Consider the following 72,089-nt stretch of genomic DNA (forward strand, 5'->3'; position numbering starts at 1 on the left):
TTGGATGGCAGTCACACATCGTTATTTGAGCTCAGCTCTAGGAAAATGCCATGAGGGAGTGCCAGTGTCACACCATCTGCACTTTCTGGTTTTATGACCGCACTGAAAGAGAAAGTAGGCCTGGAAGGGCCTCACGGAAAGCTGACCCAGTGCAAGCAGCTGGAAACAGCTGGCACAGGCCTGGGCAGCTGCAAATCGCTCCCGCCTTTCTCCGGCCCCATTCTCCCAATTGTGAACATGGGCTTTTCACTCATCTTTTCTCGTTTGTTTTTCTCACCAGGGCTCCCATGCTGCCTAAATGTACATCCAGGTGTGGGTTTAATGAAACGTATGAATCGCTTTATCACACTGTTGTCAACGGTGCCTCACACTGGGGCACAAGTCAGATAAGGTTCATGGTGGAAACAGTGGGGAACACAGACATTCCAGGGAAGGGAAGACAGGTGCACTCTTTCTGGTATTCCCAGTCTTCAGCAAGTGACCCTGAGGGCTTCACCTTGTCCCTGACAGAACTCTGGCCAACCCTCAAGGAGCCTAGGATTTAGAGGACAGAAATTTAAATTTGTGCTCCAGGAAAACTTACCTTTTCCCAGCTCATTTCGATCGGTGGTCTACTTGCTTTCTTTGTGTAAATGTGTCAACATTTTCCATTTACGACTTTCATTCACCCAAAGATCGGATACACTTTTGCCCTTCACATTTATTTAATTAATCTCTACTATCAAATGCATCTCTTCTTTTCAGAGTTATATAAATATATATATTCACTATACATATATTGCTTTGATTCTAACAGCAATTCCTGTGCTTTGATTTTTTTCCCTTCCTTCATTTCTTGAAATAGAGTTTAGTGTCGTTGCTTACCCCCTTGTATTTCACAAATATGGATATTGAGTGTGGATGCAGGATGCAATATTTTGAAAGGACCAATGAACTTGAAGCTAAATGCCCTTGTACAGTTAGTCTATAACAGCATTGCCATTAAGCCATTTTCTTTCTGCATTTTTTTAAGGTAAAGATTAAATGTCACTTGAGGATACACAAACTTGAGACTGCAAATAATATTATCCACTTTAAAATATCTTTTGTAATTCTTTTCAAAACTCTTATTAATACATTATCATTTAATTACCCAAGGAAATGGAGGGGACAGTTGGTATGTCATTGCTTTGTATATAAGACAACCAAAGTCCAGGAAATCGCCCACCCCAATGTCATATGATTATATAATGGCACTGTTGTACTTTCCACAAACATCTGGCTTTTGTCTCCCAGGCTAAGGCTTATTTCACCTGACCACCCCCTCGCCCCGGAACAAGAATTGCAAAGGGTCCTCAATTCACCAAGAATTATTTAGCACTGATGACTACTACTCGTGGATTTGCCACTGGTTTTCAAATATATGTGAAGGTTACAGTTAGTGAAATTAAAATGTATTTTAAAATATTATTGAATTCACAGTAGCTTCTAGACAACATGTATATTCTGAGTCAGTGGATATTGAAATAAAAAGAGGCTTCTCATTCTCGAGAAGACCCTCCATGAGCCATTGTCATTAACTATGGAATCAGTCAGGGTGGGCTGGACCAAACTACAGTAACAAACAATCACAAAAATCTTGGTGACAAAAACAATGAGGTTTAATCGTCACTCATGCTAATTATCTGTGCTACAGTATTCATTATGGGTTGTCCGCAGACTCTACTCCACACGTTCTTCCCACACTAGGGAAGGCTAATACATCAGCCACTATCTGGGGCATTTTCATTTGTGTCATTACAGAGAGAATGGTGACTCATGCGCTGGTTCTTAAAGGCTCCACAAGGAATCGGCATATGTCACTTCCACTCACATTTTAGCATTGGCCAAAGAAAGTCACATGGCCACCGCTAACACCAAGGGGACAGGAAAGCCCAATCGCACTTGTGCCTGAAAGCCAGGAATATTTTGGTGAACACATTAGTGACAAAGCACAGTTGTATTAACTTTGCTCTATGGTGATGGGACAAGGGACACTGGGACTTGCCAGAGACAGACTGCAAGATACCTGAGGAAGAGTTTCATAATTAAGACTTCAGTGTAATCCAGTAGTTCTTAAACATTTTCATCTTAATGACCTTTCCTCCACCACATTCACACTACATATTATTTTCTACAAAAAAAAAAAGAAGAAAAAGAAGGGAAAGCATAAAGTTCTCTTTAGTCTGCAGTTCATGTCAGATCGCAGAGACTAGAATTTAAAAATTTGGAAGCAGGAGGGGTGCCTGGGAGTCTCATTCAGTTGAATATCCGACTCCTGATTTCAGCTCAATTCATGATCTCAGGGTCATGGGATCGAGCCCCATATCGGGGTCCATGCTGAGTGTGGAGCCTGCTTGAGGTTCTCATTCTCTCTCTCTCTCTGCCTCCCTCTCTCTCTCTCTCTCTCCCCTCCCCTGCTCATGCTCTCTCTCTCTCTCTCAAAAAAAAAAAAATGGAATCAAATGAAATGATAAGACCTTCCCTTTTTCACTCAGTTTGCTGATAGAATTCTGGAGCTCTGTCCCTTCATCCTGTCTTGATATTTACCCAACCTTTGGTTTGAGAAACCCTGATGTGACCTATAAATCCACTCTATATTCTGATTTCAACCTCACCCTGATAAATGTTTTCACTCTATTCCTTAACCACACTGCTTCATGCCTTTTTCAAATCAGGTTTTAGAAAATCTCCAGCCATTTTTGAGAAATCTTTTTTCCCTCAAATAATATCCGCATGGGCTGCCCATGCAGATATAATGAGCATATCCCAAATAGCCACAATGTGAGATTTTTCATTGTTCAGGACTACTATCTCATGTCCTCCACGATTCAATGCCCTGCACCCCCATCATCTATGGTAAACAAAGTCATCCTGGGTTGGTCGTTCTCAAAGTGTGAGTCCAGACCCCTTACCTGCCAGTTTCTTGGAATGCTGGGAAAATGCCGATTCCTGGCCCACCCCAGCTCCCACATGTGTATGGAGTAGAGCCCAGGGACCCGCAGTTTTCCTTTACCCTCCAAGTAACTTTTCTGAAACAGTGAACTTTGAGAAGCGCTACCACAGAGTGATTTCACCAATCAGGTCCCACCTTCTATTGTGAGAAATAGGGTTGAGAGCTTACAAAGAACAAGAGATTGAGGTCGAAATGAATAAACTTCTGAGCCTCTATATTCATTTAAGGGATGATCATCACCTTGGCTATGAGTCAGCGCACGGAGGACAGCAGGCTCTCAGAGAAATTGTGGGTAATTTTTATGAGGTAAGTAAGTGCCCGTTTACTTTGGAAAATTAAGCAGAAATTCGAAGGTTGCAAAGGTCACCCAAGATTATTTATATTACAAAAGCTATTAAGCTTATTCCTGGGGTTTAAAAAATGTATATTCTACATACTATCAATTAACAAATACCATTAAGCTGAAGGATGCTTTCTCAGCTTATTTTCTTCTTTTTCCCCCTTTCTCTTTATTTATCTGTTTTTTTATAATTTACATAAAAGTTAGTTAGCATACAGTGCAACAATGATGTCAGGAGTAGATTCCTTAATGCCCCTTACCCATTTAGCCCATCCCCCCCTCACACAACCCCTCCAGTAACCCTCTATTCTCCATATTTAAGAGTCTCTTATGTTTTGTGCCCCTCCCTGTTTTTATATTATTTTTGCTTCCCTTCCCTTATTTTCATCTGTTTTGTATCTTCAATTCCACATATGAGTGAAGTCATGATATTTGTCTTTCTCTGACTAGTTTCACTTAGCATAATACCCTCCAGTTCCATCCACATAGTTGCAAATGACAAGATTTCATTCTTTTTGATTGCCGAGTAGTATTCCATTGTATATATATACCACATTTTCTTTATCCATTCATCTATCGATGGACATTTTGGCTCTTTCCATACTTTGGCTATTGTTGATAGTGCCGCTATAAACATGGGGGTGCATGTGTCCCTTTGAAACAGCACACCTGTATCCCTTGGATAAATGCCTAGTAGTGCAGTTGTTGGGTCATAAGGTAGTTCTATTTTTAATTTTTTGAGGAATCTTCATACTGTTTACCAGAGTGCCTGCACTAGTTTGAAGTCCCACCAGTAGTGCGAAAGAGATCCCCTTTCTCCGCATCCTCACCAACATCTGTTGTTGCCTGAGTTGTTCGTGTTAGCCATTCTGACAGGTGTGAGGTGGCATCTTATTGTGGTTTTGATTTCTATTTCCCTGGTGATGAGTGATGTTGAGCATTTTTTCATGTGTCAGTTGGCGATCTTGATTCTTCTTTGGAGAAATGTCTATTCATGTCTTTTGCCCATTTCTTCATTGGATTACTTGTTTTTTGGTTGTTGAGTTCGGTAAGTTCTTTATAGATTTTGGATACTAACCCTTTATCTGATATGTCATTTGCAGATATCTTCTCCTATTCCATCGGTTGCCTCTTAGTTTTGCTGATTGTTTCCTTCTCTGTGAAGAAGCTTTTTATTTTGATGAGGTCCCAATAGTTCATTTTTGCTTTTGTTTCCCTTGCCTCCAGAGACGTGTTGAGTAAGAAGTTGTTGCTGCCGAGGTCAAAGAGGTTTTGCCTGCTTTCTCTTCTAGGAATTTTTTTTTAATATGAAATTTATTGTCAAATTGGTTTCCATACAACACCCAATGCTCATCCCAACAGGTGCCCTCCTCAATGCCCATCACCCACCTTCCCCTCCCTCCCACCCTCACCAACCCTGAGTTTATTCTCAGTTTTTAAGAGTCTCTTATGGTTTGCCTCCTTCTCTCTCTGTAACTTTTTTTCCCCTTCCCCTCCCCCATGGTCTTCTGTTAAGTTTCTCAGGATCCACATAGGAGTGGTTCCTCAAAAAATTAAAAGTAGATCTACTCTATGACCCAGCAATAGCACTGCTAGAAATTTACCCAAGGGATACAGGAGTGCTGATGCATAGGGGCACTTGTACCCCAATGTTTATAGCAGCACTTTCAACTATAGCCAAATTATGGGAAGAGCTTAAATGTCCATCAACTGATGAATGGATAAAGAAGTTGTGGTTTATATACACAATGGAATACTACGTGGCAATGAGAAAGAATGAAATATGGCCTTTTGTACCAACATGGATGGAACTGGAGAGTGTTATGCTAAGTGAAATAAGTCATACAGAAAAAGACAGATGCCATATGTTTGCAGCTTATTTTCTAACCCAACTCGACTGTTTTGTTTGAAATGGACACTCTTGCTCAATGTTGAAATAATACCAGTTTGAAAAAGTTTAGAAGTGTGATCTGTTATGATAAAAGTGGTTGTTAAAATTAAGTTCTTAACCAGAATCCCTTGGAGAAAAGGTCAAATGCAGGCCGACAGCACAGGGAGTACAAGATGATCCTGGAATATCCTGTGCCAGAAAGCAAGATAGTGTTCAAAAATGATGGGAACATGGTCTAAGACACAGCAACCAAGCTGAGGACATTCCCTCTGGTAAGACCAGAGACGAGGTGAATATTGAAATGACTGGTAACTGTAACAGATTATGCTCCACTGAACAAAATAAGAATCTATGAGTACACATTGATATATGTGTGTGTGTGAGTGTGTGTGTGTGCGTGGAGAGAGAGAGAGAGAGATGAGAGACAGAGAGAGAAAGCGAGAGAGAGAAAATGGGAATGGAAAATCTTGTCCTTACCACATAAAACTAAATAAAGGAAAAATAGTACATAAATATTAGTAAATAAAGAAGAAATAATGAGGTTAGAAAATCATCAATAGATCCTAAAACTAGCAGATGAAAGTTAAATGAAGAGCCAAACATTGCCATAGTCTCAAAGTATCTCCCCAGAAATCACTTACGAATTCCAAGGTGAAAAATAGGAACTTGACAGTGGAAAAAACTGGCATATGCCATGTCCGCCAAGTGATCAAATCTAGCATCACTAGTCGTAAGACAAGCTGGCATCAGATGCCTTCTGGTAAGACGCTCTGAGAAAGTCACAGCATCACTTCTGGAAAATTCTTGCCAAAAAATGCATAACCTAAATCAAATTATGTGACTATATCACACAAACCCAAATTGTGGGCATTCCATGAAATAGCTGTCCTGTACACTAAAGCAAGGTCAGGGTCAAGAAACGCAAAGAAAGTCTATTCCAGATTAAAGAGGACTAAAGGTTTAATCTTCTGGATGCATAATTCTGGATTCAACTCTGGACTGGGAAAAGTTATATCTGTAAATGATATTATTGGGCAATTGACAGAATTTGAAAGCGGGCTGTGGGTTCAGTTATAGTATTGCATGATGCTAAATTTTGTGCTTTTCATTTTGATAACTATATTGTGGTTATTTAAGATAAAGCCCTTATTCTTTGGAAGTATCCTCAGGTATTTAGGGGTGAAAAGACAATTTACTTTCAAATCGTTCAAAAAAATAGAACCTAGATAAAAGGGATGCAGGTACTCTTAGTACTATTCTTATAACTTTTCTCTATCGGAAATTATTTCAAAATGTTGCAAAAAAGAGAGACACTTTAATAGAAGTGTCAACCAAACGCCATGTGTAGACCTTTTTATCCTAAATGAAACAAACCTACTCTAAGAAGATACTTTTGAGACAATCAGGAGAGGTTAAACATAAAACTAGGTATTATATAATATCAAGGAACTACGGTTTAATTGGTTGGGCGTATTGTAATTATTGGAAGAAAAAAGCCCATATTCATTACAGATACATTCTGAAACACTGACAGGTGAAATGCTATAATATCTGGGACTTGCTTTAAAATGTTCCAGGTTAGGGGCTACCAGGTGGCTCAGTCGGTTGAGCATCCAACTCTTGATTTTTGGCTCAGGTCTTGATCCCAGGGTCATGGGACTGAGCCCCACACAGAGCTCCATGTTGAGCGTGGAGCCTGCTTGGGATTCTCTCTCTCCCCCTCTGCCCCTCCCCAGCTCATGTGCTCTCTTTCTCTCTGTCTCAAATAAAAAATAAAAGCTAAATCTTTGAAAAAAAAATAAAATAAAATGTTCCAGGTTAAAAAAAAATCAGCGAACTACCAGCTATTGTTGAAGCAAGGTGATGGGTATACAGGGTTCTTTACGCTTTTCTCTCCTCTTTTGTGTACCCTCACACATTTCCATATCTTTTTTAAATTTGAAGACGAAAAGGAAACTCTTTCCAAGGAAATATCTCTTTGTTAGATGACTTCACGAGAAATGATTAGTAATTAGTAAGTTGGTTTCTGTCATTCTCTCTTTAACTTTGTTTTGACATTTGGATGCAGGTTGAACTGACACATTGTCAAGAAAGCAGTGTTTCTCTGTTTTTATAGATATATATGCTATTCATCTGCTCTCATTTCTAGAGAGATTTAACGAGGACGACAAGTACTGCAAACACTCTTGTGCATGATCTCTGTTCTTTTAGTGATAAATCCCCTAATGTGTGGTTCAGAAGGCTCTGCTTCACTGAGCAGCCCGCACGTGATGAATGCTGTCATAGTTCCCAGATCCTGCTGCAAATGGAACACACAGGGGTCATCAGGTACAGCAAAGGACTGTATACAGAAAGCAGGGAGGTAGCATAATGAGAGGGGGCCCAGCATGCAGGGACAGTGGTCTTCTGCCGAGCTGAGCCAACATGCAGAGTTGACGGTTGGGGGCATGTGGGTGAAGCTTGGAATGAGTCTTAAAGATCAGGAGAAAGAAACTTGGCAGGCCCTATAATGAAGGAAAATCATTCTTTGCCAAAAAAAAAAAAAAGTGCAAGCATGAGCAAGGCCCCCAAAGCAGGAAACAACCTGCTTAGCTGCCACATGTGCTCACAGCTAGAAGAGCAGAAGTGGGAGGCATGCAACAGAGAGGACATGCCTAATCGTAGAGGGCTGGATAGGCACACCAACGATGCAAGGGCCCCACAGATCATAAAAGGGAGCTCTGTGGAGCTGGTGGCAAAGAGGTAGGTGCAGGGGCCCAGGGAAGAGGTGAGAGAAGAGTTGGGGACACCCCAGAATCTGACCCAAGTGACTGTTGGCCTGGGGATGCACTTTACCGAACTAAGGCACACGTGAGGAGGGAAAATGTGGTAGGAACTAGACCCCACTGAGTTTGGAATGAGTGGGGCATGAAAGGCCAGTCACACAGGTCAGCAGGGGTATCCAGAGATATCGGGAGAGGACTGACCATGGGACCAGATGAGAGCTCCTTAAATAGGATGTGAAGACAGAAAAGAATGTAATGTAGGGGGGAAGAAAGGGAGGACACAGAGGGAAAGGGGGGAGAGGACTAGAAGGAAGAAAAGACGTCCCTCAGCCTGCAGATGCCCCTGGTTTACAGTTGAGTTTGTCCCCAGGATCTGGGAGGAAGTCTGTGGCCTTAGAGCTATCTCATACCACGTGACCTACACAGACATTTGGCTGCTTGTGGTTCCACTAATGCAGCACTAACACATGACAGCCCCTTGTTATTCTCTCTGTGTCTCATGAATTTAAAAGAATGTGGCATGAAGTCTGCATAATGATGCCTGCAAGGGTCTCCAGAAAATTTTGGATCAATTCTTCTAGAATATTTTGCCACGTGATCTTCATTTCCGAGGTCATAGTCATGAATGCATAAATCACTTAATATCAAAATTCATGTCTCGGGCACCTGGGTGTCTCAGTCGGTAAGCATCTGATTCTTGATTTCAGTTCAGGTCATGATCTCAAGGTTCATGGGTTCGAGCCCTGCATAGGGCTCTGCATTGGCAGCCAGGAGCCTGCTTAGCATTCTCTCTCTATCTCTCTCTCTTCCTCTCTCTTTGCCCCTCCTCTGTTTGCACGTGCTTTCTCTCTCAAAATAAATCAATAAACTTTAAAAAAATAAAATAAAGTTCATCTCTCTGTCATGCTTTACTTTCCTCTGACCTACTGACTAAGAGAAAGATAGCTAAGTGCCTTATTACAACAATACTTTTAATGGAAATGAGAAAATCTTAAGTTTCACAAGCTATTTACTGTTACAACAATTGATTGCTTCTACTCTCAGGGAGCTTCCCTCACTGTATGAAGGAATGAGGTGGCTTTCCATCACACTCCTTTGGGGGCATTGGAAAGTGGTTGCTGCTCTTGGAATCGGTGAGTGATGGCAGAGCCACAGGGCTCAGCTGGAGAACCTGTGATCTGGTTATGTTTCCTTCACTTCACAGAGCTCAGTTTCCTCCCCATGCTTTTATTAGTGTCCTGTTGCCCTGTGACAAATTACCGCCTGCTTAGTGGCTTAAAACAACATACATTTATTATCTTACAGTCCTAGAAGTCAGAGATCCAGAATAGGGCTCAGTGGGCTATAATGTGAGTAGAAAATATAATGTGAGCCACATGTGGGATTTAAAATTGTCTAGTAGCCACCTTAGAAAGGACAAAGGACTAGGAAGAATTATCACTAATGATATTTTGTATTTATCCCAATGTATACACAATATCACTGCAATGTGTAATTAATATTGAAAAGTATAATGATGGACGCCTGGCTGGCTCAGTCTGAGCAGCGAACAGCTCTTAATCTCAGAGTCATAAATTCAAGCCCCACATTGGGTGTAGAGATTACTTAAATAAATAAACTTTTTAAAAAATGCATAACACAATATTTTATATTCTTTTTTTTTTTTAACCCAGCCTTTGAAATCCAGTGTGAGGCTTACACCTCCAGCCCATCTCAACCCCAACTTGCTCCCTTGTACCTGCCCAATAGCCACTCATGTGTGACAATTAGCATGGACAGCACAGTTCTAAAGGGTACCTCTCTATTATTTGTTTGTTTGTTTGTTTGTTTTTTGAGAGAGAGAAAGAGAGCGTGAACAGAGAAGGGGCAGAAGGAGAGGGAGAGAGAGAATCTTAAGCAGGTTCCAATCCCACTGCAGAACCCCAGGAAGGGATGGATCTCACCAACCATGAGATCGTGACCTGAGCAGAAACCAATAGTCAGACACTTAACCAACAGGATCCCCCCAGGCCTGAGATATATAAATAATAGAGAATAATATTATTCTCTATTATTATATAGAGAATATACATATATATATTCTCTCTCTCTCTCTCTATATATATATATTCTCTATATAATAATAGAGAATAATAGTACTTCTCTATTATTAAGCAAGTAGTTTGGGAAATTCAAAAGGGCCTGAAATTTAAATACTGTTAAGAATTTTTACATTTAATTGAATTTAATTTTGGAATCACCACTGATCATCAATTTGCTTACAGGTCAAAGAGCTACAAGTGACATGATTTGTCTCCCTCCAAACCAGCAATGGGCTTTACATCAGTTGAAGGTCAAAATATTTGACTCATTAAAGTATAAATTAAGCCTGGGTACCTGGGTGGCTCAGTCAGTTAAGCATCAGACTCTTGATTTCAGCTCAGGTCATGATCTTGAGGTTCGTGGGATCAAGCCCCATGTTGAGCCCTATATCAGGCCCCTCACAGATATCACGGGGCCTGTATGGTATTCTCTCTCTCCCTCTGTTTAAAAAAGAAATAAAATTGTTTTAGAAAGCATATATTAGGGGCACCTGGGTGGCTCATTGGTTAAGCATCCGATTTCAGCTCAGGTCATGATCTCACAGTTCATGAATTCGAGCCCTACATTGGACTCTGTGATGACAGCTCAGAGCCTGGAACCTACTTCAGATTCTGGGTCTCCCTCTCTCTCTGCTCCTCCTCTGCTCATGCTTTGTCTCTCAAAAATGAATAAACATTAAATAAATTAAAAAATTAAAAGTATAAATTAAGCCCATTTTTCCTCTTTTACTGAAGTTCATTCTGTTAAGGAAACTGTAAGTGCCCAAAAAATTAATTCAGGCTCCTTGAATCAGATACCTTGGTTCAAGGTAGTTGGTCCTTTATAAATAAACAACTTTGAATTACATTTTTGCATCATCCATCATAAATGATTTACCCTAATAACATTTCAATCTTTACTAATGACATGAATGCATCTGGTTTTACGTGAACTGAGTCCGTAAGCTCAGTTGGGAAAGAGTTATGTCCAGGAACCCAAGATTGCTGGTTGAGGCCATAGACTCAATGCATAAGTAAGACCATCCCATAAATGCAAGGTTTAGACAGGACTCTCTGAGGCGGGATAGGCGAGAGCACATGAGCAAATGTAAACCCTAAAGTAATACTAAAAACAACCAGAAGCTCATGCTTTAAAGCTGCTGTTTTGTGACATTATTCTTATATTGAAAAAGGCACATAGTTTTTTAGAAAGTAAAGCCACAATACACATCACCAGGTTCCTGTCAACAAAAACATAGCAACCAGCTGGTATATGATTCATTTTTCACATGAGTATTTTTAGATTTGTTTTGACTTGTACTCCAACCGTTCCAAGGTACATTTTGAGAAATAAAAAAGCAAAAAGTAAATAATGAGTACAGTACTTAATATCACCTTGTTGTTGCCCATTTAATGTTTCAAAAATCACTAATTACCATGCTTGAAAGTGACAAATAATCTCCACCCTTTGACAATATTCTACTATTGGACAGTATTTTTCTCATTGCTTAGAATAAGCAATCCCCAGGTGAAAATTGAAATTATAGGACTCAAATCTATCTTTTCTTAAGACTATCAATCTTACAGTCTTAAAAAGTAACATGAGAACTTAAAGGAAAGTCACCTTTTATTCATGCTTCTATTCAAGAGATTTTTTGATACTTACTCCTGGTGTTAGTGGAATAACTTATTTTCTTAACATTTTATTTTATTTTTTGAGAGAGGGACAGAGTGTGAGCAGGGGAGGGGCAGAGAGAGAGGGAGATACAGAATCCCAAGCAGGCTCCAGGCAGTGAGCTGTCAGCACAGAGCCCAAAATGAGGTTCAAACTCACAAATGGTGAGATCATGACCAGAGCCAAAGTCGGACACTTAACCAACTGAGCCACCCAGACGCCCCTGGAATAACTTATTTTAGACAAAGTCCTTCATGTATTCACATAAGAAAATTGAACAAAATATAATAAACATCTGGGTGAAGATCCCAGAGATGCAAGAACCTCAGGAAAGCAAGCATGACATTTGATCTGACTTTCTCTTCTTCATTTGCCGACTAAAAGCAGAGCAAGAAGCAACAGAGCTTACAGAGCAGCAACTGAAAAGCCAGCCAGGGTTGGAACCAAGGCAAGGGGATGGTTGGGACAACAGATGTCCAGAGTCCAACAAAATCAAGAGGTCTAAGTAAATACCTAAGCATCCCAGTTTGGACATCTGAAGAGTCATCTTAGAGACAAGGGTGCCAGAAATAGGTGACCCTCACAAAGAACAAGGCCCAGCTTCAAATCAGCCCAATCTCTGATTATATTAAGGGACTCATTCTTCTATGAGAAGCAAAAGTAAATTCTCTCTTGAGGATGATACCATCGCATACAGCCTCGATTAAACTATAATAATACATAGAGAAATACATCTGGCATATATGTAAAAATAAGCAGGGACACTAAAAGATACATACTTACTGAAAACTAAGAGGGAAAAGCAGATACCAAAAGAGACTCTTAAGAGACTCAGATACTGCAATTTATCAGGCCCAGACTTTAAAACAACTATGAGAGGGGCGCCTGGGTGGCGCAGTCGGTTGAGCGTCCGACTTCGGCCAGGTCACGATCTCGCGGTCTGTGAGTTCGAGCCCCGCGTCGGGCTCTGGGCTGATGGCTCGGAGCCTGGAGCCTGTTTCCGATTCTGTGTCTCCCTCTCTCTCTGCCCCTCCCCCGTTCATGCTCTGTCTCTCTCTGTCCCAAAAATAAATAAACATTGAAAAAAAAATTTTATAAAACAACTATGAGAAACTTAATATCTTTGAGAAATTAAATAAAAAGATAGGGAATTTCAGCAAAAAAATCCAGAAATAATAAAATAGTATACAAAATTCTAGAACTAAAAAAGTATTACCTGAACCCATGGATGGGTTTAACATCGGATTAGACACAGATTAAGAACAGTGCTAGTCAACTCAAAGATAACTCAGAAGAAACATGTCTGAGATGAGCCACAGAAGGATAAAGAGTAGAAAAATCACAAAATACTGTGAACAAACTATTGAACAAAGCTTAAACAAAATATTAGAAAATATAGCCTAGCAATATATGTAAAAGATCACAACCAAATCAGATTTTTTTCATGGAAAGTCAGGTTGCTTTAGTACCTCAAAATAAATTACTGTAACTCACCATATTAATAGAATAAAAGAGGAAAAACTATGATCATATCAGCATCAGCCACTAAGAGAATGAAAATTTAAAATTTATAAAATTTACTATAATATCAAAAACATAAAGTATCTAGGAATAAACCTAATAAAAAATGTGCAGAACATCTATACAATGTCAACGTGTCTGAGAGTTTACCCAACCCAAGCTAAGATAGTCTGCTCTGTGTACATGGATGTTAGCAGAAGACATAAGATTTCTGGATCAGAGACAAAGGACAGTGTAATACTCACAGTAATGCAGTAGCCAGAGCATTAGCATCTAGCCAGTTTCCCAAGTCACGGTTCTAACAGAGCAATATAAAGAGTTCCAGGTGATATCTGCACATGAAGGAGGTTGCACTACAGGACAGAAACCCTGAGTTTATAGAGCTCAAATCTTTTATAGTGGGAAGTAAGTATTCCTGACCTTTACCTCAGAGAGAAATATTACCTTTATCTTACTGAATGGTAAATAAATTTACCTTTTCCTCTTGGATGACATTATCCAAATCCTTGAAGGCTGTTTACTCTATAAACACCCTTTAAAGAGAGTCCACAACAAAGTGTTTCCACTTATAAGACTTGCAGACATGTGAAAGACCCACGGAGGACTATCTTTCAGCACCCAGAAAATAATAAAATATTATTGATGAAAATTAAAGAATAACTCAGTCGATGGAAGGATATGTCATGTTCACAGATGGGAGATTTTAATTTGCCCCAAACTGATTTATAGATTCCATGAAGTCCCATTCAAAATCTCTGGAGTTTGTGTTTTAGAATATTAAGGGGCGCCTGGGTGGCTCAATCGGTTAAGCCTCCGACTTCAGCTCAGGTCACGATCTTGCGGTCCGTGAGTTCAAGCCCCGCGTCGGGCTCTGGGCTGATGGCTCAGAGCCTGGAGCCTGCTTCCGATTCTGTGTCTCCCTCTCTCTCTGTCCCCCCCCCCCCCCGCCGCCGTTCATGCTCTGTCTCTCTCTGTCTCAAAAATAAATAAAACATTAAAAAAATTTTTTAGAATATTAATACATTGATTCTAAAAATACATGTACTTCAAAGAGGCAAGAATAGCTAACACACCATTGGAAAAGAGCAAAATTGGAGGACTTACATTACCTGATATCAAGACTTACTATACTTTCTATAACTAAGTAGCATGGTGTTGGCACAAGGATAGGCTAGTATTTATCAATGGAATAGATGAATATAATGGAATAGAGGGTCCACAAGTATATATTCTACTTTATGACCAAGGTGTTTCTCCAGAGCACTGCAGAAGTCATGATATTTTTTACATAATGCTAGATCAATTAGGTATCCGAATGGAAAATAATGACATTGAACTCTTAACTCACATCATACACAAAACTCTATTTCAGATAAGTTGTAGATCTGAATGCAAAAGCAAAGACACTGAAGACTCCAGAGGATAATTTCCAACATCTTCATGACCTGGGGTAGGCAAAATTTCTTACATGGGAAACAGAGTAAAATATTGATTCATTGGTTACATCAAAATAAGAAATCTCTGTTTATCAAGAGATTATATTAATAGAATAAAAATCGACAGTATGCCCTAAAAGACATACGACAGTGTTGACAGTAGTGAAGAGATAGAGAGAGAGAGCAAACCCCAAATGTGGTCTCCCTATAACCTAATCTCAGAAGTCACATGCCATCCCTTCTGCCATATTTTATTCAAAGAGATCATTTACACACAATCACACAGATCATCTAGGGCACAGTGTAGGAAGGCCTAAAAAAGCATGTAAATACCAGAGGTTGGGGTTGATGGGATCATTTTGGCAGCTGGACACTATAGACCCTGTGTGAAAGAGAGGGAAAGGACAGGGTGAAGGACCTAGGTGACTATGTATGTACTCTTAATAGGGCCTAACAAAGGCTGTAGGGAGTCCCTGAGCCAAAATAGGCCATCAGAAAAGCATCGTGCCTCCCAAGAAGGGAACTGGCTCAATACGTCTGCCACGCTCAGTCATTGCTCCTGGGAAGCATGGTGTCTGGGCAAAAGTGACACAGTATCCGGAGTACTACAGCTGGGCCCTTGGTCAGTCACTCCTGAGGATGGAGGTCTGGGAGGCACCGACTCTTCAGTTGAAGAGTCTTCCCCTCCATGTTGTAGTTTGAATTTGCTTCTACCTGTCCTTACTGTAACTGTAACCCATCATGCAGAACTGGTTTCTGTCATAGGCTTGGGACTTGGTCTAGGGGTGCCAGGTCTGGGTCACATAACAGTTTTGTAATTAATCCCTGTGCCCAACTTATACAAGGGAAAAAATAATATCAATCAAATCTCACAACATTGCTGTGAGGCATACAGTGTGCCCAAGAAATCTGTGTTGAGTAAATATAAAAATCTCATTGATTGAGGGCAAGGCAAGGGGTTCATCACTGAGTTTCTCAGTCCCTCTAAGTGTCACATGAAAGATTTAAGCTCAAAGTTAGGAAAATGTTTTGAATAGATAATTATGGTGGACTATTAGGAGCAGCGATATAAGTAGAGCATAGTGGTTAAGTGTGATCAAGTGATTAAGAATTCAGAAAATAGGGGCCTGAGTGGCTAACTCAGGTGTGGGTGTCCAACTTCGGCTCAGGTCACGATCTCATGGTTCAGTTCATGAGTTCGAGCCCTGCGTGGGCTCTGTGCTGACAGCTTAGAGCCTGGAACCTGTTTTGGATTCTGGGTCTCCCTCTCTCTCTCTCTGCCCCTCTCCCACTGTCTCTCAAAAATAAATAAACATTAAAAAAAATTAAAAAAAAAAAAAAGAATTCAGACTCCCTGGTCTCCAATCCCAGCACAGTTTACTAGGTAAAGTGAACTTGGGCATGTTACTTATCCTGCCCCTGGCTCTCAATTTCCTCATCTAAAAATGAGAGAATAGTAACTATTATAAGAGATTAAATGGGTTCATACCTACTGTTTGAATATCACTGAGAAATTTTCCTTGGCTCCTCAGGCAGAATTAGATTCTCTCCCCTGAACTCAGACAACAAACACACCATTCATACAGCCGTTAGAGTGCCTGCTGCTGTAATATGGGAATGAGGTGCAAGATGCCCAGTTCAATTTGAATTTTAGGTAAACTAGGAATAATTGTTTAGTAGAGGTATGTCCCTCTTGTTGCATGAGACATATTACACTACAAATATTGTAGAAATTATTCCTAGTTTATCTGAAATTCAAATTGAACTGGACATTCTTTTTTTCCCCCCTAAATCTTCAAACCCAGTTTGTCACCCTCACTTTGGTGGGAAAGATCCATGTCTTAACTTAACTCTGCATCCTCGGAAGCCTGCAGGGCTCCTGGCACACCATAGGTGCTCAATAAATCTTTGACAAATGAAGAGGAAAGACTTCCATAAAAGGCAGTACCTTCGCCATTGGGCAGGTCCAGTTATTTTGTGGTTGTTCTAACAGAGCTACATGACTTGAATGTCAGGCTAGCTAAATTCTGCAGACTCAAATGATCTGTGCAAGTAGCACTTGCGCTTTAGTTAGTGGCTGGAAATTATCAGCGCGGGGGGGGGGGGGGGGGGAGAGTTTAAATATGCCTAAATTCCACACTGTAAAAAACGAGCATTTTCTTTTAGCATGACAAGAGCCACCATATTGGAAAGCAGAGGCCAAGACATCTACTCAGCATTCTGTATGAGCTTTCTGCATCCCATGTATGGGGCTAAGAACAGGGGACACAAAGAAGGATAAGACATAGTCCATGTCCTTCAATAGAATATTTTATAATCTCAATGAAGAGTTAGAAAAGAAAACAAACACAGGAAAAAATTTTGGTGTTAAACTAAGGGATTGGGGCCTCAAGAGGATCATACATTAATTTAAAAGGGATTATTTTTCTCTTTTCCAAGCAAAGAAAGTTTCCATGGACATGCACCAGCCTCAGGGGTCTGCATCCTGCCTTCGAAATATAAAGTGATGTATTTCAGGTCTAAGAAGCTCCCTTCTGTCCTGAGACCTTGAAATCTCAGCTACTTTGGCTAACAGACTTGAGACTAGGAACCAACTTTCCTTGTATTAAGCGTCTCTTCTTTTTAAGGTAGTGGCAAATTCATCCTTCAAAACTAGATTCTTTCCTGGCATCTATCAAACCAAGAGCCTCTTGCTATGCTATTACAAAAAGATTTTAATCTTGGATTTTATCAGCCATGGGAAGAAGAGTAGAATATGGCAAACGTAGAAGAGGAAGAGGAAAGAAAGGTCCCATAAGAACACAGAGAGCTCTCCTTTGCTTTGCCATCAGAACTAATGAGCAGCCCCATCCATGGCATCCCAGCTGCTCATATAATAATAGTAGGACTTGTAAAAAATAATTGGATTTATAACAAGCCTTTAGCCGTCAAGTCACTGCATGAGGCTGAGCCAGAGAATTACAAGCATGAAAAATTAATCAGTCCCTCAAATGAAGCCATATGTAAAGAAAGGGATGAGTTTCCAAGATAAGCAGAGGGGATTTGATGTGTTCCTACCTAGAGGTGGTTTAATGCTAAGTGAGAGGGAATCATGCACAGACATAGGTCTTCAGACTTCCCAAGACATTTGCTCCTCTTCACCCTATTATTGAAGTATCTCATTATCTTCTGAGGAAGAAGGAAGTTTTGCAGGGCTTAATTCCGGTCAAATCTCAAAATATTTTAAATTTCATTACCCAAGATTTTAATAGATATATAAAAGAGAAGCAGAGAAATGTTTGATTGGCTGATCAAAATCACAGATGTTTCAACCTGAAACACCTTTTCTAACTTTGCCTTTTAGAAACAAGGAGACTGAGGCCCCAGAAAGTGCAAGCACCTTGCAGAAAATGATCATGCTGTGAGCACTCCAGGCTCTACAGTGGTCCTGGCACATGCGCACATAGGGATCAATAAAAAGCTATTGACTGAATGCATAAATATCATTGGTTGAAGGCAAGGTGAGATGCATTACAGAGTTTCTCAGCCCCTTGCTGTATCTTGTTTTGCTTTTTAACGATTTTTATTTATTGCTTAGAGAATACAGGCCCAACTAGATATTTTAAATTCATTATGACTCTCAATTCTGAAATAAAAGCCCCCCTGATGGCAAATTTATAACCGTGCTGCTTTAGCACTTTAGATAAGTGAGCGGTCAAAAATCCTTGTCCGTGTGACTGTTTCTGTATCCAGAGAACACACGTTCAGCTAATTTTCTATCTTTACCTAGTGAAAGGGGAAGCATCAATGCACATTAGGGCCAGAGCCCAGACAAGGTGCCCAGTTTCCTAACTCTCAGACTAGGGCTTGATCAGCAATTTCTAGCTACTTTGTGGCCTGTGGGAGACCAGTTCTGTGTTTCCCAAAGCCGCTGTCCCTGTGTGAGAGGAAATGACATGCAGAATAACGTATTGAGTAACAACCCACCTAACATTTTCATCTTTATCCTAAATAGCATTATAGCTCTGTGTTCATTCAGTCAGTCAGCAAACATTCTAAAGACCTGCAGTGTGCCAAACTGAGTGCTGAGGGTGGCATTGCCTGGATCCCAGTTGGACAGGCCCTGCAGAAGCCAGCCCTAAAGTAGGGAGAGAAAACTACAGGGGCACAAAAAAACTCCAGATGCTTCCAATAAGTGAAATATTGAGTAAAATACGGTGTATGAGAAGCACAAAGAAGCAAGTGCATTTAATAACCAGGGGAGGGAGAAGAAAAGCCCACTGACAATCAGAGGAACATTCTTTGCTTCCTACAGTTAGAATCTTATGGATGGGCACCTATCCTGTGTCGGTATCCTGAAATGCTCAAAGAAAAGGTGCTCCTCTAGCTGTAACAACCCTATCTCGACTCAGACCACTAGTCTTTCTTGGACCAATCCGAAAATGCAGAAAATGTACAACTCTTTTAGGGGCCTGACCCTCATCCGTAGTGTCTGCCATTCAAATTAGCATGTCTTGGGGCGCCTGGGTGGCGCAGTCGGTTAAGCGTCCGACTTCAGCCAGGTCACGATCTCGCGGTCCGTGAGTTCGAGCCCCGCGTCAGGCTCTGGGCTGATGGCTCAGAGCCTGGAGCCTGTTTCCGATTCTGTGACTCCCTCTCTCTCTGCCCCTCCCCCGTTCATGCTCTGTCTCTCTCTGTCCCAAAAATAAATAAACGTTGAAAAAAAATTAAAAAAAAAAACCAAATCAGCATGTCTTCTGTAATCACCATCCCCAGGAGAGAGGGAGGCACTGCCCATTTCCTGCTTTCACTCTCATTGCATCTATCATAGCAGTGTTCAAACCCTTGGTCTCAAAAAGCCCTTCCATTCTCAAAAATTCTTGAAGACTCCAAAGAGCTTTCATTTATATAGAGTACATCTGTCGATGTCTGCCATATTAGAAATTAAAACTGAGAACAGTTTGAAGCATATATTATTCATTTTTGGAAAGAATAAACCTACCACAAGTTCACATAAAAAATATACTTTTTGTGAAGATAACATTTCTCAAAATAAAAATGTTAAGGAAAAGAATAGCACTGTGTTATGTTTTGGCAGATCTCTTTAATAGCTGTTTTCCAATCTCTGCTCCTGAATTCAAATTGGTTCAATACATTGTTTTGGTTGAAGTAGACTAACACAATCTAGACCTACAAAATCATGCTGTTGGGAAGAAGAGGAGCATTTTAATAGTCTCTTAAAATACTTGTGGACAATCTCCTTTGGTACTACACCAAAACTCAACAAGTAGTACTTCTTAAAATGTTACACTGTGGAATCTGAACCTAAATCAATGAGCTGTACACATTCTGTGACATTAAAATCAAAGGTCGGTCTTGCATTTTGAACAGTCCTTAGTCTTACCTGGTTTTGTAGCATCATGCACCGCTCATTTGGAAAATACTGGTTCCCTGAGCTCTGCAGACAGATCTTCTAAACTTTGATTTGTTTAATTTTACAGTACCAAAAGTCTCATTTTTTTCTTTTTTTTAATTTTTTAATGTTTATTTTTATTTTTGAGAGAGAGAGAGCGAGAAAGAGCAAGAGAGAGCATGAGAGGCAGAGGGGCAGAGAGAGAAGGAGACTCAGAATCCAAAGCAGGCTCCAGGCTCTGAGCTGTCAGCACAGAGCCCGATGTGGGGCTCGAACTCACAGAGTGCAAGATCATGACCTGAGCCTAAGTCAGAGGCTTAACTGACTGAGCCACCCAGGTGCCCCAAAAGTCTCATTTTTTTTAATATCACCACGGATCTCATCAGAAAAGCCTGGAAGTACTTGAAAGCTCTCCACTTTTTCCAAACTTCTTTCATTTAAGAACTTAAATGTCATTATTGACAGCAAATATTGCCCCTTGTTTTTCTTGAAATGATGGGTTCACTTTGTTGTTGAGACAATGTCTGCCAGATACCCAACTTTGACTGACCCATTTGTCCATTGTTCTTTTGAACAAAGTGGTGTTCTCTGAAGGAAGGGTTGCTACTTGAGCTTGTCAATTCATCACACAAATATTTTTCCTGATGACCTCTAGTGTGGCTGGGAGCCACTGCTGTGATTCGTACTAAGACAACAGCAGTTTTGACCCACAATCGCTTTTGCTTGTAAATATCAATACAGTGAAAAGGCAAATACAACTTAACATTATTATGAAAATTGCTTTGATCTCTTAGACCCGCTGAAGCGGGTCTGTGGATCCCACTTTGAGAATGACTAGTCTGAGTGCCCAGGGTGGAGCAGAGCCCCAGCATGCTGGAATTTGAGTTCATAATTTTCTCTTCTTTACCTCTTGGCAGAGAGATAAAGTTAATGTTATAAGAATAGGCTTCAATTTACCAGTTGGGGCTAGATATGTGGTCCTTGAGACCCGAATTTGGTTTAAGTCTACTCAAACTTCTTTTTAAAATGCTGACATCAAAAGGAAAACTAAAGTTGCTACTGCATCAACACATATACATTTAATGCTTACTGGGTGAAGAACATTGTGCTAGGTAAGAGCATGCAAAGAGCATGAAGCACAGTCCTCTACCTGAGCTCTTGGTCATTTAGTTGGCGGAATAAAGCACAGAGACAAAAGGGTATGCAATAATACGAGGCAGCACTGCCTGCCGAGTGAACGTAGATTAAAAACATAGCAGCTCTTTAGGAAAAAGGGAGACCACTAAAGCCTGGACACCCACAGATCCTTCAGCAATTTTATTGAGGACCTACTATGTGCCAGACACTGTTTTAGGTATAAGGAATACAGGGATGAACAAGACAAAATCCCTGGTTTCATGGAATGTATGTTCCGGGGCAGGAGACAGGCAATGAACAAACAAATAGGTTATCATATTTGATATATAGCACATATATGATTATATAACAGTAACTGGGCAGTGAAGAAAACTAAAGCAGGGTAAGGGGACAAACATGGGGGCTCAGGGAGGGTGCTATTTTGGACAGGGTAGTTAGGGAAGCCCCACTGAAGGTGACCCAGGATGTAGGACCTCAATAAAGCGCATATCTGTAGGAAGGAAGCTCTCCACAGAGGAAACTAGAGATGTAAATGCCCTGAGACCAGATCAAGCCTGGTTTGTCTGAGGAACTGCAGGGAAGCATGTGCGATGAGAAGAGAGGGTGAGAGTCTGATTAAATTCTGGATAGACTGAGAATTCATTGCAGGTTTTGAGGGGCTTCATCACCTGACTTAGATTGTTCAGAAACCACTCCAGAGGCTGTGGGGGAACTGACTGATGGAAGGCCACCAGGAGCGGGAGAATAGGGAGGAAGTGTGTAGAAATCTTGGTAAGCATAGGTGGGGGCTCAGAGCAGAGTAGCCAAATGTGCTTTCTTTGGAAAGCAAGGCAGACATGATTGCAGAATTAAGGATGAGTCTTAGGCTTTAGGGTTGAAAAACTGGAAAGTTTTTAACTTGGCTGGCATTTTAACTCCGTAGAGTTCTGGGGGAGTAGAAAGGAAATATAGAAGAATTAGAAAGATTTCCAAAGGGAATCACATTCGAGAGAGAGAAGTCCATCCAGAAGCTTGTAGCGAACTCTAGGGCATCTGAGGCTGGGCAACAGTTCTGCACTGCAGCCTTTATCCTGAGGCACCCGTAGCTCAAGGACCATCGTTATCATGAAGGATGAGCAGAAGAATTATCACAGATTTTTGAGTCAGCCCTCCTCCCAGACGTGTTCATCCTGTGCTGGCTCCTCAGGCTTCCACCACCTAAGCAATTACAGTTGGAAAGAACCTCAGAGCCCATGTCATCCAACAGCCCAGACAATGCAGGGGGGCCCTTCCATACATCTCTTCTGGAGCTTACCCAGCCCACAGGACCATGCACTTGGCCACCATGTTTGGGCAAGAAGATACAGAGACCTAAAAAGGAAGCCTTAACTCCCACGCAATCACTTTTAGCGGCACGTGTTATTTAGGTGGGGGTGTCCCAGAGACTGCCTTTTCCTGAGGCAGGAGTCTTGTGCCCTCCTCCCCCAAAAGATGAGCCACCTTCCCTTTGGTTTTTTTTTTGTTTGTTTGTTTGTTCTGTTTTTTACAGGAGGCTCCATGCCCAACCTGGGGCTTGAACTCATGACCCTGAGATCAAGACCTGAGATCAAGAGTCAGAGCATTGCTCCATTGACCGAGCCACCCAGGCTCCCCGTCTTTGTTTTTTGTTTTTTGTTTGTTTGTTTGTTTTGTATGACAGTCTGCATGCTCTTAAGTTTGCTTGAGCTGCTGGGGCCCAGAAGACTGACTTCAGCCAAGGAGGGGTACACACAGGTCAAGAACATTAGATAATTGCAGCAGAAGACTCTCTCTCATCAGTGCCCACCACGTGCCAGGCACTGGCCGGGGTCCTGCACTTGAGTTCACTCTCCTAACAACTTGATGAGTTGGAGACTACTACTACGCCTATTTTACAGATGAGAAGTCTGAGGCACTGTTAAGTATCCCACCCGAGGATATACAACTAGCAAGGATCCCTAAAGAGAGAAGAGGTTTGGGGGCGTTTTGTTTTGTTTTGTAATTCTTCCTTCTTTTTTATTCACTTTCTATGTGTATTAACTTTAGATTTACGGAAAGGTTGTGAAAAATAGTACATTCCTCTTCCAGTCTCTACTAATGTTAATACCTTATGTGAGCACAGCACGATGATCAAAATGAGGAACGCCATTAACTAACTAAACAACAGGCCTTACCAGAGTTTCACTTTTTCCACGTATGTCTTTTTTTCTGTTTCTGGGGCCAGCATTGCATTTAGTGTTTATTCCTTCCTCTTCTCCTCCAAAACGCGACAGTTTCAAGCTTGCCTTGTCATTCATGACTTAAACGCTTTTGAAAAGTACCGATGGGTTATTTTGTAAAATGTTTTTTATCATTTGAATTTGTCTGATGTTTTCTCATGGTTGAGAGGAAGGTATACACTTGGGGCCAGTTTACCCCAGAGGTGCTTGCTCTCAATGCATCTTATCACAGTGTTGTTACTGGTGATGCTAACCTTGATCACTTGGTTAAGGAGATGTTTTTTTTCATTGCAAAGTTACTACTTTTCACCTTGTCATTGGCAAATATTTTGGGAAAAATACTTTAAGAGTATGAAAATGTACTGTATCTCCTCAAACTTTTAGCATCCATCGGTAGGTCCTGTCTTCAGCAATTAGTACTGAGAAGTTTGCCTAATGGTGATTTTCTATTTCTGTCTTTCTATCTACACTTATTAATAGGAATTTTATAATAAAGAGCTGTCCCTTCTCCTCTATTTAGCCATTCAATTATTTATTTATGTCAGCATGGGCTTATGGACAGTTATTTTTCTATGGGTTATAATCTAATACTAACATTATTTGTTCTGTTGCTCCAAATGTTCTAGCTTTGATTTAAAGAGCTCCTTCCAGTTGGTTCTTGAGTTCTTGTGACAAGCTAAGACAGCTTACAGGCAATGACACTCCAGTGACAATGAAAGCACTAAGTACCCAGACTTTGGCTTCTAAACATCATTCTCCAACAAAATGAATCAGAGCTCCTTGAAGAAGTGATTGATTCCAGGGGTGGGGGAGAATAATTCAAGGTGAACTTGGAACATCTTGTGGTGCCAGAGGTCAATGAAATGGTCAAATAAGGACCAGGGCTATTTGTTCATTGCTGTGTCTGGCACACAGTGTGTGCTCAATACATGTTTGTCATATGAATTAAGATCTCAAGATCAAGTGTTCAAATGACTTAAGTATGTATCCAGGATCACCAGGTATTCCTAGGGACACCTCAGACAGTCCACAGTGGCACATCCAGGGAAGTTGCCCAGCCCACCAGCCTGTGTTATATCCCTGGTACACACCCAGGAAGTGGCCCCAGAAAATTGTCATTAACACGGTCTAGGCATCAGGCATCCTGGGCTGCTGCCTCATATCTGCTGTGGGCAGAGATATAAGCAGCCCCCTATGGGTCTCCTTTGCACATCCTGCCTGTGCTGCTCAGACTAATAAAGAGAACCTGCCTGTGCTCACAGCATCTTCCACCCTTGAGAGGCTGGGCCTCTACAGGAAGGGTGCCTTCCAGCACTCCAGATGACAGAAAGATAAAATGATTTCATAGACACATGGAACTTAGGACAGTGCCTAGTAGGAGCTATATGTTAAAAAACTGCTAGGTTTTACCCTTAATATCAATATTTCTAAAAGGAGGAGTTTAGAAACTGTTTCTTCTCCAAGAGCTTTCCTGGGGGTTATGCTCTGACCCCTCAGAAGATAAACTAAATATAATGAACACTGGAAGCTTCCCTTCACAGTCCTGGGTCTGGGGTCCCCCCAGGAAGGCAAAGTCCACACTTCAAGGTGGACAAGGGGAAAGAGGTAACCAGAGGTTGAAAGCATTAGTACTTGATTCTTCCCCAAACCCTCCTTGGCTGCTTGGCTGGTTTGGGTGGAGGCAGAGGGAGCCAGGGGGCTAATGTAGCCTGGAAAAAGTGCCACGAGACCTTGGGACCACTTTCATTAGAGTGATCCCACCAGAAATGTCTACTTACATGGCTTGGGTCTTTCGTGAAGTTACAGAAGGGCCTCAGATGGTTTCATCCAGGTGTGCTTTTCAAGGGTCTTTGAGAAAGACTAATCTTAATTTCCTGAAAGAAGTATCCTGGCTCATGTGCTGAATGGATCTGAATGCATGTTCCTGACTCTTCCACCAGCCAAAATGTTTCCAATAATCTTGACAAAGCTTTTAGAGAGCTGAATTTAAAAGCCTTTCCCTTCAAAATACATACATGCATACATACATACATAGCTTTATCACTTTCTTCTTCCCTTTTTTCATCAGTACAACCTGCTGACAGTTAGTCCTTGAGTGTAAAGTGTGCTAAGTCTTAGGAGTCTTACTTCTGGTTGGAAAATAAATTGTGTGTGGTTATGAGGCTGATTCTATTTGAGACCCCCCGGAAAAGTGAGGTATGTAAGATGTGAACATCACAGTGCTGAGGGGTATGACCGACCTGGAACAAGCCAGCCCAGACCACAACTACTGAGGAAGGAACCCAAAGCATCTCTATACCTCACCCCCTGCTCGGCCTGGCAGGGACCCCATAGAATTAAAATTCATGAAGAAAGATCAGGGGACTTTACTGAATCTGAAAGCAAAGGAAGCATTTTTTTTTTCCTTTTGGGATTCAGTTTTAAGAACTAATGTATCATGAATTGTTTTACATTGTTAGCCTGCTCTCTGAACTATGTTTTTTGTTAAAATTGTTTAGGTCACATACTTTAAGCAGAGTCTGGAATGAAAAGGGGGTGTGATTTCTTGCCTAATGTATCAGGATTACACTTTAATGTCCCATCGTGGCTGATGTCAGAAGCTTTACTGACCAATTTAAGTGAGGCTGTCACAAAGACCAAAAGAGGATTAATGGGGACATCACAGGGAAGCAGCAGTAAATACCTGAGAACCAGGGCCATGAGGGCAAAGTGGGATTTTCTGATACTCCTTAGAGATAGGAAGCACTTCCTGATTTGGAGTAAGGCTCACAGTGGCTGCAGCTGGACCCCATTACTGAAACTTGGGACAGACTTCCCTAACAGGCAGGTCTGAGACTCTAGCCCCCACCTGCAAATATGGTGTGGAAAGGCCCCAGCTAGACAGTCCACACAGGCACTAACCTCAGGGTCAGAAAAGTTCTCGGAAGCCTTGCTTCCTGCCTTTCTATGATCAGGTACAACCCAACCCTGCCATCATTATGGTGACTTACAAGATCTAGATCTGGGCATGGGATCACAGACTTCCTTCAAGTTTCCACTTGGCTCATATGAGTGCTACACAGAGGTCAGAGCCAATATCTTAGCCAATGGCTTGGTTTCCCTCATTGACATGTCCCCATCAGCATCCTGATGGTTACAGTATTCATGGCTAGAGCAGGACTTGTGCCGTTCCTGGTCTTTGGAAAATAGCATCACAATAAACATTAATCACAACCCATTTTTTCCCAGGATATAACAGTCCTTCTGGAAAGCAATTTGGTTATATGTACCAACGATGCTCTTGAAATTCTTATTTGGCACAGTAATCCCAACGCTGGTCACACAAAATGAGGAAACAATGTTAAAAACAAAACTCCAGGAATTTCTATGCTCATGAACTTTATTTCGAAGGAAAAAATCAGAATGTTCAAGTGTCTAACAATAGGAAATAGCTCCCAGAAACTGGATTAACTTCCTGTACCAGTGTATATAGTCATTGAAATTATTATGGGATCTCTGGTTAAAGACAGCAAAATAAAGTTGTTGTTTTTTTTATTCTGGGGTGCCTGAGTTAGTTGAGTATCTGACTCTTGATTTCAGCTCAGACCATGATCTCAGGTTCATGGGATCAAGCCCTGCCTCAGGCTCTGCACTGAGCATGGATCCTGCTTAGGATTTTCTCTCTCTCTCTCTCCCTCTGCCCCCCTCCCCAACTTGCATGCTCTCTCTTTCTCTAAAATAAAATTTTTTTTTAATTTTAAGAAGTTTTTTATTCTAATGCTTAAGTAAATGTATACCTCTATAGATCTCATACTAGAGAAGAGATTCTCTAAAATTGGAAGACGGTGTTCTGGAAACCTAACCAATTTGTCCTTCTGGAAAGGGTGGGGTCAGAGGGCAAAAGTTGGCTATAGAAGCAAGGAGAACATTCCTCTCAGACTGGAGTTCTACATGAGAGACAAGGAGTATAAGCAAGGCTGAAAGAGGTCCTGTGCAGCCATACCATCTTTCTTTTCTTAAGTCATTTAACACAGAGAAGAAACTACATGGTCGTGGGGTAAAAGAAAAAGGGCAAATCTGGTCATGGATTTTGGCAAAACTTACTCCTCCCTTTGTTTCTCAGCTGTGTGGTTTTTAGGATGGTCCCTCTCATTGCCTCCCTCACCTCTGGCTGCAGGGAAGGGCCCCCTGGAGGGAGCAGGATGGAAGATGCAGCTAGAGAGGCCAGTCATCAGGAAGCAATAATGATGGTCTTGGAGCAATCCCAGCATAGCTGGGCCAAGAGAATGGACCACAAGTCCTGGCAGCAACACAAGTTCATCAGTGGACCAAAACAGGCAGAAACACACACCCAAAGACTACAAAATAAACGTTGCCTCGGCCAGCTGTCACCAGAAGCCAGCAGACAATAAACGTGGAGACCAGATGGCCCCCACCTCTCTGATGATGTAACTGAGGTCTCCTGATGCCTAGACACCACCCAAAGAGAAGGGGGGGAAGCCTCCCGAAAAATTCAACATTTACTTTCCCTTACCCCAAGATGGGATTGCCAAATGAAATACAGGAGGCCCAGTTAAATTTAAATTTCAGGTAAACAGGGGCGCCTGGGTGGCTCAGTCGGTTGGGCGGCCGACTTCGGCTCAGGTTGTAATCTCGCGGTCCGTGAGTTCGAGCCCAGCGTCGGGCTCTATGCTGACAGCTCGGAGCCTGGAGCCTGTTTCAGATTCTGTGTCTCCCTCTCTCGGACCCTCCCCCATTCATGCTCTGTCTCTCCATGTCTCAAAAATAAATAAAACGTTAAAAAAATTTTTTTTAATTTTTTTTCAGGTAAACAATACTTTTTTTTTTAAGGGTAAGTATGTCCCATTCAAAAAGTATGTCTTGTATTTGATTTGCTAAATCCAGTAACCATACGGCACAGGACAGCTTTAATCAGATTAGCCAAAAGCACCTAGAATGGACACGTTTAAGATTCCTTGGGAGGGGCACATGGGTGGCTCAGGCACCCCTCACCCAATCATTTGAGAGGTTTGTGGGACTGACTCTAGATCTTGGCTGAGCTCATGATCTCACTGTTAATGAAATTGAGCCCCGTGTCGGGCTTTGCGCTGACCCCACAGCACCTGCTTAGGATTCTCTCTTTCCCTTTTTCACTGCCCCTCTCCCACTTGCACACTCATGCTCTCTCTCTCTCTGTCTTTGTGTGAGTGTCTCTCTCTCTCAAAATAAATAAACTTTAAAAAAAGATTCTTTGGGAAAAAACAGGGATGGAATGTTGGAAGTTTTATTTATTTACATTGTTTGCTGTTGCTTCATTTAGCAATTCCTTTACTACTGAATAGGAATTAATGCTCCAGAATAAAATGAGCCAGGTTACTTAGAATGAAGTTACATTTCCTGTATATTTGAGTAGTACATTTTTACCTCACTGTGCGACAAACTTGGAGAGGTGCAACAGAATGCGTGACAAAGTATAGAGGCAAAAGTCTCCACATTTTTCATCAGAAAGAGTCATAAAGATACTGTCAAAATCTGGTAAGCCCAGAAACAGAGATCTTTATATATTTAAATTTTTTTAATGTTTATTCATTTTTGAATGACAGAGCACCAGCAGGGGTGGAGCAGAGAGAGAGGGAGACACTGAATCCAAAGCAGACTCCAGGCTCTGAGCTGTAAGCACAGAGTCCGACATGGGGCTCAAACTCACAACCTGTGAGATCATGACCTGAGCCAAAGTCATATTTTTAAGCGACTGAGCCACCCAGGTGTCCCAATCTCAATGTATTTAAACTCACAAACATAATCATAGAACTAAAAGCCCTCTACCTACCTTTAACTCACATGCACACAAACGAAACACAATACACAAACCCTATAGTAAAATTAACTTACTTAAGAGTGACCTTTAGAGAATTTAACTTATAATATTTTCTGTTTTAGTGTAAGAGCTGCCCTCACTACACATTGTGGTTTGTGAAAGGTGTCACTCGCCCCCTAAAGGTGATTTGTTCCTGCCCATCCACTCCCTCATTCATGTAATGGGGCCCTTTTCTCCTCCACCCCCAACCCATGTGATCAGTTTCTTCTCTTCTCTCCTCCCCCCATATGATTGGGTCCTTCCTTTTATGCCCCCTCCACTCTAATATGAGGGGGAAATGGAGGAGAAGGGAAGAGAGTAACCAGCTTTGAGGGGGTTAAAAGGTAAAACACCGCCAGGTCTAAGATAACATATAAACATGCCATTGTGTGTTTGAAGGCTTGAACACAAAGTCGAGCTGTATTGTCCAAGGAAAGAACTGAAGGGAACCTTTTCTGTTTGTAGAGTTGACAAGGAAAACCTTTGGATGAAGGTCCTAGACCTACAAAAAGCATCATGTCTGTGGGACAATTGGATCAGCCTGAGCAGAGCATCTCAGAGACATGAACTCTAGTCAAAGAACTGGGTCTTAGGGCTGTGTTGGGGAAGCCAGTGAAGTCCACTTTGGTCAAGCAGAGCCAAGAGGGAGCGGACATGCTCACAGAGATGTCCTTTTGGGGATCCTAGGGACCCCGGGCAGGAGCAGACCCTTAAGACCTCCTGGCAGCAATAGACTGGATGAGGAGAAGCACGAGGCTGTGGCTCCCTCTTCAGCTACCAGTGGAAGTGGGACTGACTCCTCTTGGAAAAGATCAGTTCCCTCAGACTTCTCAGCTAATGCAGAGCAAAAGCGTGAGGCTCTCCAAGGGTGAGATGGGAAATTTTCTGCCAGTCTGGCTGGGGAACACCTGAGAGTTGTGATATCAATATCAGATAAAGAGGAATTCAAGGCAAGAAGCGTTAGATAAGTCAGAATAGTACTTTACATAAAGAACTCCACAGTGAGGGACTGTCAAGGATCTCTGATAACCTTTCTGCTGCATTGTTTGGCATGGGCAATTTAGAAGTCTTAAATGTAATTCACCATATCGGATGTCAAAGAAGATAATGATTATCTCCTGAGATGCTGAAAGCATTTGACCAATTTCAACATCTTTTATGGTTTAAAATGTCAAAATAGTGATACATGAAGGCTCCACATGATTAATTAAATATATAACAAAGCCAAATCTAGCATTATTCTTTCTGATAAAATATTACAAGTGTTAAATGCAAGACACAGGTGTCCAATATACCTATTATTATTCAATATTAATCGGGAGTCAGTGTAATGTCCTGTAATGTTATTGTGAGTCAATGCACTTTGGAAGGCAAGAAGTCAAGGATACATACGGGAAAGAAAGAGGCAAAAGTAATATTATTTGAGAATATGATTATATGATTGGAAAACATAAGAAATTTCATTACAAATGATTAGAAACAATCTGAATTAAGTTAGGTAGTTACTTACAAATTTAATATAGAAAAGAACTAATAGCTTTCTCATATATAATCAACAATCACTTAGAAGATATGAGGGAATAAAAGATCCCTTTTATAATAAAATGAAACATGCCTATCAGACAGGATCGCAGACAACAGATTCCACTCTGGCTACCTGGAATAAAGATAAGTTTATCATAGGAAATTAAGACGCGTATGGCATTTGGGGAATATAGTTCAGGGAGCCAAGCTTGGGTGCTACAAAATGAGAAGCAACTCTACAAGCAGCAACACCTAATCACACCGCAGTAATGTTCTAGAGAAAACCCCTATGCCACTCAATACCTTTGCCATGAGATCTAGTCTTCCAAATGGGTCTCCTCTTGGTTCTCACTGCTGTCTTCCTAAATTTCATTCTGGTGTGTCAACTCCATAGAACTCACATAACATGCCAAATCCTAGCTACCACAGAGTCTAGAAAATCTGATTTTTAGCCTTTCAGTCTTTACAGGAAGTGTGCTGGAAGGGAGTCGGAGCTGGTGTTGAAGGATACAATTTATAGTGTCTGCCATAGCCCTTGACCAAACTTAACAAGAAACATGTAGGATGTACAGTGTAGGCAGTTGTAAAATTCAGTTGAAGGACTAAGGTTCTCAATAGAACTTAAAAAAATGGAAATATGTACGTAGTTCTTCAGTAGGAATAATTAATAATACAATGATGTCAGCTGTCCCTAAACCTCAGCCAACCAAAATCCAAAACAGGATTCTTTGAGGTGAAACCTTATAAACATTTTAATCTGAAAGACAAACCTATGGAATTGTCAAGAAAATTCTGGAAGAAAAGAAAAGTGAGGTGGGAACTAGCCTTAACACATACAAGTGGATTTATAAAGTTTTTGTAATGTTTAAAGTTTGGCTGTGGTGCAGGAACATAGGGAGTCCAAAAACAGACCCAAATAGATATAAAAATTTAGTACACAATAAATGTGCTATTTTAAACCAGTGATGAGATAGATAAATTAATCAACGAGTGGTTATTTTTAAAAACTAGCTCAATATTTAAAAGTAAAGAAAGGGGGTCCTGGGTGCCTTGGTCGGTTAAGCATCCGACTTTGGCTCAGGTCATGATCTCGCAGTCTGTGAGTTCGAGCCCCGCGTCGGGCTCTGTGCTGACAGCTCGGAGCCTGGAGTGTGTTTCAGATTCTGTGTCTCCCTCTCTCTCTCTGCCCCTCCCCTGTTCATGCTCTGTCTCTCTCTGTCTCAAAAATAAATGTTAAAAAAAAATTAAAAAAAAAATAATAATAAAAGTAAAGAAAACTTTATGCAATTGCCTTTGCCTTCTCCCCAGTAAAATGCAGGTAGGGTAGAAATTTTTACAAGTACAAAATATATTTTCTTTAATAAAAGATTCAAGCATCTAAAGAAACAAATATCTACAGAAAAGAGAGAAGCATTTAAAGCAGAACTGACGAACCACAGCCCTGGAGCCAAATCCAGCCGTTGTCTGTTCTGATAAGTAAAGTTTTATTGGAACACAGCTAACCCCAATCGTTTACATATTTACCTACAATATGTAAATGGCTGCTTTCCTGCTACAACCGCAGAGTTGAGTATTTGTGATGGAATCCATTTGGCCCACAAAACCTAAAATATTTACTATGAGCTCCTTTACACATTAAGTTTGCCAATCCAAACAGGATAAAAGAACATCTAAAGAAAAAAGTAAAGGGGCGCCTGGGTGGCGCAGTCGGTTAAGCGTCCGACTTCAGCCAAGTCATGATCTCTCTGTCCGGGAGTTCGAGCCCCGTGTCGGGCTCTGGGCTGATGGCTCAGAGCCTGGAGCCTGTTTCCGATTCTGTGTCTCCCTCTCTCTCTGCCCCTCCCCCGTTCATGCTCTGTCTCTCTCTGTCCCAAAAATAAAATAAAAAACTTTGAAAAAAAATTTAAAAAAATAAAAAAGAAAAAAAAAAAAGAAAAAAGTAAAAAATGCTCCAGTACTGCATTGCTACCACCGCCATCGATCACGCTTCTTTCCGAGTTAACAGGGCTAATACTCTGAGTATACTTGAGTATATAGGCTGCTCTCAATATGTTAATATGCACATGTATGTACACATACACATAAGCGAGATTCCATAGTATGTATTGTTCTGCAACTTGCTCTTTTCAAGTAATATAGCTTGGACCTCTTTCCATGCCACAGAGAGCTACCTCATCCTTTTCAGTGACTGCACAGTAGTATACAATCAGGATTCAACCAAAATTTAATTAATATAACCATCCTTCCATAGGGAATGAGAGTTTCAAATGTCTCATAATTATAAGCAATATTACAAAGAACACTAAATGCATATCTGTGCACAGCCGAAAAAAACTTTAGTAGCATACACGCTTAGGAATAGAATTACTAAATCAAAGGGCACACCCTTGAAATTTTCATTTTGATAGTGTCGAAATGCTCTCCAGGAAAAGGATATCAACATTTAAACTCCTACCAATTGGGTATACCACTGACCATTTTATTAAACCTGGTCTCAAACACACAATCTATTCTTGTTAATTTCAGCCACTGTGATGGGTGAAAAATGTATCTCGTTATTTCATTTTGCCTTTCTTTGACTAAAGGAACTTAGCCATATTTTTTAATTTCTTTTGGCCATTTGTGCTCCTGTGAATGGCCTATTTTCAGCCTTTGCTTCTTTTTCTTTTTTTTTAAATTTTTTAAAGTGTATTTATTTATTTTGAGAGAGAGAGAGCAGGGGAGGGACAGAGAGACAGAGTGAGAGAGAGAGAATCCCAACCAGGATCCACACTGCCAGTGCAGAGCCCAAAGTGCAACTTGAACCCACAAACTGTGAGATCATGACCTGAGCCAAAGTCAAGAGTCAGACGCTTAACCGACTGAGCCACCCAGCCACCCCTGCTTATTTTTCTATAACAAAATTTGAAGGCACGTATTTTGGTCATTCTACACAGCATTTTATAGTTCTTGTCAAATTAGTTGCCAACATTTAGAAATGGGAATGTTTAACATGTTTTAAATCCACATCTCTGGCTTCTCCTGAGTATTTGAAGACTCTACAGTACTGGGCCTCCATTGGCAATAAATGACTAGAACAGAAGAAAGCCTTCTTCCTCTTGTGGAGCAGGTGGTGTCCCTGATCCCATGTCCCTCTTCTCTCGAAACAGGCCACTGATCTCTTCCAATGACTTGTCTAATCTTGGTAGACACTTGGCTTTGCAAACCCTATTCTGTTTGGTCATTTACCTTTTTTTCTTAGTGATTGTAGGAGTTCTTTACATATCTAAATATATTCATGTGTCTCTTTTGTACATTGCAAAATTTTCTCCCATTAACTCCCTTTATTTAACTTTAGGATCACTGGATTTTGTAGTTGCTTAGGAAGGTCTTCCTTAATCCAAGTTTATAAAAACTTTTATTGTTTATGTTTTCTTAAAATGCTTATGAGTACACTATAAGCATCATATGGTATTATTATTATATGTTTAGTTCTTGCCTGTTTCAAGTATAAATTATATTTTGTATGTGTTGTGGTACCCACTTTCTCAATTTCGTTTTTAGAGTATTTGATCATTTGCTCGGTTATTTGAAATACCACAAATAGGAGTACACTATTCTGTGCATTTTTTACAACTAAATAGTATATGTAGAGGATAATTTCATGTTGGTCTACATAGATCTACATGATTTGCAATAGTTATATTATTAATTCCATTATCAACTTATTTTGTAATCTAGTTAACCAGCCCCCTATTTAACATTTAGATTTTGTCTAGCATTAGGTTACTACAAACAGTGGCACGATAAGTATTTGTTTCATTATGTACCTGTGTGCATGACTATCAGTAGAATCAATTCCTAGGGGTTGAAGTATCAGTTATGAAAGTATGTGTACCTTTGAGGGATGCCTAGGTGGCTCAGTCAGTTAAGTGTCTGACTCTTGGTTTCACCTCAAGTCATGATCTCATGGGTACGGGGGTTTGAGCTCTGCATCAGTCTCTGCGCTGACAGTGTGGAGCCTGCTTGGGATTCTCTCTCTCCCTCTCTCTGCCCCTCCCCAACTCACATTGTCTCTGTCTCTCTCAAAATAAATAAATAAACTTTAAAATTTTTTTTAGAAAAACTTAAGGAAAAAAAGCATGTGTACCTTCTAAAGATAGAGAGGTTTATACTCCCACCAATGATGTATGGGACTGCCTTTTTCCAGCCTGTGTGTATTTTCTCACTTACTGATTTTGCAAGACCATCTGATATATCTGATAGGTGAAAAATGGTGTTCATGATTTTAACTTCTATTTCTTTCATTTTCAATGAGATCAGGCATCCTTTTATGTGGTGGAACCACTTTTTTTGTTTTGTTTTGTTGGGTTTGTTTTGTTGGGTTTTTTTTTTTTTTTTAATAAATTCCTTATCTGGGTCTTTTGCACATTTTCTAAGACCTTTTTCTTACTGGTCAGTAATGATTTCTATTGAATGATGAGGCCCTTCTCTTATACACTGCAAGTATTTCTTCAGGTTGTGGTTTCTAATTTTCCTTTTTATGCTTTCTGCTGTGTAGAAATGTTTTTAATGTAGTCATGTGCATTAATGTTTTTTTTATTTATGGCTTCTGGGTTTTAAGTATTACTTAGAAGGACCTTCCACAGCCTCCCTCCCTTTTTTTAATAGAGAATGCTTCACAAATTTGTGCATCATCCTTGCACAGAATCCATGCTAGTTTTCTCTGGATCATTCCAATTTTAGTATATGTACTGCCAAAGTGAGCACCTTTCCACCTCTTAATACTCATTGTGAAAAAATCTCCCACTTAATTGTTTACATTTAAATTATTTTACATTTTTTTAATTTTTTTTAAGTTTTTATTTATTTTTGAGACAGAGAGAGACAGAGCGTGAATGGGGGATGGTCAGAGAGAGAGGGAGACACAGAATCTGAAATAGGCTCCGAGCTGTCAGCACAGAGCCCAACGCGGGGCTCGAATTCATGGACCGCGAGATCACGACCTGAGCTGAAGTCGGATGCCTAACCGACTGAGCCACCCAAGCGCCCCAAATTATTTTACATTTTTTAAAGTTTATTTATTTTCAGAAAGAGAGAGTAGCGGAGGGACAGAGAGAGAGAGAGAGAGAGAGAGAGAGAATCCCAAGCAGGCTCCATGCTGTCAGTGCAGAGCCCAACATGGGGCTGAAACCCACAAACCGTGCTATCATGACCTGAGATGAAATCAAGAGTCGGACGCTTAACTGACTGACCACCCAGGCACCCCTATGTTTTTACATTTAAATTTCTAAGTCATTTGGAATGGATTTAATGTCAAGTTATAACTTTATTTCAGCTGTCCCAACCATTTATTAAATAATCGATCTCTTCCAAACTGCTTTGAAACTATCCTATATTAATTCCCTTAAGTATTTGGGGCTCCTTCAGGACCCTCTATACCATTTTAGCATTTTAGTAATTTAGTAATATTGGTTTGACAAAATCAAACTTTTTTAATGATTGTGGCTTCATGATACAGTATCAAGAATTAGAGCCTTGGTCCATTAATCAATATCTATTGAGCAAATACTGTCTTCGTTTTAAGACAGACATGAATAAAGTTCAGGTTCCATGCCTGCCCTCTTGAAGACAATAAAGACACTGGTGCCCTGGTAAACCCATGAGTGTCCTCTAATCTACAGTTCAGTGACTGGCTCCACAATGGCTTCAGTGGCACTCACCCAAGTTGAAGAGATAAAGGTGTTGCTGGAAGTAGGGGGCAAGGTCTTCTCGATCTTGGGGAAACCTCGAGCCATCTCCAGCTCCTTTCTTCGCCAGTATGGATTATGTCTCTGTATAGACTTCTGATATGCATATTCATATGCCCTAGGGAAAAGTATTTGGGGACATTCAGAATTAAAGGCCACTATCTGATATTTCTTGCTTTGGATCTGGCCACAGCAATAGCCTAGCCTGCTTATCTCCAAAGCCTGTGCAAAATATCCTAAGCAGCTAAGTCACCAAATCACCCTGCCCGTGTCCGTTGTATGAATACAGAAAAAAGCTAAACATTTTGTTCACTCTTCTCAAAATAGCAACAGTGTAACAATCCACTCCCCCAGATAATTGGCTTTAATAATGCCTCAAAGAGACAGCAAGATTAAACACTTAGATGCTACCCCGTAGGGAACTCTGAAAAAAAAAGCCACGAATTGTTGGAGATTTAATTTTCCCCCATTCCCCCTAGCACCTCCCCCACCTGCCCCCCAGCAGTCTGACTTCTATCTTACTCCAAATAACGGGAGAGATATAAGATAGACGAACAGGTTCTCAGCAGTTGTGGGATGGAAGCCTTGAGTAAGGCTAAAACAAAACCGCAAAAGTTAAGCTCTTTCAAGAAAATCAGCAAGTGGCAAATAACATAAGAGATAATAGCCAGTGACTTAGCTCCAGCAACCTGAAAAAGATCACAGGACGTCTGGCATCTTCTGCTCAGAACAAAATTCAGAGAGCTCGAGAAACCCAGTGTAACTACTATTAAGATTTTCCAGAAGTCTGGTGGGATTTTGCTTCTCCTTTCCTCCTTTTTGGGGAAGCGTTTCCCAAACTCAAAGTGTAAAGCATTTTAGAACTGGTTCCATCAACTAGAGGGATTTAAGTCAAAAACAAGACAACTGGCCACAAATGGAGTCACTTAGGCTAAGCCCCATGCCATCAAACTGAGACTTAGTTTCAGCCTTCCCAGAAATGGAATCTTAAAATTACTCACTCAGGAATCACCTCACCAGTACGAACTAGGTAACCTGCCTGATGGACACCTGCTATCCCCTAAAGGAAAATAGCCTTGTTTCAACCAGCCCACTTCTTTGCCTAGTACAACTTCCTTGTTCCTACTACCTTCTGCCTATAAAAGTTTTCCATTTGTACCATTCCTCAGAGTTCCTTTCTACCTGCTGGGTGAGATGCTGCCTGGTTCATGAATCATTGAATAAAGCCAATAAGATCTTTCAAATTTACTTTTTGTTTTTAAATGTTTGATATAAATATACATCTAGATAGATGAGGGATGAATGGATGGATGGATGGATGGATGGACAGAGAGAGATAGATAGATGGATAGATAGACAAATAGAGATAGGATATACATCTAAATTTTTAGACGCATCATCAATCTGAAAGAAGTATGAAAGAGTCATGAAAAGAGAAGAAAGGAAGAAGGAAACAAGAAAATAACTATGGGTGTAGAACAGGTTCTATGAACTGCTGAGCTGGTGTGTGTGCAGTAAAAAAATAATGAGATGGATTTCAATCATCAGAGGTTAAATTTTACTCAACAACATAGCTTTCCTTAGTCCTATTAAATACTTCAATTCAACAAGATGCATAAACTTTAAAGATGAATAGAATAAACATTCATCAGTGATCTTAAGACATACAACAGTGAATATACAGTGGAACCCCCTTCCCCCACCTCTTCCTGACTGTTCTCTCTCCCCCCAAACCCTCCCCATGCTCCCACACCCAGCTCTCTGGAACTTGACAGGTGTCAATGCATGTATTTACCCCATAAGTACAGTTCTGTGTCCATATAAATGTATAATATTCTTTTTTTCTATTTTTTTTTAATTAGAGAGAGCATAAGCAGGGGAGGCACTTGGCACTGAGCCCGACGCGGGGTTCAATCCCGTGATCATATGATCATGACCTGAGCCAAAATCAAGAGTCAGACACTCGACCAACTGAGCCACCCAGGCGCCCCAAATGTACAGTGTTCTTCTGCCTGCTTTTAAGCTTTGACATAAATGATATATTCCATGTATTCTTCTGCAACTTTCTCTTTTTAGTTCAACATGAAATTGAAATTTATCATGATTTTCTTTGTCAAGCTCTGGCTCATTATTTTTGCTGATTTATAGTATAACATGATGCGAATGAACCATAATTATTTATCTATTCTGCCGATAGATATTCAGGTCATTTCCACATTTCAAGCTTTTATAAACAAAGTTGAAACATTCTTTGATATAGTTTTTTGAGCATGGGTGTGAACATTTCTCTAGGGAACAAAAGTAGGATTGGAATATCTGGGTCAAATAACATAATTTTTCAATCCTCCCCTTACAATTTTCTTTATTTATCTGTATATCAGTCAAAAATGATTGCCATGGAACACCTATAAAAAATGTTTAACTCAATGGTTTCTTGAGTTTATGGTAAGAGATTACCCATCCTTGTTTTCATGTAAAGAACTGTGAAATTAGAAATACTTTGAAATTAAAAAAAAATAATTACTTTGAATTATAAAGCATACTGGAAGTGACTGAAATATGTTACTTCGTTTTATGATATAAAGCAAAATGTGAAATTATCTATTATTTCCAATTGTCTGACACATGTAACCTAATCATTTCCCAGGCCATACTGTCATTCAACTCTGAAGATAGCATTCAGGCATTTTCATATGTGTCATGAACCATAGGACCCACGAGCCATCCCCGAAGAGCCACCTTGAGGACTAAAACCAGGAAGTAAGACAGAAGTAGAGATAGGTTGGCTAGAAGGACATGTGGTGAGCACTGAACCCACTCAGAAAGATTCCAGTTACAATGGGGCAGTAATTATGGTTCAAAATGTAATCCCAAAACAATGTTGTACCAGTAATTTAAATGCAAAAACCTAAATGTGGAGGGACCCACAGAGGTGGTGGCAAATTGCTTAGCTTCCTATCTTATATTTATTGGACTGTATAGATACTTCTTAAAGCCCACAAGCAGCTTTTTTCTTCATTCCACAAATACTCCTTGAGCATTTACCGTGTGTCAGGCTTGGTGCTGAGTACTTGGAACACAAAAACAGAGAGAAGGCACTGTCCCCGTTCTCCCACAGCACGAGTATAGTAGTAGCGGAAACAAGCATTAAATGACTTGCAAAAATAAATAAAAGTAACATGATAATCTGATAAACAATATAGAGTGAAGGTACATGGTTCATTGAGGATATATACTAGGGGGAATGTATCTCTAGTCAAGGGAGCCCGGGAAGGATTCTCTATGGATGCTCTCCTTGAGCAGAGACCTATAAAATAAGGTCCCAGGGGATAAAAGGGAGACAGTCGAGGGGCCCCTGGGTGGCTCAGTCAGTTGGGTGTCTGACTCTTGGCTTCAGCTCAGGTCATGATCTCATAGCTCGTGGGTTCGAGCCCCATGTCTGGCTCTGTGCTGGCATTGCAGAGACTGCTTGGGATTCTCTCTCTCCCTCTCTCGCTGCTCCTCCCCCACTCACACTCTCACTTTCTCTCTCTCTCAAAATAAATAAATAAAAAGAAAAAATAAATAAAAAGAGGGAGACAGGGAAGTTGCAGGCATGGCAGGATGGAACCCAGCACATTCCAATACCAGGTCGAAGGCAGCTCCAAGCCAAGGAAAGCATCGTGGATTGAGGAATTGGCCATAAGCAATAAGACAAAAACTTCAGAAAATTAAAGTTATGAAAGAGTCCACTCTATATCCATCATCGTCCAGACTTATCTACCAAAAATGAGATGATTGTGAAGACCCACTTTCTTCAACAAATGAATGGCAAGGAACAAATAAGAAATATGCAAGAAGGGTGTGGATTTCCTTTGGACCGTGGTTCAGGAAATCTAATTGTAAAATGACACTTAAGGGATAATCAGGGAAGTTTGGACTGTGACTGGACATTAGGTGACAGGAATTCGTTGCTGTATGGTGTGATAACGGCATGGGGGTTACACCACAAATAAATAAGTGAGTCCCCGTGTATTAGAGAGACATTCTGACGTGTTTGGAAATGAAATAATAAGATGCCCAGATAGGATGTCTGTTAGAATAGTCTGACATGAGTGAGGGAAATTGAGAGAACAGAGATAAGATCACATATGTTGAGAAGCAGCGAAGCATGGCGATGCGTGCGTGGGTCAGGAACTACCCCGCGCTGCTTTTTACGGCAGATTCTTTACTTCCTTCACTCTCTTTCTTTGGCTCTCCTGACGCTAGGCTGTGTTTGGGGTTGTTTTTTGTTTTGTTTTGTTTTGTTTTGTTTTGTTTTGTTTCCTTTCTTGGTTTGCAGCCAGTTATTTCCGGTTGTTCCTTTACTTTTTAAAATTCCATCAGGTGCAAGTACGCAAGGAGGAAGATCCCATGATTGCACTTTCTCCAGCTTCCACCTCAGCCTGGAAGTCTTCCCTGCAATAGCTTTCAAATGCCCAGAACGAAATGGAAACTAAGTGGGCAGCAGGTGAGAAATAAGTAGGGTGGGTCCAGGCTCCCACGTTGCAGACCTGGTGGACACCTACTTCTCTCTACTGTGTGAAATTGAAAAGAGACTAGTGGCATTGACCACATGGAAGTCATAGCAGCAGATATGGATTCTGAGCTAAGGAACAATCTAGACTGAGACACTATCAACTCTCTCCGATGGGAAAAGCAATCAGACAAAGTGGGGCACTTGCTGATACTAACAAAGCTCTTTATCTGCCTCAATTATTAATGGCCTAAGGAGTGCTTACAAATAGGGACCAGTCTAGCCTCTGCCCTGCTCTGTATCCTGGAGAACGGACCCGAATTTCCTCTCGACCTCTGCTAAGCACAAAGGTGATGCCTAAGTCAAGTGAGCACCAGGAGAGGAAACGAGATAGCACACAGGAGGTGCTGTGAGGAAGAATTAGGCCTCTACCCTTGGTGCTTCTTTTTGCACGTAAATTGAATCAGAGAATCTGGTGTTCGTGATCTGTAGCATTAACTAGGTTTATAATGCCTCTTGGGGGTGCTTACAGCCCTGCTGTTCTCTTTACCTCCTCTAGATAAGCACTAAGATTCAGTTTAGCAAACACTGAAATGTCCGTGAGCTTGGTGGTCAAGCTTCTCAAAAACATTCTGTGGTATACACTCATAACTTTCTTCCCTGGCCCTGGGTCATTCCTGGAGTCCCCGATGTGTTAGACACTTAAAAGGTGTTTGATTTTTTTTCAAGTCCATTGGGGACTGCTCTGTTCCAATGAGAGCTAGCACTTTGTAAGTTCCCATATAGTCCAGGCCCCCTCTTAGTCTTATTAAAATCCATGACCTCTAAGCCTAACAATATTGTAAGGAAGATGAGAAATTAATAGGACTTGGGAATGTTAAAGAATTTGCCCAGCGACACACAGTGACCCAATGGCAAATTCAGAATTCAGCTCACTGCTGATGACTGTGGAGGTCAACTTGTGTTAATTTTCAGGTCACTTTGTATGTAAAAGTAAGAAATGCGTAATTCAGTGATGGAAGATCAGTGGGCCTGACATACAATAGGTTCCTTAATGGAAGGAAGGCAGGAAGGCAGGAAAGGCAGGAAAGGCAGGAAGGCAGGAAGGCAGGAAGGAAAGCAGGAAGGCAAGAAGGAAGGAAGGAAGGAAGGAAGAAGGAAGGAGGAGAGAGAGGGAAGGGAAAAAGAAAGAGAGAAAGAAGAATTGTGTCAAATGATTTTTTATTCCTCTAAGTGTCTAACCCTCTAGTTTTGAAGAATCTTCACCCAGATCTTAACAACACTGATCGTGTGGTAAATTTGCCCATGGCCTTTCCTGACTGTGTGATGAATACCTATGGTTTCTTGAGGAAGATGATGTTTTCCTCCGACTTTCTTGGCTCATGTTAAGGCTTGTGTTAAGCCTTGCTTTTAAGCAGCCCTGCAGAGGTCCCTCCAAGACCTGTGGCCTTAGCGGGAGCCCACGTAGAACATCATCTGTGGTAGCCCGACCGCCCAGCACAGACAGCTTCCCACCTGTTAGAGGCCGCAAGGTGTTTGCCGTTGCTGTCGTGTGGTTCCTATTTTTGACCAAGGCCCCAGTATCCTTAGGAGGCAATCCGCACAATATCTTTTCTGTCCGTATTGAAATCTTTGTAGTCAGTGGAGAATCCCACTAACACAATGGGTACATTCCAAACAAAGGTATCACTTGCTATAAAAATTTCTCCATTGGGGCGCCTGGGTGGCTCAGTCGGTTGAGCGTCCGACTTCGGCTCAGGTCATGATCTCGTGGTTCATGAGTTGGAGCCCCGTGTTGGGCTGTGTGCTGACAGCTCAGAGCCTGGAGCCTGCTTCAGATTCTGTGTCCCTCCTCTCTCTCTCCGCCCCACCCCTGCTTGTGCTCTGTCTCTCTCTTTCAAAAATGAATAAACGTTAAAAAAATTTTTTTTAATTTCTCCATATGGTAAGTACTTATCTATTTTCTCTTATCTCTGATCTGCATCTACTTTTCTTGTTTTTGTTAGATTTAAAGTGTGTTTTGCATCTTATAGTCTGTTTTGAGCTCTTCCATAAAAAAGAAGGTGTTTGATAGATTCTTAACTGATATGCTAAGGGGCAAATAAGATGAGGTGTTAAAGGAGGTGCAAATTCTACTCTTCCGAGTGTACATCTATCTTTGCACTCCAAAACATTTTACAGTGACATCTGTGTGAAAATAGTACCAATGAAACAAATCCTTAAAATTGAGTGAGGTATATCAAGTTGAAAATGTTATTAGGCCTTGATTGAGGGCTCAGGCTGTGCCTTTTCAAAATTCATTTGCCCGTCTTTTCTGCTAGAGCTTGAAAGAGAGACTCACACAAAACCATCAGGCCAATAATATGAGCTATGTGACAAGCTGTCCATATGGAGCTGTATTAGCTGTACTAACAGCTATTAGCTCGGAAAAAGATGAAGTCATCACAAAGCACTCCACTCAGAGGGTTCCTCTCCCTTTTATGACTGCGCCGGGTCTAATGTGAATAATGATGCGGCTTCCATCCCCAAGACCCTTCCTCCAAGGAGCCCGAAGTGCTTTGCAAATGATTTTTTATCGATTTTCATAGCTTTCATGCGGTGCTCTGCAGCCAAGGGTGTTGCAAGTCAGTGGAGAGACCCAGCTCAGTTCCGGCTGTGGGGTCCAAACTGGCTGTCCCGCCCACCCCCCTTCACCCCTGCTGGAACCCGCCCTTCACCGCTACCTCCTCCCAAACAAAAGGAGCCTTTTGCGAAAATGAGAAAGCGCAAGCTCATGGTACAGCACAGGGTTTTTATATGACTTCAATGTGTTCAGTGGTCAAAAACATTTTTAAATGCCTGTGGAGGGTTATCTTGGGATAAGGATTTCCCTATTTGGAAAAAAAAATAAAATTCCCACCATTCAGCCTGTTTTCTTTGTATCTGTAACACAATGGACAATGGCAGTCACTGAAGGTCAATAAGCAGTTTTGGGGGGAAAAAAAAAAAGGAAGAAAAGAAGGAAAGGAAAATTTTTAGAAACCCAAAGGAAATGTTTCCTTGACTTTAGTCAAGCTTAAAATATATCTCTTTTGACCTTTCAGAACATGTTTAAAAAAAAAGCCTAAAGCGTGTAGCTTCCTGCCCTGATAAACCATTGCGTTTTCCTGAGACTGGGATCCAGATCAGTGAGGACCTCCCAGTCTGTCCTGCTGGAGGACAGAAGTGGAGAGGCTGGTGAGACCTGATGTTTCTATGTGCCAGCTTGAGGTCTGGCTGCTGACATTTCCTCGGATGGCTGCGTCAGAGCTGACCGGAGAGGCCCTTGCAGTCTTCAAGAAAGGCAGAGAGCCCTCCATCGTTCTCAGTTGCTTCTCTCAGGACCAGAAGATTCTTTGTGGTGGGAGCTAGCCTGCGCTCTGTAGAGTATTTAGCAATGGCTCTGGTGTCTGCTCACAGATGCCACTAGCACCCCTTCTGAGTCATGCTTACCAAAAAATGTCTCTAGACGTTGCCAAATGTCCTCCGGAGGGCAAAATCACCACTGTCGTTTATCAACCACCCTGGAGGGTTTTGAAAACAAAACTTTCCCCAAGACTTGGCCGTTGTCAACTGATACCAAGCATGGGGTTCTTCCACGGGGACTGAACCAGAGTAGCAAAAGAAACTCAAGACGCCACAGAGTCCAAAAGACTCGTACATCCCATAGCAGAGCGCAGAACACCCATTCAAAAGAGCAGCTGCGTTGACAGTCTTTTCCAAGGAAAACTGGAAAAGGCCTTTGAAATGAAAGTGCCTGCTTCACTACCTAAAGCTTTAAGGATTAAGACAATTTCCCCCCCAGTCTCTAATTACAGGTGTCATTAAGAATTTGCTGAAATGTTGCACTAGCAACCAATTTTAAGATGGATTGCTTTGCCCTTAAAAATGCATTAGGATTACAGGATGGCTTACTGATTAACCAAGCAAATGGATACACATTATAATCATGTTACCACTACCAAGAATTACCTGTTGATGACTAAATTATAGATTTCCAGTTGAAGAGTAAACTTCAATTTCTTTGCATTTTAATGGTTTGATTGATGGAAGTTACAGGAAGAAATAATCAGTTATTAAAGGCTCTTTTTTTTAAGTTTATTTATTTTGAGAGAGAGAGAGAGCAGAGAGAGAGAGGAGAGAGAGAATTTCAAGCAGATTCCACACTCAGTGAGGAGCCCAGTGTGGGGCTTGATCCCACAACCTTGAGATTATGACCTGGGCCAAAATCAAGAGTCAGATGCTTAACCCACTGAGCCACCCAAGTGCCCCTTAAAGGCTCTTTTAAAGTGACTAAATGATTTATCTGGTTTACAAACAGTGCTGGGATCATTAATCTGGTACAAGTATTAATTAATTTCTTTTGCATTTCCTTTTCTTTGAAATGTTCATCTGGGGAAATGGTGCAGCTCCCACGAACAGAGTTAGATAGCTGCAAACAGATCTGCCCTTTACAGGAAAATCAACAAAGGCAGTATTTCTTACAGAGAAGTCACCTGGCACAGGACATTGCTGGTACAAATATTTTGATGCTGTGTTAGTAAGAATACTCTGCATATTAGATCAAATGGAACCCTGCAAGGAATAATGGGACCACAGGAAACATTTTTTAAACAGGATAAAAGAAAAATTATAGGAAGCCAGCAGCTGAAGCCAAACGCCTTAAAAGCAAGCTTGAAGTAAGTGAAATATCAGTTAAATGTCATTACTGGAGAGAAATCAAGAATTAAGCCCTTTATTTCTATTGACAAGAATTCTAAAGCAGTGCGATGTGAACAAGACAGCACGGGGTCTGGAGTAAATTAGGCTTTGTAATGCCCTCTAGCTTTGTGACGCCCTGTTAGAGCGGCAGGTTTTCCGTGAATTCCTGGCGCCACCTCACAGATTGTATATGAAACAGTCTGTGAAATGTGATTTGGTAGAAAAATAGCAAAGCAATTCCCCGCCCACGCAGCGCTCCCCAGGCTGTGGTATTTTGCAACTCTCATTCCGTCAACCTTCTTAACATCTGCACTGGTCCAGGACCAGCGGGAAACAGGTGGGACATTCAAGGGATTTAAGCAAGGAGGATTCAAGCAATATTTGCAGAGGTGAGAGCTGGGTGGCGAGAGAACTAGGAAGAGAGGGTGGAGCCCCCAAGGGGTAGGAACAGTAAGAAGAAGCTGTCACCTCCCCTGAGCCTGCAAGGGGCAGCTATTGGAGATGGAGAGAGCTATCTGCAAGGGGCACCATGAGCCATAAAGAGGAACCGAACCGTGGGGAGGCAAGAGGGAGAAGGAGAAATAAATGCCACACACACCCCACCCCACCCGCCGTGATCCTGCGCGCCCAACTGAAGTCAGAGGGCGAGGGAGCCCAGGGGGAGCAGTGTGGACAGGCCAGGGCAGAGAACGGATGTGAAGAAGCACAGCACAACCTCGCTGCTGGTGGACGGAGGTTCTTGGACGCCACCTCTGCTGCCACCGCCACCCATCAAGGGCACTTTTCAAACTCTTCTCCTGCTTTTCTGAATGGATTTGCTACTCACCCCCTTCACATGCCATGCATCCACTCCAAACACCCCCGGGTCCTAGGGCTGACCATGTAACTCTGCGGCGACATGACGTGAGCTTGGCATACGGGGTGAGGACAACCTCCATTCACACCTCTGTCACTGTCTGACCATTTCACTGAATCTGCTTTGTAATTGGAATAATGATCTCCTTAAAGAAACACCTTTGGGAAACTCTTTTCCGCGTGCCCCTTGGAAATCATGACCAAGTTCAGGCAACTCCTGTATAAACTCTTGTATAAAGATTTCCAGTCTGTAACATTGCGTTAGTCAGAATATTCTGAAAAGCAGGGATCAAGGCAGGCTAAAATAGGCAAGGCTTTTATTAGGGAACATGCCTGTGTGAAAAAGAAGTAGGGAGGGAGGTGGTAAAGGCTGGAAGAGCCATCAGACCACAACACAGAGCTTGCCCTCACCTGAAGGAGCCAGGGAGAGAAGATGGGGTGCGAGGGTCCTAGACTACTCTGCAGGACATTTGCAGAAGATTGTTGGGGAGTCCTTGAGCTAGCATCAGCTAATAAAGGAGCCCCATGTCTGTCAGGACCAGATCTGCTTTAATATCCTCAAGGCACTCAGTCATGGCGATGAGCCACCGGAGGAAGGTGTGGCCTCAGAGGAGGCACTGGGGGACGTCAACCAGCTCCTTGGCCACATGTGCTCTCTGTAGCACCGTGTCCAAGAGAGGCATTCTCAGACATACCATGATGACACTTTAAAGCCTTCAATCTGGGGCGCCTGGGTTGCTCAGTCAGTTGAGCATCCCGACTTCAGCTCAGGTCATGATCTTGCAGCTCAGGAGTTCGAGCCCCGAGTCAGGCTCTGTGCTGACAGCTCAGAGCCTGGAGCCTGCTTCGGATTCTGTGTCTCCCTCTCTCTGCCCCTCCCCCACTCATGCTCTGTCTCTCTCTGTCTCTCTCTCTCTCTCTCTCTTTCTCTTTCTCTCTCTTTCTCTGAGAAATAAATAAACATTAAAATTTTTTTTGAAAAAATAATGCCTTCAATCTGAACAATCATATATATGTGCATTGGTAGAGGGTGTATGTGGATTAATACTGTAATCAGGCATACATGCTCTAGGGAGGGATGGTTAGTGAGCAAGCTGAAAGATTCTAATCAAAGCCCCTATCTCAAGAAACTACCACAGCCTTCATTATCTTCATCTTGAACTAGCAGAGAAGGTTGTGGTCTGTACACTAAATGGACCACAAGGATACACTCGAAGACCAGATTAGTGTATTTCTATGCCTACTTGACAATAACTGTTCATGTTGTGGCACTGTTGTATTTATGGACATGGTGGATTGTTCATACAGTGTCGTTACCTTTTAGTGCCCGTAGTGACGAGCCCTACTCCATTGCTGATTTGGGGATCTTCCGTTTTGTCTGCACCTCTGTATCAATGCTACTTATTCTTTCAAAGCTTTCAATTTCTGTTGTTCTCTCCATTGTTTTTCTGCTTTTAATGTCATTTTTAGTCTCTGTCTTTACCAGTTTCTTATTTCTGCTTGGTTTGGACTTTACCTTGCTTTTCTTCTTTCTGGTTTCTTGATGTGGAAGGTTTTATTACCGATTCAAGACCTTTCTTCTTCTCTAATATAAGTCTTTCATGCTGCAAATGTCCCATGAGCACTGCGTGAGCTACAGCATGAAAATGATATACCACCTTTCGTTTCCTTTCTATTCAAAACATTTAAAATTTCTTTTGAGGCTTCTTTGACTCTTAAGTCTTTTATAAGTATGATATTTAATTTCTGTTAGGGAATTTTCTCTTAAATGTATTAAGGTTTGTTTTAGGGCCCAGAATGTGGCTGATCTTGGTAAACATTCCATGTGGCACTTGAAAAAAAATATGTGTTCTGTTGTAGGGGTCTATAAATGTGTGTGTTCCATAAATGTCAACCAGGTCAAGTTAATTTATGGTGTTGCTTATGTCGTCTTTATTTCTACTGATTTTTTTCCTACTTGCTCTCTTGGTTACTGAGAGAGCAGTGTTGTCATCCCCAACCATATGGGGGATTTGCCCACTTTTCCTTTCCTTTCTATCAGTTTTCGTTTCGTGTTTAGAAGCTCTCTCGTTCAGTGCATACACCTGTAAGATTCCTATATATTCTGGGAGAACTGACCCCTTCATCAAGTTTTGTCCCCCCCTGTAATACGTCCTGTTTCAAAGTCTATTTGATATTAACAGAGTTGCTCCAGCCTTCTTTAGATTAATGTTTGCACCGCATACATTTTCAACCTTCTGCTTTCAACCTATCACACCTTTATATTTCAAGTGGGTTTCTTGTAGATCGCATAAAGTTCAGTCTCATTGTTTCATCCAATCTAATATTCACAGTCTTTTCATTGGTGTGTTTCGACCATTTACATTCAATATGACCACTGATAAGTTTGAAGTAAAATCTGTCAGGTTTCTACTTGTTTTCTATTTGTCCCTTTTGCCCTCTTTTCCTGATGTCTCTTCGGTTAATTGAACTTTTCAATCACCCATTTTATTTCCACTGTTGAGTTATTATTTACACTTGTTTTTGGTTTTCTTGTAAAGCATTTAGTGAACCTCCTCCCATGGGGTTTCAAGCCACCAGGTCACAGCCCTCCACCCCAAACACACATCCCTCATCTTCGGTTCTTTTGCTGAAGAATTTGGCCTTCACCCTGACAGGCTGCCTTGGGAACTTTTCCTTCCCCAGAACTTTATAGCAGTCTGGATGCACCACACCAACGATGGGAGCATCACAGTCTTGCTTTTGGCAGTGTTTACCCATATTTGCTTGCTGACCAACGTCGGCAGATTATCAAGGTTGACAGTCGGGCAGAAGTTTGGGGTCCTGTTTAAGTGGTAACCCCTGACACCAACCTTCCCTGGGCGATATTTGTCGAAATCGGTCCTGTGGTGACGCTCTGCCTCCAGCATTACCTGGCCTCCCACATCCGTGGCTATGGCTCACATGGCTCAGAAGTTTCTGGGTCTTCCCCTGTCTGCACAGCAAGTTGGTGGTCAAGATGAAAGAACATACCTGGTTTTTAAAAATGTAGTGGCTGCCTTAGTGTTTGCAATGTGCATCTTTAATTAATCAGAGTCTACCTTCAAATATTACACCACTTCCCATGTAACATAAAGACTTCACAACAGTGTATCCCCAACCCCTCCCGTGCCCTCCTTTGTGCTACTGTGGGCATGCGTTCTGCTTTTATATATTCTATAAACACATCATATGTTCCCACTAGTTTTGCTCTACAAACACAGCTAAATTTCTTTTAGGGCAATTAGAAAGAAGAAAACATTTTACCTTCATGTACTTCATTTCCAGTGTTCTTTATTTCTTTGTGTAGATAGAAGTTTTGGTCTGGTGTCATATTCCTTCTTGTCTGAAGAACTTCCTTTAACATTTCTTGAATTGTAAATCTGCTGACCGTGTATTCTCAGTTTTTTGTTGGCCTGAAAAGGTCTTTATTCTCCTTCATTTTTAGAACACATTTTCAGTATATGCAGAATTGTGGGTTGATAGCTTTTTTTTCTCTCAGCTTGTTAAAGGTGTCTCTGGCTCACTTAACTTCTGACAAGACATCTACTGTAATTCTATTTATTCCCCATTTCTTTCTCTGACTGCTTTCAGAATCTTCTCTATCGTGTGTGTGTGTGTGTGTGTGTGTGTGTGTGACAGAGAGAGAGAAAGAGAGAGAGAGAAATTTTAAATGATATGCCTAGGCACATAGGTTTTTTCTTTGTTTTGTGGTTGGTTGGTTTTTTGTTTTGTTTTTTATTTACTTTGCTTGGTATTCTCGGAGCTTTTGGTTACATAGTTTGGTATCTATCATTAACTTTGGGAAATCTGCAGCAATTGTTACTTCAAATATTTCTTCTGCCCTTTCCTCTCTGTGTTCTCTTTTGGGGATTCCGATAACATGCACGTTAGACCTACTGATGCTGCCTCTCAGGATATTCTGTACTGTTGTGTTGGTTTTTTTTTAATTTTTGTGTCTCAGTTTACATCATTTCTATTTATCTATCTTCAACTTGTCTGATTTTCTTCAAAGGCATTAACTAAGTAGGTCAAGGCAGCCACGGCATGACCCCTATGTAAGTGCTCCCTCCCTCGGGGAAGGGGAACAGGCCTGTTGGTTGCCCACTTGGCAAGGTGCTGAGCCCCTGGCCCCACCTCATTCAGGCACAGAGTGGCCCGTTGCACATGTAACATCAGCATGGCCTCAACTCACGGTCCCTGGGGTAATGGGAACTAGCACAAGCGTGTTAATGCTTCTGCCATTTGCTGTGCTATGGGTAGTAGACTGTCGTGCTCTGGGGCACCTGGGTGGCTCAGTCAGTTATGTGTCTAACTCTTGACTTCAGCTCAGGTCACGATCTCACAGTTTGTGAGTTTGAACCCCACATCGGGCTCCGTGCTGACAGTGCAGAGCCTGCCTGGGATTCTCTCCTCTCTCTCTTCCTCTCTCCCTGCTCCTCTTCTGCTTGTGCTGCCTCTCTCTCTCTCCCTCTCTCTCTCAAAATAAATGAATAGACTTAAAAAAATAAACTCTTTTGCTCTGAACCAACATGTCTCTTGTCTACTCTTGGCACTTACGGGGTAAATTATACTTATGACGAGGAGGGGCTCTTCCTGACAGGTATGTTGCTCTTTTTACTTTTATGTTGTCTGTCTCCAATCAGAATAGAAGCTTAAAACCACTTTCTGTAATAGTTATTTGTGTCACTTACCATATGCAAGGCGTCCTCTTAGTTGGGACAAAAGAAGTGACAGATTGAATGTCTGCCTCAAAGTGTTGTGATCCTGGGAGAAAGAAAAGAAGAACTCAGATATCAAACCACAAAGACTCAAGAAACTGCTCTCCACTCTCATTATTGTGGATTCCTTAAGCTTAATGTTATCCTTACATCATCCCTAATATTGTCTTGGAATTCGACATACTGCCTTGTACATAATGCCTTATATATAAGCATACAATAAGTCCATCAATAGATGTTAAACTGATGTGTGCAGTGTTTCCTGGACTTTGGCACTAGGATGAATCATACAAAATGATCGACATTGGACCATTATAATTCTCAAAACTAGAGTCTAGATGTGGTTCAGCTTAATATTAAGCTTCTAATAATTATTTTGAAATCCCTTCTTGAAAGAGTCCCAGGCTGAGAGCCATGCCAAATTAAAAAGACAGATTTAGTCCTAAAGATTGCACATTGAGAGACCTGGATTTTCACTCTGGATAACATTCCTCAAAAACTTTTTTTCCACAACCTCTTTGGCACTTCGTTTCACATCTACCTTGAAGGTTGAAGAGACAAAGTGATGCCAAATACGAATTTGAAAAGACTGTAGAGTTATGAGAAGCAGTACGTGGCCCGTTGTCTTGGCTTTCTGTGCAGGAAATAGGCATTAATAATCAGGCTACGTCAACGGGATTAAAAATGGCCACAGCTTTCGAAGGGCATTTTGCGATAGATACCAAATCAGAGATTCAATGGGAATGCGTTCTGCAGCGGCCATTTGCACCCCTAGAGTCTAACCCACAGAGACATGTGACATGCACCAGAGATAACCTTACAAGGATCTTCACTGCAGCGCTATGAATAGCGGCAAAATGTTGGAAACAGCCTAGGGGCTCATCAATATGGGAATGGTTATTAAACGAATTGCATTGTAGCCATATGACAGAATACGATGGAACTCTCAAAGATAACAAAGGTAATGCCCTTATTGCAAAAACATATCCAAACTCTAGGAAAGGAAAAAAAGAATGTTGCTAAATATGTGAATGGCATACTAAACCTACCTCATGTGTATGAATGCTTTGAGATGCCATATATGTGAGTTATTTGTGAAGTCAGAAAACAAAGTTGTTAAAGATGTGTGTTTATGCGCCTGTGTGTGTGTATGTACATGTGTGTGTGTTGAGAGGTGGATTTGGAAAGAGGAAGGCAGGAGAATTCGATCTGTCAGGGTTTGATGAGGAAAACAGTAGCCATTCTGAGCACAAAGCATTTAAGACAGAATCGGGGCTTCGTGGCTGTTGGAAGAGCTGGAAGAGAAGATCTCAGAAAGCAGCCACTGAAGTTCAGGGAAGTCCACAGGGAAAGTCTTATCCTAAGTGCCCAAAGGTAAAGGTAGAGCTGGAACCCACCACACCCACAAAGCAGGGGTCCCTGGAGAAAGCTGCATAGCTGCTGGGATCATGAAGGTGGAACTTGGGCAAAGGTCTGGAACCTTGCTTCATCTGCCCCTAGCAACTCACCAAATGAGCCCCTACTGTGTTCCACCTTCCAGACCTCATGAGTCTTTCTCTTGGGCCAATTCTAACCCAAAGCCTCAAGCTCAGGTGGCATGGCAGCACCCAAGCCAAGGTGATGACAAGCCATCCAGCTAGGGGCCTGTCCTTTTTTACCAAACAGAATGTTCGAACCTGGGAACATTGCACCTTCTCCTAAATCATGTTATCACATGTAACTCCCAGAGTTCTTACAGGCCCCCCACATTGAAGTTCCACTTGGGAGAAATTGTTTTCTAATACAATTACTGAAAATGTGACCATAGTTCCCATTAATTAACATGTCTTTATTTTCCTTTGTGCAGAAATAGATCCCAGAAAATTGATTGGCCTCTATTCAAATGAATCGCTAATAGCCTGCTGACAGCTGCATGCAGACAATTGTAAATGCCTATCGTAGTGATTTATGAGCCATTGAAAAGCAGTATACATTGCTTGCTATTTTCATTGAAAGTGAGAAATCCACAGGGGGCTTACCCTCAGGGCTGTTTTCCAGACATGTCTTACCCTGTGTCTCTTTACGCTGATCTAAACGTCTTGACATTTAGGCCGACACATTTATTACCTACAATGGCCACTTCCCTCCTCCATGTTGGCAGAAGCCCCGTTTTGCTCTGAGACTCAGGTACATTGTGACGGATCCGAGGCAACCTGGCAATCCCATACCAGGAATTGGTTTAGCAGCGGCCAAATGAGCCCTGAAGGGAAGTCTGCTGAGGATACTTCTTGGAAAAGTCTTCTTCAGTCATTCAAAAAGCCCCAAGGAAGATGGCGACTCTCCTCTCACCGTACCTTGTGTCTGGATGTGATGCTTGGGACAGTTGTGGTCATCTTGAAGCCATGCTGGGACTCAGCCTTCAGACAAGGGCCATCCTGAGGGCAGCACAGCAGAGAAGATGAAGGAAATTGATACCTGATAAGACTCGAGGACCACTGCTGTGTCGTGCCCCTTCTTTGGATTTCCAGTGACTTTTGACACCCAGTGTCTTTGCTTTAAGTCAACCGACTTAAGATTATTTGCATCCCAAAAGCACCTTACCTGATAACAACTGTTCTTACTCAACTTCCTGAATTATGACGATGGGTCATCTTTGTAATAAAATTTATTGATGGTGGGAGCACTAGATCATATTAAAATCTAAATTTGCCATTACTCCAGCCTCTAAGCTGCCCATATTCTATTAGTTGTTCTTTTATTAGATAATGTGATGGCTAATATTTCCATTCCGTCATGTTATGATTAGTTGCTAACTTTAATCCATTCTCATTTGATTTGATTGAAATTCGGTAACAAAATCAGGTACGACTCCAAAAGGAGACACTGGAGGAACAACAAGATGGTCTATAAGAGATTGAATAAGTTCTAGCACAAATATTTATGCAGCCTCAACATCACTAGGATCTTACCAAAGCAAGCTGAAAAAAATCACTACTCCAAATAGTTGAACAGGCTTTACCGTTTATTTTTTTACTGGTTTTACTCACTGTTTTTGCTTTTATACTTCCTATTAATAGGCTGCCTCAATAATAAATGAGTACTTTCTTTTGGAAAAAAAAAAGACTAGGCTAATCTATTAAGGTTAACATCTTTGGGGACATACCTCATCTTACCCCTCAGAATACATTACATAATAATTTGTGTGTGGTATGTGCTTAATCAGTGTATGAGTGAATGAATGAATGAATGAATGAAGCAACTAGCTATCTAGGCAATGAGAGAAAAGACACTATTGCTTCTCTAACTCTATCACCTGTCAGTTGAGTGAGGGTTCAATCCGGGCTTGTAATCTGGTTTTGATTCTTACCAACTGTGAGATTCAGGAACATTACTGAAACTCTTCAAGCAACAAGAATGTTCTTGTCTACAAGATGAGGGTACCAGCGAATATTCTTGCAGAGGGTTGTTGTGATCATTAAACCAGCTGATGTCTGCTCCCTGTGCCTGAACACACACACACACACACACACACTCACGCACACACACACGCACCCTGTAGAAATAACAATATTGTAATCTCAGATTTAAGAACTCCCATGTTCCCAAAGACATGCACCTTCTGTCATTCTGGGTTGCTGTGTCCATCCCAGAGAGAGCACAGCTGGAAGGAGAGGCTTGTTCATAGACTGCAGGGCTGTGCGTTCCATCTCTCCGGGCTCATGTTCCGTCTCCCCTCCCAATCTGCCTCTGCGACTGACAGAAGGACCAACATCATCGACCAAGCTAGGGCCACATTCCAGCAGGGACTGCTAACACCAAAGCAGGAAGATGCACCCTTAGGTGTTGCTAGCCTGGCCAACGTTACTGCAAGTCCACCGAGATAGAGTAACCTGTAACCTGAGAATTCCCACGTCAGCACTTGTCTAATGTAACATTGAAATATTTCCACTCCAGAGGCCAACTTGAATAATTTAAAGATTTTAGAGATTGGCAAGTTAATAACCTGCCAATTATCAACACAATCATTCAGTCAAGTCTAGACTTCAAAGGGTCGTCTATTTTCTGCTAGTCTTTCTTCTGTATGAAATTATAATCCATGTTTTCCAGAGAAGACTACCCGAGAAAAAGTCTATAAATGAGACCCTTGATTAGGGAGCTGAGTCATCACAGTGCAGTGGTCCTCAAAGTGGGGTCCGTGGACCTGGAGCATCAGCATCACCTGGGAACCTGTCAGAAATGTAAATTCTCATCCCTCACTTCTCAGACCTACTGAGTCAGAAATGCTGCAGTGAGACCCAGCCATCTGTGCTGGCTGCACGCCCTCCAGGGGCCTCCTCATGCTCATCAAAGTTTAAGAATCTCTGTGAGAGTGGCTAGGAGGAAATTAGCAGGACAAGAATTATCTCAGACACTGAGAAAATAAAGCCCTAGTCGTAACAGCTTAAAACCAATCTATAAACACCCCAAAACCCTCAGCAAGGTTTAAAAATAATAATAATAATGCCCTTTCTCTCTCTACAAATTCCCTTGGGGACAAATACGTTGGGATTTAGTTTTCAATGATGCCCAAACCATTTAGGTTAATTTAGGACAAACGCTAACATAGAGCATCGCTTATGTGCCAGGCTCTATACGAAACCCTCTGTTACCTCATTTTTTTTTTTAATTTTTTTTTTCAACATTTATTTATTTTTGGGACAGAGAGAGACAGAGCATGAACGGGGGAGGGGCAGAGAGAGAGGGAGACACAGAATCGGAAACAGGCTCCAGGCTCTGAGCCATCAGCCCAGAGCCTGACGCGGGGCTCGAACTCACGGACCGCGAGATCGTGACCTGGCTGAAGTCGGACGCTTAACCGACTGCGTCACCCAGGCGCCCCGTCTGTTACCTCATTTAATCCTCACCAATAAACGATGACACAAGCGTTATTACTATCACCTCACAGACATAGAAGTTAAAACTGGAGAGGGTTTGGGGGATGCGCCCAAGGTAAATCTGTGCCCTGTGGGTGCAGAATAGAGCCGGTTTCCAGTCCTCTGTCACCTGCCGTCAGGATCCGGTTCTCTTCACCAGGCACTCAACAGCCTCCCAGACTGTGCAAACCAGCGCTTGAACACTTACGACTTGCAAAACACCGTTCAGTGAGTGGAGGAGAGAAACAAGAAGTGTGGCCCTTCCGAAGAAAGAACAAGCCATCAGGTGAGGAAGGCAACCGGAATGTGCAGCCCTGGGGCGCCTGGGGGACTCTGTCGGTTGAGCATCAGGTCATGATCTCACGGGTCATAGTTCAAGCCCCGCGTCGGGCTCTGTGCTGAGCCTGGAGCCTGCTTCGGATTCTGTCTCCCTCTCTCTCTGCCCCTCCCCCGCTTATGGGTATGTGTTCTTTCTCTCTCTCTCTCTCAAAAACAAACATTGAAAGAAAGAAAGAAAGAAAAAAGATTGTGCAGGTCCGATGCCAGGCTCAAGGAAACAAATGTCCTAACGGTAGTGCAAGCATGGTATTGTAGAAGGCCAGAGCGAGGACAGTTAAATCCAACTGAAGGTTTGGGGAGGCTTCCCAGCATGTTTCAATGGGCAAAGAGGAGGGAAACCAAGCCACAAAGAGGAGAGAGGATGAGCCAAACATGACATGACAATGGCTGGCAGGCTCCAGGCAGGGCAGGCGTGTACCCAGCACAAGGGGCAGCAGGTGTGTGGAGTAGAAAATATGGTTGGAAAGTAGAAAAGTCCCATCCCGAAGGGCTAGGGGCCTCGAATGCCATGGTAAACAGCTTGGATTTCTGTTAGTAGGCCACTGTGGGTCATATACGAATTCATGGGCATGGGAACATGCCCAGAAGACCTGGGACATGTCTTCATGGGACATGTCCCAACAAACAACAACACCAAAAAAAAAAAAAAAGATAAGAGAAAGAGAAGAAAATAAATCTTAAGGAAGCTTATGTTTAAGCAAAGGAAAGCCATTGAGATTTAAAAAAAAAAAAAAGATAGGGGCACCTGGGAGGCTCAGTCAGTTGAGCACTTGACTTTGGCTCAGGTCGTGATCTCACGGTTTGTGGGTTTGGGCCCTGCGTTGGGCTCTGTGCTGATGGCTCAGAGCCTGGAGCCTGCTTCGGATTCTGTGTCTTCCTCTCTCTCTCTCTGCCCCTCCCCCACTTGTGCTCTGTCTCTCTCTCTCTCTCTCTCTCTCTCTCTCTCAAAAATAAATAAATGTTAAAAAAAATTTCTTTTAAAGATAATTTGTCTGCATGAAATGAACATGTTCAACCGAGGGCACCCCATATGAATAAGTGACTTGAATGAAAGACAACAACAACAACCTTGACAACAAGTGTCAAAGTTTACAGAAAGGTCAAGAGCATCAACTCTCAAAGTGGATTTTGGCCCTGGAGGTGAGAAAAGCAGGGTGGGACTTGTCCCTGCCCCACCCGCTCTTTGGAGCAGGCCTGTGCTGCAGTAATTTATAAGCACTAATTACTAGTGCTTATGAAATGCAGAAGTGTGTTTTGAAAAACAAAATACATCCCTTTGACATTTCCAACTCAGAAAAGAAATTTCTGGGAAAACATATTGTGACCATCTTTTTAGTCCTTCGGGGGACGTTCGCAAATAAAAGGGCATGTGTCTCATAAACTAGCCTAATATTACTTCTCCGAAATTTATGGCTCTTTCAGAATAGTTGGCTCAATTAGAAAATAGAGGATGTGTATCTCTCACAATAGGTTGCCTTAATTGATGCTTTTGTAGTTAAAAACAGAATAAAAAATCACCCAAGACAGCTTAGGCAAAAATGTATGTAACATCTAGAAGCATAGCATGTGCTAGAACCTGGTGGCAGGACAAACATCTGGGCTTCCTAAAAGAAGAACCAGAAACCAGCAAGGGGACTGAGGACATTCTCTCTATCTCTGATCAGGTGCAGTCCTATCCCGGCTGTTTATTCCAAGTCGGTCTCACTGTGACTCCTGCACAACCACTGTCTCTATTCCAGTGTAGACTTGTCTACAGGTGAGTCGGGGTTTACAGTTCTTTCCACATCAGGAATCTGAAAGAGAGTATTCCTAGAACTCAATCCCGAAGTCGAGGGAGAAAATCCGAGTAGCCCAGCTTGAGTCAGGGGATCAGGAAGCATGGCCAGAAAGGGCTGTGTCGAGTGTCCATTGTATACATCTGGAGGAGGGAGGTGGGGCCCTTCTTGTGGCCCAGGCTGGGCAGAACCCCCTGAAATCATCCACAACAGGCATGCTGCTGAAAAGCTATGTGCATACCACATTTCAGGAGATCGCGTCCTACTCAAAATGCACTACAAGTAATTAACATTTATATAGCAACGCTGAAGTTAAAAAACTGTTTTCACATTATTCCAGGTATGCCCACAACCACCCCCTTGAGGCAGGCAGTATAATCTCCGTTGTGCTGATGAGAGACTGAAGGCCTCAAAGGATGGATGAACGAATGACAGATTGTGACACAAGCGATCATCTTTGTCAGGAACAAGCATCAGAAGAGCCGGTAGAGTATTCACAGCACGAGATGCTGATTGTTTGAGGGACTTGGGGCTGCCATCAGGGGCTATCACCAACTGGGTAAAAAGACGAATGGCCAAGTCAGATCACACATGATGGAAACTAAATGAACAGGAAAGGAAGTGAGGGCTGTCGTGGTCAGAGACGGCAGAGGTCTCAGGGCTGGAACAGTGGAAGGAGTTTGCCCCAAGGAGGTCAGACTCCAGTGTCTCCTGAAGGACACATGCGACAGATGAGCTGCAAGACAGAAGAGCATGTGGCACTAGGAATTGCATGGAGACTGGTTCAGAAGCAGAATTACCCTCAGGTGTCCACTTCATGTCTCCACACACACAGAGGACAGAAGCCATCGTGTAATGGAATCCTCCTTAGCGAATGAGTTTTTCCATGCTAGTGAATTTTCCAACCAACTGCAACTTGAAATACCAAAACATTTTTAATGAAAACCGTTTTGGATGGAAATAGTTTTCAAATGAGATGACCCCTATGAAGCATTTAGCACAGACCTTGACACATAGCGCCCCGTAAATGTTAATTATTATTGTTGTTGTTATTCATAAAATAGGTCATGTAAGTCCCAGCCTTAGGAATCAGAGTAAATAGAGTATAATTTAAATTTTCTGGATGGCCAAAGGTCATCATGAACATTAATGATTTCACTAAGCTGTGAGTACAGGAATGTCTTGAGAGTTACTGCCCTGGGCTGAGAGGCATGGCTAATGCTGAATCTGGTGGTTGGCTTGGCTTTCCCTCCTTTGCTGTCAGACTGTCACTTATGGCTGACACTGTGCCTGCCGCGGCCATCCCCACCCCTGCCTTTAATTTCCTACCATTGTCTGTGAGATGAGACATTGAGCCCTTCCAAACTTAGAAGAATATTCTGTAATTGAGCAACCCATACAGTCTTTCTCAGCCTCACTTTCCCATTTGTCCACATAATCTTGATGTTTCCAGCTCTAAAATCTATGAATCTATGAAATGTTTCATTCAAAGTGAGAGTCAGAGGTCTTCCGACCATCTTGGGCTTGGGGTTCCATTTTGTGTATTTCTGACAGTACTCTAGGGAACTGAACACTTGCCAACTTTCTGACAGTCCCCAAATTAAAGGCTTCTTTCATTTTCAAAGCAAAGAGAAACAGCAGCGAAAAATTGAGATCGATTTGCTGTGCTGATAGCATTGCCTTCACTAGGATTGTTTAAAAATCACATATGACTGGGCCGCCTGGGTGGCTCAGTTGGTTGAGCGTCCGACTTCAGCTTGGGTCATGATCTCAAGCTCACAGACTTCGAACCCCGCGTCGGGCTCTGTGCTGACAGCTCAGAGCCCGGAGCCTGCTTCCGATTCTGGGTCTCCCTCTCTCTCTGACTCTCCCCTGTTCATGCTCTGTCTCTCTCTCTCTCTCTGAAAAATAAATAAACGTTAAAAAAAAAATTAAAAAAAATCACACATGACTTAGGAAGGTTCTTCCTTGGGGCACCTGGATGGCTCAGTCAGTTAAGGATCTGACTCTTGGTTTTGGGCTCAGGTCATGATCTCACGGCTCATGACTCTGAGCCCCACATCAGACAGTGAACTGACAGTGCGGAGCCTGCTTGGAATATTCTCTCTCTCCCTCACTCTCTTCCCCTCCCCCATTCGTGCTGTCTCTCTCTCTCAAAATAAATAAATAAACTAAAAAAAAAAAAAAAAGTAAAGTTCTTCCTCCTCCAGTGTGCCTGTACTTTCCCATGAGAGGATGGAAGGAAGGGCCCAGAAAGACGTGCACCTTGTGGAGGAGACAGATCTGATGCCGAAGGAAGAGCATTGGATTTGGAGCCAGAAGATGCAAATTCTAGTCATCTGTGTGATTGGAAGGTCCTCAGATAACCTCTCTACACCTTAGTTTCTCTATTTGTGAACGCGGGATCGCGTTACTTGACTCATCCGAATGTCGTAAGCACATCAGTACTCGTCTGCTAGGCCGGCCACGACAAAATGCCGCAGCCTGGGGGGACGGGGGGAGCACAGGGGGTGTTAAGCCACAGAAGTTAATTTTCTCATTTTCTAACAGTCCTGAAAACTAAGAGTTAGAGATGAAGGTGTTGGCAGGTTTGGTTTCTTCTGAAGCCTCTCTCCTGGGGTCGCGATGGCTGCCTTCATGTCGTGTCCTTACATGGTGTTTCCTCGGTGCACGCACATCCCTAGTCTTTGTGTCCAAATTTCCTCTTCTTACAAGGACACCAGTTGGGTTGGATTAGGTCCCCACCTAAAGGCCTCATTTATTTTTTAGCTTTATTGAGATATAATTGACCTGTAACAATCTGTAAATTTAAGGTGTACAATGTGATGATTTGATAAACTGATATGTTGGGGAATTACCATAACAGGGTTAGTTAGCACCTCCATCACTTCACATGATTAATTACCTGTGTGTGCGTGTGTGTGTGCAGTGAGAACATTTAAAATCTACTCTTTTAACAATTTTCAAGTATAATATGTAATAGCATTAATTAGAGTTAACAAAGGCCTCATTTTGACTTAGTCAGCTCTTTAAAGGTCCTGTCTCCAGGGGCACCTGGGTGGCTCAGTCAGCTAAGCTTCCGACTTCAGCTCAGGTCATGATCTCTTGGTTTACAGGTTCCAGCCCCACGTCGGGCTCTGTGCTGACAGCTCAGAGCCTGGAGCCTGCTTCAAATTCTGTGTCTCCCTCTCTCTCTGCCCCTCCCCCCTCAAGCTCTGTCTCTCTCTCCTTCAAAAATAAATAAACATCAAAAAAAATTTTTTTTTAAAGGTCCTGTCTCCAAAACAGCCACATTCTGAAGTTCTAAAGGTTAGGGCTTGGACATAGGAATTTGAGGCGGACATAACTCAATCTGTAACACTATCCACAAACGTGTTGTGTGAACTCCTTATAGATGAAAGGTATGGTGTCTCCATCCCCAAAAGCAGAGCAAGTCGCTGATGAGTGAGGCCTGCTGGGTGCGCCATGGCTGGCACAGGATAACCAGACTGGTAACACCGCTAGGTGGTCATTTTGTACCCAGCAGCTGGTTTTACAGCTGTGTCCCTTCAGCACTTATCGCGTGGGTGTCTGCCTTGCGTGCCAGCGCTTGGCTGGGCAATCTAAGGCTTGGGGCAGTGCTGTCCAGTGGGAACTAAGTGGGTCAAGACATGGGACAAAGACGTCCTGCTGCTCTTCCCTGTCTCGAGAGCCTCCTGCGTCCCATGACTAGGGCACTGGGCACTTCCAGATACATATGTTTTGTACTCTTCTCAAGAAGAGAAGAGCTGGGTTTTGAAGCCCAGGAACATGCAGTAAATTGCCCAAGGCCAGACTCCTAGACAGCAAGGTCAGGATTTGACCCCGGGTCTGCTATGCCAAAGTCTAACACTTTTCTGTTTAGAAGCATGGTATTATCAGAGAGAGGGGGGGTCTCAGGGATAGAACCAAGTGTACTCATGCTTGGTTTCTTGTGTGAGTTTGGCATTGGGGCATGTGGCCATCCCCATTGAGAATGACGGGCCAAGAGGTTGAACCTGCCCACCCAGAGGCTCTGTTTCCTTCTTCCTTCCTTGACCTCTGTCCTTTGCTGACCTCTTCTTCCTTATTCAGTGGACCCTAGTTCTCGGGGAACCCACCCTGGGGTGGGGGCAGGGAAGAAAGGCCTATCCACCATTCTTCTTGGTCCTCGGCAGGTTTGCACTGCTCTGACCTCTTTCTTCTTGGTTAATAACACAAATGCAATGTCAAATATGCCACAATAAAGCTGAGAAAAAGAAAAGAACTGAAGGCCATGTTTTCTCTTAGAAGCTATTCATGGGTTAGTGGTGATTTGGGTTTTTGTGTTTGTTTTTGTGTTTGTTTTTTTTTTTTGTTTTCTTATTTTTTTTTACATAGACTTTCACAATTAATACACTAAAAGGCCAACATGAGTCTAAGCAGTCCCAATAAGTTAAGAAAATAAACAAATGAATAAACAAAAAAATTAGAGATTAAAAGGGACCACAGAATTGCTAAATTTTGTCTTACTCTCCAAGTTCTAGCAGATGCAGAATAGGAGATTCATGAAGAATAATGTGGATCTCTTCTAATGAAGGCACGGTACCCCTCTTTCCTGCTGTAAACTATAACACCTTACTTCAGATTAAAATTGTCTTTTTGATTTTTCTATATAAGAGAAAGAGAACACCCCAAGTTTTGACTACCTGCAGGAATGCTGAAATCAATTTATTTTCTCGTACTTAGATACCTTTGTGTCCAAGAAATTTTCACAGCATTAGTTAAAATTGGATATTTGAGGGAACACATCTAAGTGGAGACTTTATGCAATTTTCAGTGGAATCTTGTCCGAACAATGCACACATACCTTAGACACAACAGGGGACAAAGGAAGCCAGGATAAATGTTAATATTCTGTCTAGACATAATTTGATTGTGTAATGCAGGAACCAGGCACAACATGGAGGAAATGGAAATTTATAAACAAGCTTTTGTTTTTTAATTTTTTTTAACATTTTATTTATTTTTGAGACAGGGAGAGACAGAGCATGAACAGGGGAGGGTCAGAGAGAGAGGGAGACACAGAATCTGAAACAGGCTCCAGTCTCTGAGCGGTCAGCACAGAGCCCGACGCGGGGCTCGAACTCACGGACCGCGAGATCATGACCTGAGCTGAAGTCGGCCGCTTAACCGACTGAGCCACCCAGGCGCCCCTAAACAAGCTTTTAATATCTGATTTTGATTCATTGTCCAAAAAAGACAAGTCACTAATGAAACTTCAGAAGACCTTAGTAAGTAAGAAGAGTCTGATCCAAATCTATAGAAACTGTACCAAGATGTAACTATATTTTCTCTTTGGCTAAATCATCTTATGGGACAATTTAGGAAAAAAATATATTTCTTTAATTCAAAATTACATAAGTCAATACCCGTCTCTAAACACTCTGATGGCCTTCCTATGTATTTTGGGCAATTTGCCTGCTGGAATTCCTAACACAAAATGTGTCAAGTTGAAACAGATGTTGCTTTATGAAATTGTTTTCTTTCATTCTATATTACAAGTAGGCTGATCAATTGGTTGGTTGGTTAATTCTAAGCAAATCCTCAGAAGTCAATGAAAACTCTGTGAAGGGACGCCTGGGTGGCTCAGTCAGTTAAGCGTCCAACTTTGGCTCAGGTCATGATCTTGCGGTTCGTGAGTTCGAGTCCCTTGTCAGGCTCTGTGCTGACAGTTCAGAGCCTGGAGACTGCTTCAGACTCTGTGTCTCCCTCTCTCTGCCCCTTCCCTGCTCATGCTGTCTCTCTCTCTCTCTCTCTCTCTCTCTCTCTCTCTCTCTGTCAAAAATAAGTAAACATAAAAAAAAATGTATGTATTTTCTCCCGAACAGAGAAAGCTACAGAGACAGAAAGTAGATTAGTGGACGCCTAGGGATGAAGGGAAGGGAAGAGGGGGATGGTAGCTGAAGCATATGAGGTTTCTTTTGGGGGTGATGAAAATGTTCTAAAATTGACTGTGGTGATGGTAACACATGTCTGTGAATGTACTAAAACCACCGAATTCTGTATACTTTAAGTAGGTCAATTTTATGGTATGTAAATTATAGCTCAATAAAGTCGTTTTTTAAGAAAATCATTGGAACACACAGTCACATACACACACACTTGGGACAGACCTGGGAACACAGCAGTAGCATAGCGGTATAGGTTTTAAATCTTCCCAAACCTAAAAATCAAAATAAGAAATCCATAGAAAACAGTTGCAACAAAACTTCAGAACAAGGTATTTTTATGAGCCCCCAAAATACAAAGGGGGAGGGACAAACCATCAAGAGCCAGAACACATGCTTGGGAGCGTCAGCCTCTGTGCAGAAGAAAGCGGAGGGATGCCCACTGAGCATGTTCACCAAATTCGTCCAGGGAGGTGATGACTTCCAGACTCCAATTGTTTCAAATATTTGCTTCAAAGTCTAAAATGATTTGCCTTTGTCCTTAGCCTTTAGAATGCAGGGTTTTTAAAACAAAGATCCTAGGAAAAATAAAACCAATGTGCACCCCACGTCTGCACAACTTTGTGTCACATTCTAACGGTGACTCCACCTTCTTCCCCTTATTCTTCCAGCCAGATCATGTCCTGTCATTTTTAAAATTCCAACTCAAAACTCATCTCCTGAGGAAAGGCTTTTAGGATTGATCCTTCCAGATTAACCGCTTCTCCAGGATAACTCAGGATGACCCCCTCCAGGTCTCAAATGCCTAGTTTCCACTGAATTAATTTCCTCTTGTTGAGGTTTTGTGCTTTTTCCAATTGAGCCTGTCCAATAAGATGAGACATTCCTAGAGAAGAAGCTGTTTTGTCTGCCTCCCCCACTGTATCTAGGATATTAAGTAGGAAACAACTGGAAGGCAATGCTGGTGCCAGTTCTTAAATGATTGTAGGCAACTGGGGACCTTTCATGCAGCACTTTGAACAGTTCACCAACAAATGTATGATTTCAGCTTGCTCATCGAATTGCTATACATTGCTTTAAAACGATGAGCTATCCTGAAAGAAAACCGCAGTGTTCTTTCTAAGTAATCCCGAGGAAAGTGTTGAAAGGGTCGGCCTATGCACAGTAAAGCTCCCAACGGCTTTTCTGTTTTTAAGACAGAGCTATAACTGTTTTTAATTTAAAAGGCAAAATGGTTTCTGGGTGAGCCCACATTAAGTTCTGAAACACATTCTCCTTAGCCCATTCTGAGCATAATTTGCATCTGGCCAAAGGAAAGAAGAGAGGGGGACATCATGCAATGCCAATTGAGGAGCATGCTTTATAAGGCTGTCCTCCCACATGAAGAGTAATAGATAATACTGATTTGCAATTTACACACTAATTAAAGCATCTGTGTATTGGACCATCTTTTCCAAACAGCCTCAAAACCTTCCTTTCCATCTCAAACAGGTTTCACCTCTCCTCTTGGGAAAGGAAGAGCCAACATGGGCTGTTAACACTTTTTCTGCAAGCCTTTTGCATTTTCACTCTTAAAATTGTCTGGTATCAGTATGTAACCATGTAATTAGAGTGCTTAAAATTAATTGGACTTCTAATAATGAACAGATTTATAGTTGATGAAGGTGACGATTTAAAAGGCAAGGAGTCTGCCTCTAAACTTGATAACAACCATTTTCGAAAGCAGACTTTGTGAATCGTGGTGTTGTGTATCTGACGGCTGCTTTTTTTCTCCACTGATGGGAAGTTAATTACTCAACACACCCCAGAGAAATAAGCTTCTTTAATGGGTAATGCAAACTTCACAAAATAACAAATTAAAAAACGTAATTCGCCTGTCTAATGCACTTCCCTAAAGTCAGTTGGTCGATAAGTATTCACAGAGCATCCACAGCTACAGCTGGCATGCCCATTAACCACCAGAATTTATTGCCTACTCATCAGAAACCTCTCCCAAGCAGAGAGACAATGTTACCACCCAGATACACAAATGACAGTTCACGCTTTCCTCTTGCGAAAGGACAAAAGAGGGAAAGCCTTAAGGAATTAGTGAAGAAAGCTTCTTTTTTTTTTTTTTTCTACTCTATTCCTCACTCACAGATACTTCGGCACACAGGTCTTTGTGTTTTCTTCTTGTAGATCTTCCAAGTTCTACAGAAGGTTGGAATTAAGCACTTCAAAAATTACTAGTCACGTCAGAGTGATCTATTTCTAAACTTGGACTTAGCAGATTGCCAGTGAAATCCTCTGTTCTGATGCTCCAGGGCATGCCAGCGAGGGGGACCAAAACGCTGTCATCTGATATCTGCAAACAGCCTTCAAGGTCCTTGACTCCTTCATGTGCCTCACTCAGCCCACACCTTCCAACAGACTCTGTCTGCCCCATAAAAGCAAACCTCAAACACCGGCAGGGGACAGAAGCAAGAGCCCCAGAACTGGCCCCCACACCCCATAACACACATACTTAAGGGACTGGCTCTCCCTGGCTGTGTTACCAGCTTCCCATTTATTCCCTGTGGTCGTGACCATCCCTGGATTTCTTGTCCGGCTTGTGGGTGTCCCAGCTATGCTGGCTCTCTGCCCGGCTCAGTCCCTCGGGTATTTGGTGCCTCCTCACCATCTCGAGTGAAACAGACTGCTTCCCAGCCAACACTGGCTTCTGGAAGCTCAATCCAGAGCCCATCAGGCCCCTTCAATAAGGGACTTGCAGGCAGCAGAGGGGAAGTGGAGCATGGCTACCCCCAATATTGTCACCTCCTCAACAATCATCCAAAGATCGTTGTTCACTCCGACGAAGAGAGACCACGGTGAGATGATGCTAGGGCAGGACGCACACATGCCAGGTCTACATGTGGACAGGGAGTGGCACAGGGGTCAAGAAGTGTCCCCCAGGGCTCGGCATCACTGTCAGACCTGTGGCCCAGACCAGGCCTCAGCTCCGTGGGAGGAGGGCCTGGGGAAGAGAGGCAAAACCCCCCTCTTCCTCGCTTTTTGGTTTTTTGGTTTTTCTTCCAGTTCTTCCTGCAGGCAGCTGCTGGGAGGCTATCTGATGGAGGTGATCACACAGGCACTTAGCTTCTTGCTGATTGGTACAAACCTGACCGCCTCCCTCTCTTCTCCGCAAACTCTAACTCACAGGTGCAAGACTACTGCCCTCACGAGCAAGACCCCTGCTCCGAGGGCAGCCACAATGCCATGCTGAGTCACAAAGGCAGAAAGCAGGTGTCCATTCTGCTAGGGTGTTTGTGGGTCTGATGAGGAAAGATTTCTATTCAAAACCAAGAAAACATTTATTACCACGTACTGAGAACCAGGTCCTGTGCTCAACGCTCTCAGTATTTACCCAGAACCGTTTGTTTTCTTTTGTAGACCACTAGAATACGGAAGTTTGATCAGGGTGAATATAGATTTGATCAGATGCTTCCCTGTAATATTTCTCTCACTTATTAATTTCGCTGTGATACATGCTACAAAAATATATTCACTAATACATAAATGTAGAAATATTAATTTTCACACTCTCTTATTTCTTCAGTTTTATTCAAACTATGTGGTGTTGACATAAGCATCTCTCTCATTATCAGAGCCAACTTTGAGGCTCTAAAACCATTTTCTAGAGCCCACAACGTTTAGCCCTTGACTAAGTTGAGATATAGAACTTTTTGAACAGTGTATTACGCGGCCAATGGAAAGTTCCGCCCGAATCACAAATACCCATTCTCATAGTACGTGCTGAAAGGCTGGTTTGTGCAGGCACACCCTGATTGCCCCCGCTAATCACGATTTGAGAATGTACAGATCCTGTCCTCCTCTACATTCCATCAAGCAGAACATGTAGAAGAACCTGTTGTTGGACACTCAAGGTCAGGGACTCAAGGCGTGGTCGCCCCAGAGTGTCTCCTTTGTGACAAAGAATGTCTGGGTGGCGGGCCTTGATCTCCTTGGAGCGTGCTGGCCATTCAAGGGGGGAAAGGCTATCTACAGACAGTTGCTAGGCTCGTTGCTACACCGTAAAAGCCTGCTGCGTGTAAGTTCCAGGCTTAGAGTCCTTAGATAGTTGATTTTTCGTTTATCCTGTTCACGATCTCCGTAATTTGAATAATTACTCGATTCCTTTCTTAACTGATCTTTATAAAGCCTGTGTGCTATGACATTCAGTAGTTGAAAGCTGAGGTCATACCCTCAGGCTCATTATTAAACTTCTGCCAGATTTCTTCCTTTTTTTTTTTTTTTCAATAAATGATTCCTTAGGTAACCTCTGGAAACGTCCAAAACTAGCATTTTTTAAGCCCCTTTTGAGCTTACATGTTCAAAATAAAGTAATTGAGATTGCATCTCATTTTCTGAATCTTCGTAATGCAAGTATAAGGTGACTTTTTTTTAATGAGGAACAAGCTTTAGAGGAAGGAGAGACCCTTTGCTGCATGTTAGGGAATAGATGGTACATGAACTTGTTTGGTCATCACAATGACACACTTAAGAGTATAAAAGTGGAAACAATTTTATGACAGAATAGAATAAACCCTGCTTACCAGTAGGAATTTGATGGCTTTCTTAAAGACCAAAGATTTGGAATAATATCCAATATTATTGAGCATTTATAATACGCCACTTTCGTAAGTGTTTTCCACGTGTTAATTCATTTAATCCATAAAACAACACTATGTGGCAGGTACTATTCTTGATTCCACTTAAAATAAGAGGAAACCAAGCACTAGGTAATTTGTCTAAAGTCCTTGATCTCATACCTCTTGCTCATAAAAAGCGAGACAACTGCTTGAGAACATATATTTTGTTCCTTCTTAAAAGAGTCCAAAATTTCAGTGCTTGATGTGCACATTAGAACCAGCAAGTGATGATCAGGCCCTAACCCAGATCAGCTCAGGCCAAATCTCTGTGGGGCTAGGTAGGGGTGCTTTTTTTCTTTTTTAATGTTTTAATGTTTCTTTACTTTTTTGAGAGAGAGAATGCAAGCCTGGAAGGGGTAGATAGAGAGGGGACAGAGGACCCAAAGCAAGCTCCATGCTGACAGCCGAGAGTCTGATGCGGGGCTCAAACTCCCAAACTGTGAGATCGTGATCTGAGCCCAAGTCAGATGCTTAACCAATTGAGCCATCCAGGTGCCCCTAGGGGTGCTATTTTTTGTAAGTGCCCCAGGGGATTCTGATGTGCCACCAAATTGAGAACCTCTGGCTAGATCCGTGGTTCTTGAGAATCTAAATAAGATCTTAATACACTGTTACCACATCACCATGGCCATCATCACCACAATTAGTTTCTCTTTAAATTGAAGTAAGTAGCAAAGTACAGACCAAGCAATGGACAGAGTAATAATAGAAATAAAGACACCAATGGCTGAAGCCATTGTCCTCAGGAACAACAGAGATTATGGTCTCTCCTCTGCCATAGTATAATCAGGGTGTCTCCATGTATATACCCTCTCCCCCTTATAACACACATTGGTTTCATTTTTGAATCATGGGGTCATTTTTTAAATGTTTATTTATTTTTGAGAGAGAGACAGAGTGTGAGCAGATGAGGGGCAGAGAGAGAGAGAGACGGAGACACAGAATCCGAAGAAGGCTTCAGGCTCTGAGCTGTCAGCACAGAGCCCGACACGGGGCTTGAACTCATGGACCGTGAGATCATGATCATGGGGTCATTTCAATCCATATAAGTGATTGCTTCTTACCTACATTTATTCTACCACCACAGGAGGTTGCATTGAATGCCTATAATGAACAAAACACCACACAAAAACAGGAAAATGGGTAAGATGTGGTCCCCACCCTCAAGAAGCTCTGTCTACCGGAAGAGATAATAAAATGCTGAGAAAATCCAGTGCAGAAAGGGATGACTGCTAACCAGGGGATCAAGAAAACTTCATGGTGGAAGTGCCATTTCAGCTGGACATTGTGGATAGTGAGGGGTTTTAAAGAACAAAGCAAAGAGCATAAGATTAAACTCAGAGAATCACGTGAGTCAGTGCAATCGCCTGAGTTCAGTTCCACCAGCATTAGGTTAATGGGAGAAGAAGGAAGAAAAACAGATAAAGTGCCCCGAGGTTCAAGACCCGGCCTCTTTGCTCTCAGATCCATTTCTTGCCATTCCTCTGCTGTGTTCCGTATCTCGCAGGGGCTCAGGCTGCACTTCCCAGAGCCCCAACCAGCCGGCCTCCAGCTTGGTTAGCCAGGAGGCACGGCCAGATGGCTAGAGGCAACAAGAAGAGAGAAGCTGGGTGTGTGTTCAGCCCTTTTCCTGCTCAAACCTCAGACCCAGCTCCTGCGGTACCTGTTTTCTCCGTGGCTCCAGCTCCTACTGGACAGGCTCATGGTGCTTATAGCACCTGCTGGGGACCCTGGCTTCTGTGCTCTGGAAACACTGGCAACCCACCTTTGTCCCTCTAGACAGTGGGGGTGTCTTAGTCTGGGCTGCTATATGCTAAAGTACCTTAGACTGGGTCGCAAACATTCAGTCCTTTGTGGGAAGGCAGGGTAGCAGTAATTTTTTGCCCGTGCCGGTCGCTGGAGTGCTTCACCATCCCAGCTGTCACCATTGTAACAAATTCCCTGTATTATGTTCCTTGGCATTCTCTGCATTTAACGTATTTCGAGCGGTGGGGCACCTGGGTGGCTCAGTCGGTTAGGCATCCGACTCTTGATTTCAGTTCAGGTCATGATCTCACAGTTGTGAGATAGAGCCCCATGTGTAGCTTCCCTCTGGGCATGGAGTCGGCTTGGGATTGCCTCTCTCTCCCTGTCCTGCTGCCCCTCCCAGGCTTGCGCTCTCTTAAAAAAAAATAAAAAAATGAAAAAAAGAAAAGATTTTGAGTAGTTGCTGTTTTTCTGGTTGGATCCTGACTTAATCAAATGATCATTTAGCAGGAAAAAAAAAAAAAATCCCATGAGGTCTCTACGAACAGGAAGATTGCATGGGACTCTGGCTTAAAGAATAACCCTACCAGTACAGACTTAATGCTTTGAATCCAAATCTTCTCCTGATGCTTCTTGTCTTTTACGTAGCATCCCACATTGCTGCCTCACCACTCACTCTTCTCTGGGTTTTTGCACTTCCACTCTCTGCTTTCTCTACTCCTCTGTCATTAGCCTTCCTTTATTCTCACTGCAGTCTGTCTCCCTGAGCAAGTTAATGTTTTGACATCATTCTATTCAGTTCTTCTGAGCCTCAAGTTCAAATTCGTATCTGTCTACTGGACATTTTCCGGGGGGGGGGGGTATACATCTCAAAGTGTCCAAAATAAAAGGAGTTCTTTCCTCCCACCCCAGCTGTTTATCCTTCTTTCTCGACTAGTCTTGGTGTCCTTCTGTAAGTAGGAAACTCAGTATTTGATATTAGAAATGTCTTCATTTCACCTTCCTTCTTGAATGATGTTTTAACTGTGTAGGGACTTCACAGTTGACCATTACTTTTCCCTTAGTACTTTCAGTTGTCCCATTATCTTTTGGCTTCCATTTTTGGTAACTGAGATGCTTACTCATAACGTAATTGTTAGTCTTTTAAACTGTTGATAGGTCTTTCCCCTCTGTTAGCTTCTAGAAGTTTCTCTTTGAATTTGAGTATTTGCAGTTTCTCTGGTGGGAGGGTCTTTGTATGGGTTTGTTTGTTTGTTAATATATGAGGACTTATTTCTTTCCATTCTGAAAAATTTTAAGACACGATTTCTTCAAGCACTGCTTCTACCCCTTTCTCTCTATTGTCTCTTTCTGGATTCTTAGTCACATGTTGGATCTCTCATTCTTGATTCCATGGGTTGTTTTATTTTGTTTTGTTTTTGGGTTTTTTTATTTTGATT

General features: G+C 42.1%; 1 non-coding gene across 1 annotated transcript; it reads right to left on the reverse strand.

Moving 5' to 3' along the window:
* Positions 1–35,409: 35,409 nt before the first annotated feature.
* LOC122467376 lies at positions 35,410–35,516 on the reverse strand. The gene has a single exon (XR_006292919.1). It is a non-coding gene; the product is annotated as a U6 spliceosomal RNA (small nuclear RNA).
* Between the last annotated feature and the right edge of the window lie 36,573 nt (positions 35,517–72,089).

Source organism: Prionailurus bengalensis, chromosome A3 (genome assembly GCF_016509475.1).
Source record: "Prionailurus bengalensis isolate Pbe53 chromosome A3, Fcat_Pben_1.1_paternal_pri, whole genome shotgun sequence".
NCBI classification, from domain to species: Eukaryota; Metazoa; Chordata; class Mammalia; order Carnivora; family Felidae; genus Prionailurus; species Prionailurus bengalensis.